Here is a 72089-nt window from a genome sequence, read left to right as displayed (position 1 = left end):
TGCTCTGTCGGAACCAGAAGCACAAGCATGTTGCAACACCAGCAGTGACATCTGCTAAACATGTGTATGTGACCAATACATTTGTATTATTATTTCATTCGATTTGAAATGGATTATATTTAATGTTTTCCTCATCAATCTACACACAATACCCCATCATGACAAAGCGAAAACAGGTTTTTAGAAATGTGTGCATTTTCCTGAAAAACTTATACACATAAGTATTCTGACACTTTGCTAGGAGACTCAAAATTGAGTTCAGGTGCATCCTGTTTCCATTGATCTTCCTTGAGATGTTTCTACAACTTGATTTGAGTCTACCTGTGGAAAAGCCAATTGATTGGACATGATTTGGAAAGGCACACACCTTTTCGGACTATGAAACAACTACTGATTTAGAACCACAGAGAGTTACCACAAGTCCTCCACTATTCCAGCACGATTTCAACATCATCAAATCACCTATATTTAGTCTAATACAGTGACAAATAAAACAATTGTCCAATCAACAAAGCTAAAAATAATGTGTCTGTGTAACGCCCTGGCCATAGAGAGGGGTTTTTGTTCTTTATTTTGGTTAGGCCAGGGTGTTACATTGGGTGGGCGTTCTATGTGCATTTTTCTATGTTGGTTTGTTTCATTGATTTTGGCCGTGTGGCTTCCAATCAGGCACAGCTGTAGAGTGCTGTTGCTGATTGGGAGTCACACATAAGTGCCTGTTTTTCCGTTGGGGTTTTGTGGGTAATTGTTTCTGTTAGTGTTTTGCACCTGACAGGACTGTTTGGCTGTCGGTTTTCTTATTTTTGTATAGTGTTCTTTCGTCTATTAAATATTCAATGATGAACACTAACTCCGCTGCACCTTGGTCTACTCTCTCTCACGACAGCCGTTACAGTCTGTCCATGGTTCTGATGTGTGTGTGTGTGTGTGTGTGTGTGTGTGTGTGTGTGTGTGTGTGTGTGTGTGTGTGTGTGTGTGTGTGTGTGTGTGGCATAGGTTCGTGCAAATAGAAAAAACTTGTTGACTCACCCTATTTGTAGAGAAATGCCAATGCCATCCTCCTCTCTTTCATGTTGATGAAACGGTCTATGAGTCTGTCATACCGTGTATGCTATTATTTTTTGTTGTCCTAGGCTACCTGGCTAAAATGCTTGCTCTCTAGCCTAACTTCCTTCCATGGGCAACGTTAGCTAGTTAACATTAGCCTTCTACATCTAGCTACATATTGAAGTTCCATCCTCTCAGTCCAGGGTCACAATGTATGAATTTATGGTTGGATCAGAAATCGCTGTTATAATCATTGGCCAGTACTGAGAATTTAATAAAACCACAAGTCCAAATCCCTATCTCCATCCATGGCTAATTTAGGAAAAGGCCAATTTCAGCTAGCTAGCCACCGGAGGACAACACAACGAGATGCAACAATTCAAGTTGTTTCTGTCAATGATGTATTTCTCTTGATGCGATGTGACAGGAGTGAAGCCAAATCCAAACAGGATTCTCTCCCCTTGCTTTTTTCTTTGTAATTTCTTTAGGGAAACCTGGAATGTTTTTATTTATTTATTTTATTTAACCTTTATTTAACTCGGCAAGTCAGTTAAGACCAAATTATTATTTACAATGACGGCCTACCAAAAGGCAAAAGACCTCCTGTGGGGACGGGGGCTGGGATTAAAAATTAAAAATAATATAAAAATATAGGACAAAACACACATCAAAAATTCTAGCTAAATGCTTAGCGCATAGAATTAAAACGTTTTTGTCAGATATTATTCATCCTAATCAGACAGGTTTTTTACATGGCCGATACATTGGAGATAATAGAAGACAAGTACTGGAAACAATAGAACACCATGAAAAAGGTGTAAAATTGTAAATAATGGCTACTTCTCAGAAAGATTTAAACTGTTGAGGAGTAAAACAAGGTTGTCCACTATCAGCATAAATATTTATTATTGCCATCGAAATGTTAGCTGTTAAAATTAGATCAAACAATAATATTAAGGGATTAGAAATCCAGAGCTTAAAAACAAAGGTGTCATTGTACGCTGATGATTCATGTTTTCTTTTAAATCCACAATTAGAATCTCTCCACAGATTCATAGAGGATCTAGATTCTTTTTCTAACCTCTCTGGATTCAAACCAAATGATGACGTGTTTACTATATTACGTATTGGATCACAGAAAAATAAAACTTTTACATTATCATGTACTTTACCAATAAAATGGGCTTACGGGGATGTGGACATACTCGGTCTACATATCCCAAAAGAAAGAAATGATCTCACTCCAATACATTTTAATAGAAAGTTGGAAAAAATAGATAAGATCTTGCTAACATGGAAAGACGAGTACCTGTCTATTTATGAAAATATCACCCTGATTAACTCTTTAGTCATATCACAGTTACACTATTTTCTTATGGTTTTGCCTACATTTACATTTTTACATTTTAGACATTTAGCAGACGCTCTTATCCAGAGCGACTTACAGTAGTGAATGCATACATTTCATACATTTTTTTCCCCGAACTGGTCCCCCGTGGGAATCTAACCCACAACCCCGGTGCTGCAAACACCATGCTCTACCAACTGAGCCACATGGGACCACACCTAGTGACCTGTTTTTAAATTATATCAGCAAAAGAAAAACTAAACTTAACAAGTTCCACAGATATGTGACTAACAGAAATTGAATAATGTGTCCCTGAACAAAGGGCGGTCAAAATCCAAAGTAACAGTCAGTATCTGGTGTGGCCACCAGCTGCATTAAGTACTGCAGTGCATCTCCTCCTCATGGACTGCACCAGATTTGCCAGTTCTCTCTGTGAGATGTTACCCCACTCTTCCAACAATGCACCTGCAAGTTCACGGACATTTCTGGGGGAATGGCCCTAGCCCTTACCCTCTGATCCAACTGGTCCCAGATGTGCTCAATGGGATTGAGATCCTAGCTCTTCGCTGGCCATGGCAGAACACTGAGATTCCTGTCTTGCAGGAACTCAAGCACAGAATGAGCAGTATGGCTGGTGGCATTGTCATGCTGGAGGGTCATGTCAGGATGAGCCTGTAGGAAGGGTATCGCATGAGGGAGGAGGATGTCTTCCCTGTAACACACAGCGTTGAGATTGCCTGCAATGACAACAAGCTCAGTCCGATGATGCTGTGACACACCGCCCCAGACCATGATGGACCCTCCACCTCCAAATCGATCCCGCGACAGAGTAAGGCCTCGGTGTAATGCTCATTCCTTCGAAGGATAAATGCAAATCCGACCATCACCCCTGGTGAGACAAAACCGCGAATCGTCAGTGAAGAGCACTTTTTGCCAGTCCTGTCTGGTCCAGCGACAGTGGGTTTGTGCCCATAGGCTACGTTGTTGCCGGTGATGTCTGGTGAGGACCTGCCTTACAACAGGCCTACAAGCCCTAAGTCCAGCCTCTCTCAGCCTATTGCGGACAGTCTGAGCACTGATGGAGGGATTGTGCATTCTTGGTGTAACTCGGGCAGTTGTTGTTGCCATCCTGTACCTGTTCCGCAGGTGTGATGTTCGGATGTACCGATCCTGTGCAAGTGTTGTTACATGTGGTCTGCCACTGCGAGGACGATCAGCTGTCCATCCTGTCTCCCTGTAGCACTGTCTTAGGCGTCTCACAGTACGGACATAGCAATTTATTGCACTGGCCACATCTGCAGTCCTCATGCCTCCTTGCAGCATGCCTAAGGCCCATTCACGCAGATGAGCAGGGACCCTGGGCATCTTTCTTTTGGTATTTTTCAGAGTCAGTAGAAAGGCCTCTTTAGTGTCCTAAGTTTTCATAACTGTGACCTTAATTGCCTACCGTCTGTAAGCTGTTAGTGTCTTAACGACCGTTCCACAGGTGCATGTTCATTAATTGTTTATGGTTCATTAAACAAGCATGGAAAACATGCAGACAATTACACTGATGGAAGCGACAATCTAGCCGCAATATTAAAGCAATATTAAAGCCCCCCCAATTAAAAAAATAGAAAAAAAAGAGAGACACCACAACACTACATAAAGAGAGACCTAAGACAACAACATAGCATGGCAGCAACACAACATGATAACAACAGAGTAGCAAAACAACATGGCAGCTGTACAAAACATGGTACAAACATTATTGGGCACAGACAACAGCACGAAGGCCAAGAAGGTAGAGACAACAATACATCACGCGAAGCAGCCACAACTGTCAGTAAGATTGTCCATGATTTAATCTTTGACTGAAGAGATGGAGACAAAACATTCCTGTTTGAGTGTTTTTTCCAGTCGCTAGATGCAGCGAACTGAAAAGAGGAGCAATCCAGGGATGTGTGTGCTTTGGGGACCTTTAACATAATGTGACTGGCAGAATGGGTGTTGTATGTGGAGGATGAGGGCTGCTATAAGTATCTCAGATAGGGGGAGTGAGACCTAAGGATTCTCTTGTCATCCATGAATACACGCCACTGACGATGCAATAAGACATATAAAAATTCCATAGATGCTGTTGCACCTCTAAAAACAAAAAACATTTGTCACAAGAAATTTACTAACTGGTATAAAAAAAATATCCGAGCCCTGAAGCAAGTCTCCAGAAAATTGGAACAGAAATGGCTGTCCACCAAACTGTAAGTCTTCCGACTAGCTTGGAAAAACAGTACCATGCAATATTGAAGAGCCCTCACTGCTGGTCTATCAGCCTACTTTTCCACCCCTCCCCCAACTGGAGACAATTCATTTTGATGGTTGTACAGTCATCTCAAATAAAACTGCGAAGGACCACAGCGTTACTCTGGACCCTGGTCTCTCGTTTGACGAACCTATCAAGAATATTTCAAGGGCAGTTTTTTTCAATCTTCGTAACATTGCAAAAATCTTTAACCTTTTGTCCAAAAATGAAGCAGATAAGCTTATCCACCCTTTAGTCACTTCTAGATTAGACTACTGCAATGCTCTACTCTCTGGCTACGTGGATAAAGCACTAAATAAACTTCAGTTAGTGCTAAATATGGCTGATAGAATCTTGACTAGAACCAAAAAATATGATCATTACTCCAGTGCTAGCCTCTCTACACTGGTGTCCTGTTAAGGCTAGGGCTGTTTTCAAGGTTTTACTGCTAACCTACAAAGCATTACATGTACTTGCTCCTACCCATCGCTCCGATTTGGTACTCCAGTATATACAGTGCAATTAGAAAGTATTCAGACCTCTTGACTTTTTACACATTTTGTTACGTTACAGCGTTATTCTAAAAATGGATTGAATTCGTTTTTTCCTCATCAATCTGCACACAATGCCTCATAATGACAAAGCAAAAACAGTTTGGAACCACCAAGACTCTTCCTAGAGCTGGCCGCCCGGCCAAACTGAGCAATTGGGGGCCAGGAAGGTGACCAAGAACACTATGGTCACTCTAACAGAGCTCCAGAGTTCCTCTGCGAAGGACAACCATATCTGCAGCACTCCACCAATCATGCCTTTATGGTAGAGTGGCCAGACAGAAGCCAGTCCTCAGTAAAAGGCACATGACAGCCCGCTTGGAGTTTGCCAAAAGGAATCTAAAGGACTCTCAGACCATGAGAAACAAGATTCTCAGGTCTGATGAAACCAAGATTGAACTCTTTGGCCTGAAGGCCAAGTGTCACGTCTGAAGGAAACCAGTCACTGCTCATCACCTGGCCAATACTATCCCTACGGTGAAGCATGGTGGTGGCAGCATCATGCTGTGGGGATGTTTTTCAGCTACAGGGACTGGGAGACGAGTCAGAATCGAGGGAAAGATGAACGGAGCAAAGTACAGAGAGATCCCTGATGAAAACCTGTTCTGGAGTCATCAGGACCTGAGACTGAGGTGAAGTTCACATTCCAACAGGAGAACGACCCTAAGCACACAGCCAAGACAATGCAGGAGAGACCTGAAGATAGCTGTTCAGTGATGATCCCCATCAAACCTTCAAATCAAATGTTATTTGTCACATACACATGGTTAGCAGATGTTAATGCGAGTGTAGCGAAACGCTTGTGCTTCTAGTTCCAACAGTGCAGTAATATCTAAGTAATCTAACAATACCCCAACAACTACCTAATACACACAAATCTAGAGGGGCAAATGAGAATATGTACACATAAGTATATGGATGAGCGATGGCCGAGCGGCATAGGCAAGGTGCAATAGATAGTATAAAATACAGTATATACATGTGATATGAGTAATGTAAGATATGTAAACATTATTAAAATGGCATTATTTAGAGTGCATTGTATAAAGTTACTAGTGATCCATTTATTAAAGTGGCTAGTGATTGGGTCTCATTGTAGGCAGCAGCCTCTTTGAGTTAATGATTGCTGTTTAGCAGTCTGATGGCCTTGAGATAAAAGCTGTTTTTCAGTCTCTCGGTGCGGTGATACAGCCCGACAGGATGCTCTCGATTGTGCATCTGTAAAAGTTTGTCAGGGTTTTGGGTGACAAGCCAAATTTCTTCAGCCTCCTGAGGTTGAAGAGGTGCTGTTGCGCTTTCTTCAGCACACTGTCTGTGTGGGTGGACCATTTCAGTTTGTCTGTGATGTGTATGCCGAGGAACTTAAAATTTTCCACCTCCACTGATGTCCCTTCGATGTGGATAGGGGGTGCTCCCTCAGCTGTTTCCTGAAGTCCACGATCATCTCCTTTGTTTTGTTGACGTTGAGTGAGAGGTAGTTTTCCTGACACCACACTCCGAGGGCCCTCACCTCCTCCCTGTAGGCTGTTTCGTCATTGTTGGTAATCAAGCCCACTACTGTTGTGTCGTCTGCAAACTTGATGATTGAGTTGGAGGCGTGCTTGGCCATGTAGTCGTGGGTGAACAGGGAGTACAGGAGAGGGCTGGGCATGCACCCTTGTGGTGCCCCAGTGTTGAGGGTCAGCGAAGTGGAGATGTTGTTTCCTACCGTCACCACCCACATTTAGCTACCTCCTATAAGTGTTTATCATACCAAAACATAACCCAGAGACATGGACATTAATGAAAATTGTCATTAGACTTTGCCACACCAAAGTGGGAAAATGTGTGAAATTTGGGATGCATACTGTGTCTTCAATCATTATGTAATCCATATTTTGCTCTTATTGTATTTTTGTATGCTATTTTTATTATGTTAATTCAGAATGTATTATTTTATTTTTTACTGTGAGCGATAAAACCAAATTCTGTTGTCATTGTCACTCCCTGTGATGACAAACAAATGCCATTCTAGAGCTCAATGCCACGAATACAGTTGATATTTTTTTATTTCTATACATCAACAATTTTGCCTCTGAAGTAACAAGCTACAAATTCATGTGAAAACAAATCCGTTTCCATCGTTTATTCATTATTTTATACATTTACATTTACATTTACGTCATTTAGCAGACGCTCTTATCCAGAGCGACTTACAAATTGATGCATTCACCTTATGATATCCAGTGGGTGGGGGGGTGGGTAGAAGGATTACTTTATCCTATCCCAGGTATTCCTTAAAGAGGTGGGATTTCAGGTGTCTCCGGAAGGTGGTGATTGATAATATGTTCCTCCAGCCTTAATATCAAGAACACTAATGCTAAGCAAAGGGATCTAATAAAGGTAGAGGAGCTAGAATACAAAAGGAGGAAAGGAAATGGAGAGGAGCTATAATAGGAAAGAAGGAAATGAAAGGGAGAGGAGCTAGAATAGGAAAGGAGGAAAGGAAAGGTAGGTGGCAAAGAAAAGAAAGAAAGGGAGCTAGGATATGAGGAAAATAAATAATTAAATGAACCAGGAAAGTAGAAAAGGAAAGGAAACAAAAAAAGAAAGCAAGGAAAAGGAGTAGTAGAGGAAAGGGAGTTAAGAACAAAACGGAACTGAACAGCATTTGCAGTAAACGGTTTCTGTTACAAAATGTTTTGGACTGGACAACTCTATTTCCTGGGGCACTTTCACTAGGCAAACGTTGTGGAACGTTGAAGATAGAAAAGTTATGAATAGAGCATTAATAATGTCGTTGGCATTATTAAATTGAAGACTATTATTTTATCAAATAAATTCTCTGTAATTATTATTACGTGATTAAACTAATCATATAAATATAATTAACTAGGAAGTCAGGGCACCAAGGACAATCTTCAGATTACAAAGTTATAATTTTCCTAATATAACTCTTCAGATATTTCAATCTGATCAATTAGTCTTCTAATTAATGAATTATTCTTTACCTCACGTTAGTCTCATTCCGGACGTCGTAAATTGCTGGTTATCTGCACGAACCCAGCCTTCACTACGAATCATCAATTGTCTTAATCATTTATTTACTAACTAAATAATCACAGAAATGCATAAACAAACAAACAGTAGATATGGTTACAAGGAAATGATAAGGGAGGTTCCCTATTGGGCTAAGCCGATATGGTGGCTTGGTGGACAAAGGGAAGTGGGTGTGGACTGAGAAGGGCGGGAATTACAAGAGTCACTACACAGTTAATAATTATATTGATTGAAATGCTAATCCTTTGCACATGAACGCTCACTCATTCGGGAATAATTGCAATCAATATATATTTATGCTCAGTGTGTCGTCGTGATCTCTGTTGGAATCGTCTGTCTTTCTGTTGGAAAGTTCATCTGATGCTCTCTACTTCCATGAAGTCTCTCGTGGTCAGAGTAACATTCAGAAATGTTCTTGTAGAATAGATGTTTCGGCAGTTGTCGGTCTTCGCATTCCATGGTACATAATTCCTAGCGCAGACTAGTAATTAGTATAGAAGATTTGCTCTTATTCTGTTGGTATCGATAGTCTCAGAGTTTCAACAACCATTACAACCTTAGCTTATACTGAGGGTTTTTGTGGTCTCTACTCAAACCTTTGCCCTCTTGGTGACCGCATTACGCATGGTCTGAAGAGGATTTCTTCAGGTGGGGGTTTTATTCGTAACAGCAGAAAGGGGCTGTCCCATGATGCCAGATCAATGTCTGTGCACATGGGGCGGGCCAATGACTTAGTTCAACTTTGAAGGGAATACAATTTTCTCACATTAATGGTTCAACATCCCCTTACATAATTTCATTCATTTTATACAATAATTAGATGCAAACCTCATAACGGAGGCTCCTGTATAAACAGAGTTATGGTAATGTGGCCGTATTGTCTTTCCTGAGGTCACAATCATAAAACAAAACAGACCGGGTCGTAGCTGGCTTCTCCACCGACCGTTTACACATTCTCCAAAACATGGATATTGTTCAGTTCTCAAGTTCTGTGATGTAGAAGAAGTTCCTTTGTTCTACTGTGAAACTCTCTCTATATATACTGCCTGGCCATGAGGAGAGAGTCCCCTCTAGGAATTTACGATCTGAGATAACAGAGCCTGGGTGTAGGGGGAAGAGAGAGGTGGTGAGAGAGAGAGGGAGGGTACTCGCTATACCCAAAGAGGGCCACGTCATGACAGCTGACATTTGTTATTCTATAGTCAGCGAGGCATGTTTGTTCCACACAATACATGTCTATCTAAAGGTTCCACAAAAAGTGTCAGGATAAGTTAAGGAAAATGGATTTCAAGACAAAGCAATTCATAATGCTGATTCTGGTACAGAATATGGTTGTGACTGAATACCGCAGTTTCACTCTAAAAGTGTTGGCTTGTGTGAACTGCCCATTTGTGTTTCCCAGGTGAGGCTGCTTCCCAACTTCAGACAAACCCCAGGTCAGGGCATACTGCATGGTGACTATTCATGTATTTCCCTGTGAAAAGAGCAACACAAAAAACACAGGAACGTTTAGAATAATTACTGCTTTTCAGTAGTAGATGTTAATTATGTAACGTAAAATAGTAAGAGAAATCATTCTTTGTACTCTACATTCTCTCATCTTATATTACTGAATGGCATGTTAGTGGGAAGACAAATAATCCATATTGAACAACAGTGTTTGGCAGCACTGGACGAGCCTGAGGCTGCAGGGGAAACTCACTGCTGGACTATGCTGACCACTGTCTCCCATCCCATTTCCCAGAATGTTGTGTAAACTTTGAACATTGAGATATTAAAGACATGATAGATCAGACGCATAGTATATAAAGTAGTGAGAAGTTAATGGTTCTCTGAAGTAAGACCGAGTGGCTGTGGAATGTGCTGAGTGGACGGGAGGGAGTCACGGGAGTGCGATAGGTGATACAAGAGGACATCTGTGGATTAGGCGAAGGAGGGGTTGAGGTCTGGAGGTCGGGTCAGATCCCCTGAAGGGAGAAATAATGGTTTATTATCCTGTTGCCCTCTTCCTGTGGAACCATAAGATGTAAGGATTGTGTCTTAAGTGGAGTATATATACTTGTGATGGTGAGAACGTCTTTGTCTGAATTAAAGCTGTAACGACCCTTTGGGAAGAATTGAACTTGGTTCAGCTTCTCTAGTATCAGTGAGTTATTTACTCAAAATTAGAACCTGACAGATGGCGAGCTTGCCAGGAGTACACCACGATTTGTAGTCAAACCAAAGAGTCCAGATCAGTGGAGCAGAGCTGGCAAAAAACAAGGTACGCAAGTTCCTATATCTGTTTCCACTCATTTTGACATCTTGGGGAGATGAGAATCGTAGGTTGAACATTATAGGATACGGACCTGGCGAGCCTGAGATTAATTCAGTAGGCCCATTGTGTAATGACCGGTCGTAGCTTTATGGTAGATAGTAAATCCCTAGTAGGTTGGTTCCTGCTAGTACTATAAAGTAAATGGTAAATCCCTAGTAGGTTGGTTCCTGCTAGTACTATAAAGTAAATGGTAAATCCCTAGTAGGTTGGTTCCTGCTAGTACTATAAAGTAAATGGTAAATCCCTAGTAGGTTTGTTCCTGCTAGTACTATAAAGTAAATGGTAAATCCCTAGTAGGTTGGTTCCTGTTAGTACTATAAAGTTTAGAGTAAGTCCCAGAAGGTAAACTCGAGCAGGCTAGTACCTGTAGGGTGAGTCCTAGGGGGTAAATTTTGATTGGGATAGTTCATGTGACTACTATAAGAATAGGGTGAGTCCTGGATGATAATCCTGTGCAGGCTGGAACCTGCAAAGAGTAAGTCCTATTGGGTCAATTCTGGGTGGGGTTGGTTCCCTGTAAATCTGTAACGAAAGGGTAGAAGCCCAGTCGCAGTGGCCGTGTGTCACGCCCTGACCTGAGAGAGACGGTTTGTTTCTCTATGTGGTTAGGTCAGGGTGTGGGGTGGGGTGGGCATTCTATGGTGTCTATTTCTTTGTGTTGAGCTGAGTATGGTTCCTAATCAGAGGCAGCTGTCTATCGTTGTCTCTGATTAGGAATCATACTTAGGCAGCCTTTCCCCACCTGTAGTTGTGGGATGTAGTTTTTGTACGGCTTGTTAAGCCTGCAAGACGTGATGGTCGTTATCATTGTTTCATATTTTGTGTTTAGTGTTCTGATTTAAAATAAATACAAGGATGAACACTTACCACGCTGCACCTTGGTCTACTCCTTTTGACGATCGTGACACCGTGAGAGCGCAGTGTGTGCGTGAAAAGGAGGTTAGTTTTGTGCCCTGTTGGGGTGGTGAACCATGGCAGATTATGTGGAAATAGGAAGACAAGTGTGAATCATTTTGGTGATGTGTGTTATCAATAATAGGGATATTGGAGGCAATACGGGAAAACGCCATTAAGTCGTCCGTATTCTCCAGTAATACATTTGCAGACGTTACGGTATCGGTTCTAATACAAGGTATTAGATGCCGTGACCAATTAATTATTATCCGGGGAAGTGTGTAGTGCTATCTTAGAAAATAGTTAATAGAATGTGTATTATAGAAGGGAGTGAAGAAAGCTAACATACTCTGAACACCATTGGGAGAGTTTAGGGAATAATAGCTATTGATATGGTGACAAACGGCTCCGATTCTCCCTGTAGAACGGAGTTAGAGGATTTTAATGAAGCCATGGAGGCTCTGAATGTCACGATTACCAGGATCAGTAGAAAGGCAGAGTCAATTGCGGGAGACAGAGGTCCGGTAGATCGTACTATTTAATAATAATCCGGAAAACGCAAGAAGCCGAAAGGCACAGGGCGCACACAATAATCAAAAAGGGAAACACGTTCCCAAAACAAATGATGCACGGGGCGCAGCCCGGTCAATAATAGAAAATAGGGAGCAGTGCTCACTAACGTCTATCCTGAAATGACATCTAACAATCCCGCACGAAATCCTGAACTGAAAAGACACACTAAATACCACCCCCACTAATGACAGACAAGAAACAGGTGCGGAACAGACAGACAAAACCAAAAGACACAGAAACATGGATCGGTGGCAGCTAGTAGGCCGGCGACGACGACCGCCGCCCGAACAGGGAGAGGAGCCACCTTCTGTGGATACTGTGACACTGAAAGAAGCGCATCAGCATTCTACCAATTCGGCTGGAATAATCAAAAGCTCAATTTTGATGCCAGCATTCAATCAACAAAAAATGCATCACGATAAACCCAGAATGAGTACCAGTACGCTGCAACAGAAAGACTGGGAACGGGAGTGTATTGATAAAATGTGCACTTCTGCTTTGATGACAGGTTTGAACCCCGTGATCAAAACGTAATTACGGGGGTAGTGGATTTAATTCAAGAGGTTGTTTTGAGAGTGGAATATAACTCCGCTCACTTCGCAGACGTGCGAGGGGTTAATAAGGTCACAGGGAAAAGCACTAACTATAGTTTCAATGGCCAAGATAAGACAAAGAAACGTAGCGGAAAAGCATCAAGGCGTAGGGAGACAGAGTCCTGTTTTAGGTGTGGGGCTATTGGTCATTGGAAAAGGGAGTGTAAAGTGGATATGGAGCCTGCTGTATTCGGAGAAAATGCTGCCAGGCAAGCGTTTGCATCGTTTTCAAAAGGGCAACAACAAAGTAGAAGGAATGGAACTTTCACCTAGAGGTGTACAGTCTCTGTTTGATCGATAAGTGGTTCATAGAGATTACAGTTTCTATGTGAAGGAAGGCGTATGAGATCACGTTTTAGCTAACTTTTTAGTAGAGGCCGGGGATTAAATATTGCGGCTTCCTTACGATGAGAAATTGTCTAAATTTGCCACAGGAAAACGTATTTTGGGTTGAAGAATCTAGGCGAAATGCCAGGGGAATGGATTCTAAAGGTAACACATGTAAATTAGATGGCCAAACTCAGAAAGCCTTGTTTTTTTTTGTTATCATGAGACATTTTATGTGATTTTATTTTTAAATAGATTTACGTTTTATGTTGTCTAATTCTGTAATAGAATTCTAGTGTAAGGGCTGTCTTCAGGAATGGACCAAAATGCAGCGGAGTTAGTATTCATCTTTCAATTTAACCTGTTATGGCTAGGGGGCAGTATTTTCACGACTGGATAAAAAACGTACCCGATTTAATCTGGTTACTACTCCTGCCCAGTAACTAGAATATGCATATAATTATTGGCTTTGGATAGAAAACACCCTAAAGTTTCTAAAACTGTTTGAATGGTGTCTGTGAGTATAACAGAACTCATATGGCAAGCAAAAACCTGAGAAGATTTCATGCAGGAAGTGGCATGTCTGACAAGGTGTCGTTCTTCTTGTCTCTGTTTATTGAAGAGTGAGGATCTTAGCTGTCCCGTGACACTTCCTACGGCTGCCATAGGTTCTCAGAAGGCGGCAAAAAGCTGAATCGTGGCTTTGCAGGCTCTGGCTGAAACAAAGTAGCGCGTTTGGGTAGTGGCTGGTTACAGTACTGTGAGACTCAGGCTCGTGCCCGCGTCGACCGAAAGCTTTGTTTTCTTTCCTCTGTTTAGCTAAATGGACATTCCCGGTCGGAATATTATCGCTTTTTTACGAGAAAAATGGCATAAAAATGGATTTTAAACAGCGGTTGACATGCTTCGAAGTACGGTAATGGAATATTTAGATTTTTTTTGTCACGAATTGCGCCATGCGCACGACCCTTCTTTACCATTCGGATAGTGTCTGGGATGCACAAACAAAACGCCGCTATTCGGATATAACGATGGATTATTTTGGACCAAACCAACATTTGTTATTGAAGTAGCAGTCCTGGGAGTGCATTCTGACGAAGACAACAAAAGGTAATCAAACTTTTATAATAGTAAATCTGATATTGGTGAGTGCTAAACTTGCCGGGTGTCTAAATAGCTAGCCCGTGATGCCTGGGCTATGTACTTAGAATATTGCAAAATGTGCTTTCACCAAAAAGCTATTTTAAAATCGGACATATCGAGTGCATAGAGGAGTTCTGTATCTATAATTCTTAAAATAATTGTTATGCTTTTTGTGAACGTTTATCGTGAGTAATTTAGTAAATTGTTAGCAAATTCCCCGGAAGTTTGCGGGGGGTATGCTAGTTCTGAACGTCACATGCACATGTTTTTTGATATAAATATGAACTTGATTGAACAAAACATGCATGTATTGTATAACATAATGTCCTAGGTGTGTCATCTGATGAAGATCATCAAAGGTTAGTGCTGCATTTAGCTGTCTTCTGGGTTTTTGTGACATTATATGCTAGCTTGAAAAATGGGTGTCTGATTATTTCTGGCTTGGTACTTTGCTGACATAATCTAATGTTTTGCTTTCGCTGTAAAGCCTTTTTGAAATCGGACAGTGTGTTTAGATAAAGGAGAGTCTTGTCTTTAAAATGCTGTGTAATAGTCATATGTTTGAAAAATTGAAGTTTTTGTATTTTTGAGGAATTTGTAATTCGTGCCACGCCTATCATTGGATATTGGAGCAGGTGTTCCGCTAGCGGAACGTCTAGATGTAAGAGGTTAATTAGAAAGAACACTATAACAAACAAAACAAGGAAACTGACAGCCAACAGTCCTGTCAGGTGCAAACACACTAAACAAGAAACAATTACCCACAACCCCAAGGAAAAACACACACTACTATATAGGACTCACAATCAAAGGCAACTCAACACACCTGCCTTCAATTGGGAGTCCAACCCCAATTAACTAACACATAACACAAAACTTCTGCCACGTCCTGACCAAAACTAATACAATTATGCCCTCTGCTGGTCAGGACGTGACAGTACCCCCCTCCTCAAGGTGCAGACCCCGGAATGCACCTTAAAAAAAGAAAACACAAAAATCCCCAATACCCCAACAAAACCAATAAACAATACCCCTAAACAATAAGGGAGGGAAGGGAGGGTGGCTGCCGTCAACGACGGCACTGTGCTACACCCTCCCTCCCCCAACCCACCTATCCTGGAGGTGGCTCAGGTGCGGGACGTGAACCTCGCTCCACCTTCGGCGTCGTCCACTTCGGTGGCGCCGATAGCTGCGCCGGGAAAACGGGCCACTCGAGCTGACCCTGGCAGACGGGCCACTCGGGCTGGGCCGGAGGACAGGCGGGCCACTCGGGCTGGGCCGGAGGACAGGCGGGCCACTCGGGCTGGGCCGGAGGACAGGCGGGCCACTCGGGCTGGGCCGGAGGACAGGCGGGCCACTCTGGCAGACCCGGGCAGTCGGGCCACTCTGGCAGACCCGGGCAGTCGGGCCACTCTGGCAGACCCGGGCAGTCGGGCCACTCTGGCAGACCCGGGCAGTCGGGCCACTCTGGCAGCTCCGGGCAGTCGGGCCACTCTGGCAGCTCCAGGCAGTCGGGCCACTCTTGACTGGCGGACAGCTCTGGCGACTCTTGACTGGCGGACAGCTCTGGCGACTCTTAACTGGCGGGCAGCTCCGGCGACTCTTGACTGGCGGGCAGCTCCGGCGACTCTTGACTGGCGAGCAGCTCCGGCGACTTGACTGGCGAGCAGCTCTGGCGACTCTTGACTGGCGAGCAGCTCTGGCGACTCTTGACTGGCGGGCAGCTCTGGCGACTCTTGACTGGCGGACAGCCCTGGCGACTCTTGACTGGCGGACAGCTCTGGCGACTCTTGACTGGCGGACAGCTCTGGCGACTCTTGACTGGCGGACAGCTCTAGCGACTCTTGACTGGCGGGAAGCTCTGCCAGCTCCTGACTGGCGAGCCTGGGCTGGCACACTAGACGCCTGATGCGTGGGGCTGGTACTGGACGTGCCAGCCTGGAGACACGCACCTCAGTGCTAGTGCGGGGAGCTGGCCTGGGGCTCCATCCTTGCCCCGCAAAACTGACCTTGTGCCCCCCCCCAAAAAAATTGTTGGGGCTGCCTCTCGAGTTTACTTAAATCTTCCATAGCCCTGGAAACGCTCATCCTTATCTCCGCCCACATCTATCCTTCTTCCTCGTTCCTCCGCTGCTTGGTCCTGGTTTGGTGGGTAATTCTGTAAGGGCTGTCTTCAGGAATGGACCAAAATGCAGCGGAGTTGGTATTAATCTTTCAATTTAATTAGAAAGAACACTATAACAAACAAAACAAGGAAACTGACAGCCAACAGTCCTGTCAGGTGCAAACACACTAAACAAGAAACAATTACCCACAACCCCAAGGAAAAACACACACTACTATATAGGACTCCCAATCAAAGGCAACTCAACACACCTGCCTTCAATTGGGAGTCCAACCCCAATTAACTAACACATAACACAAAACTGCTGCCACGTCCTGACCAAAACTAATACAATTACGCCATCTGCTGGTCAGGACGTGACATCTAGAATGGACGAAAGGGTGGAGGGGCCACGAGGAATTAGTATAGGGATTACCAAACCTAAAATGAACTTTTAATTAGGGGTCACGAGGAATTAGTACAGGGGTTACCAAACCTAAAATTAACTTTAAAATGTTTTATGTGGTGCGGTGGTGAGATAATGTCACTATGTCTAATGGTAGTACATGCTAAATAAAGGAATGTGGATTTACAATTAACAGGTTTGGTTTATAATTAATACTTTTGGATTGCTGATTAAAATGTAGCATAGTTAATGCTAACGAAATGTACACTCTCTTTTCCAAGAGGGGGTTTCATTATTTTTTGTTGGAAGGTCCCCGGAGACTGTGGGGGGGGAGCAGTTAGTGATATTCGGCAGTTTTAAGTATAAAAGTATCTGGATTAGGCCATAAATGAGTTCCAGATAATAAGTGAGGCCTGTTCATGTGTGTTCTGGACCTACGCTTCACCAGCACGCACGCACCATTTACTGGTTACGAATGTGCGTTAGTGGTGTGTTGATACTGTGGGATTTATTGGATGAGGTCTTTTCAATTCAGTTAAATTGTGTATGCAGAAGGATGGAAATGTTTTGAAAAGGTATTTAAATGGTTTCTGAAGGACAGGGGAAGAAAAGGGAGAGGAAATATTTTAATGGCGTCGAATGCTCTGTATCTGACTTTTCCTGGTGAGGACTGACCAATCTCACTACAAATTATCGGAACAGGGGGATTTAATTATAAAATGAATGACAAACACCAGTCTCTATCCAAATTGTACCATTACTTTAGGAGATTATTATTATTTCCGTAGGGAGTTGTAAATAGTTGTAATTCTAAATTGATTAGTTATTCGAATTTGTTTCTTTTTGATTTAACATGTTGTTTGTGAATCACGTGTTTGATGGGGTAAATGACCAGTTCCCTGAGGTCCTGGTCTTTGGGTAAATATACAGAGGTATTGTGTTCAGTCTGCATTTAGAAGGGAAAATATATGTTAATAAGGGATGACTGTTACTTCAAATGGATTGTGATATATGTATTGCTGATTTCATTTTGTGTTTTTGTTTCGATACAAATTTCCCCAGATTGGGATACTGGAGTGTGGGATTCTGCAAGGGGTTAGGGTGCTAACTTCATGATCTGGTAACTCTTCCTAGAGGTCGACAGTAGAATAGGGGAGTGTGGACTAATTTTGAAAATGGTTTTAGCAGTAACAGTATGTTATGCTTTTTGACATTTGTCGTAGAGATAATGTTATTAAGAAAAGGTTAATGTAATAATTTGTCATATAGTCAATGCTTGTCTGGATTTCCTGAAACAGAAATGAAATGAACTAAACTGATGTTATGATCTGTGTTGTTTTAGGTTGTCATGGAAGGTGACGTCAGATCATGTCTTAATGCATGGTAGGAATAATTTGACCACAAACAGTGTGTGTGAGCCTCAAAACCCTCCCTAACCAGCTGAAGGAAGAAGACAAAGGTGTGCAATGCGACAGTGACTTTTAACACTTCAATCTGAGTCCGAGCCATAAACGGGGACATAGTGCTTTGAGCGTGTGTGGAATGAGCATGGCGTGAGAGAACGGCTCAGGTGAGAGACTCGTGTACATGAGAGAAACGGATGTATCTACTTGGATATTAAAATCAGGACATTATCAAGTACCATGATTTGTGACAAGCAAAAGATACATGTGCCGTTGGGAAGATGAACTGTAAACGATATCTGAAAAAGACACGCTAGAATGATAAGTGCCGGGGAGGGGGGGGGGGGGGGGGTGGTTGGTCTACACATTGTGAACAATTTAGACTAAGGATGCATTGAGATACTGATCTTTCATTACCAGGCCCCTCGTGACAGGACAACAGGGACAAAGGGGGGCTGTAATGAGAAGAGTTATTACCGGCAATAAAAGGTTGTTTATAAATGAATGTTCTAACAGGGATGATGTGTGCTAAATTGAGAAGCTGGAATTTGAGTCCTAGACTCAAAGTAAGCACTAACGGCTGTCATTCTAAATTTGGGTTGGATAATTTTATAAAATGCTTCAGTTGTGATTTGGATACAGCGAGAGAGAGTTGTTACCGAACGGTGAGGGGTGGGGACGCTGCTAAAATGTATTTGGCCGAGAGAGTCAGCAGAAACCTCCTAAAGGGAGGTGGTTTGTTAGGGAAATCAAAGCATGATAGCTTGGGATAACCACAAACGTTTTTTTTGTCTCTTTTGTTTCACCATGTAATTAGAATAATAATGTTAGTCACATTAATGAGTGGGGCTAAGTTATTAAACATGTACTTTTTTTCTCTTTCCTTTTCAAGTCAGTATGTTCAAGTCAGTATGGAACATAAGAGTGATCATTGTTCCAGAGGAGGGACAGATGTATATTGACTAATTGATTTGAGAAGGTGAAAGTATGTTTATAAATGTAGAAAATGCATTAAGAATAGTAACTAGTGTGTTATGAGTTAGATGTAATGATAGGAGTATTATTTCTATTGCAGAAATCTCACAATGAAAGCAGTGTGTGTGTGTTCCCTCTGATACAATATGTCAGAGGTCGGCAAACCTGTTCCTGAGTGCTGCAGGCACTTCATGTTTTTGATTAACTTTAAGGTATTATTATTTTCATTTTCGGATGAAAAGCGTGCCCAGAGTAAACTGCCTAATACTCAGGCCCAGAGTCAAAAATGTGCATATTATTAGTAGATTTGAATAGAAAACACTCTGCAGTTTCAAAAACTGTTTGAATGATGTCTGTGAGTATAACAAAACTCAAATGGCAGGCAAAAACCTGAGAAATCCAACCAGGAAGTGGGAAATCTGAGAATTGTAGTTCTTCTTTTGAATCCCTGTGGGGTCACGTTGCACTTCCTAAGGCTTCCATTGGCTGTCAACAGCCTTTAGAAACGTGTTTCATCCTTCTCCTGTTACTGGGCAGAAAATAGGAGCTCAGTCAATGAGTTGACTGCCTGAGGACAAAGGACTTGGTTATGCGCGAGCCCGCCAGCACGCCCCTCCTTCTTTTTCTTCTTGAATGAATACGCTATTGTCCGGGTTGGAATATTATCAACGTTTTATATTAAAAAGACCCTAAGGATTGATTGTAAACAACGTTTGACATGTTTCTACGAACGGTAATGGAACTATTTGACTTTGTCTCTGGTACTGCCTTTGGATACTGATCTGAACGCACAAACAAAACGGAGGTATTTGGACATAAATATGGAGTATTTCGAACAAAAATAACATTTCTTGTCGAAGTAGGATTCCTGGTAGTGCATTCTGATGAAGATCAGCAAAGGTAAGAGAATATTTATAATACTAATTCTGAGTTTAGTTGATCCCAGAACTTGGCGGGTATCTGTATAGCTTGCTTTGATGGTTGAGCTATTTTAAAATCTGACACAGCGGTTGCATTAAGGAGAATTATATCTATAATTCTTTCAATAACTGTTGCAAATTTTATCAACGTTTATGAGTATTTTTGTAAATTGATGTGCACATTCACCGGAGTTTTGGTGGGAATACATTTTCTGAACATCACGCGCCAATGTAAAATGGGGTTTTTGGATATAAATATGAACTTTATCGAGCAAAACATGCATGTATTGTGTAACATGAAGTCCTATGAGTGCCATCTGATGAAGATCATCAAAGGTTAGTGAATATTCTAGCTGTATTTTTGGTTTTTGTGATGCATGTCCTTGCTTGGAAAATGGCTGTGTGGTTTTTCTTGTGAAGTTTATGTCCTAACATAATCTAATTTTATGCTTTCGCCGTAAAGCCTTTTTGAAATCGGACAATGTGGTTAGATTAACGAGAAGTTTATCTTTAAAATGGTGTAAAATACTTGATTGTTTGAGAAAATGAAATTATGAGATTTTTGCTGTTTTTTATTTCGCGCCATGCTATTTCAATGGCTGTTGAATAATGTGTCCCGCAGGTGGGACGGTCACGTCCCACCTAGCCCATAGAAGTTAACCAACCTGGTAGACCAGGTGTGTTGAATTAAGGCAATAACTGAACTGATCAAATAGCTCAGTAGTTCAGGATTTGGGGGAGAAAAATGAGGATAGGGGAAAGAGAAACAAGGGTTAGGGGAAAGACTGTGGCGAGCATAGGCAACTAGGCCAAACACTTTATACAAAGAGCTGTGGCAAAGTAATGTATGGCAAGTTGTGATGCCTTGAAGAAGCTTCTGTCTTCCTTTTATACTCAACAATGTCTGTGTTTATGCATACCCGTGAAAGGCCTGTTGTGGTAATCATATAATTACCTGATACTCAACTGTACATCAAAATCCCACAATTGGAACTTCAGGTTGTTGTACGTCGCTGTCTCCACGTTGAAGACGATTGCTGTAAAACACAATGACAGAGATGAAACACCTTGAAATATGAGCACACAAGAAAGGAATGCCCTTTAATAATGATCCACTCTATTTTTGACATGTGGTTTGACTGAAACTTGACCTTTCATCACAAGTATAAGGTCATAACAAGGTGAACGAGTCCAAGCATCTTCTGAAGACGAGACCTTACAGTTTATCATAACACAATTTATTAACCCTTTAAAAGGTATGAGGCCTTAGTTTAACCCCTTCAGACTAAACACCTCCCTCTGCAACTGGATCCTGGACTTCCTGATGGGCCGCTCCCAGGTGATAAGGGTAGGGAACAACACATCCGCCACTCTGATCCTCAACACGGGGCCTCTCAGGGGTGCTTGCTCAGTCCCCTCCTGTACTCCCTGTTCACTCATGACTGCATGGCCAGGCACGACTCCAACACCATCATCAAGTTTGCCGATGACACAACAGTGGTAGGCCTGATCACTGACAACGATAAGACAGCCTATAGGGAGGAGGTCAGACACCTGGTCGTGTGGTGCCAGGACAACATCCTCTCCCTCAACATGATCAAGACAAAGGAGATGATTGTGGACCACAGGAAAAAGAGGACCAAGAACACCCCCATTCTCATCAACGGGGCTGTAGTGAAACAGGTTGAGAGCTTCAAGTTCCTTGGTGTCCACATCACCAACAAACTAACACTGTCCAAACACACTAAAACAGTCGTAAAGAGGGCACGACAAAACCTATTCCCCCTCAGGAGACTGAAAAGATTTGGCATAGGTCCTCAGATCTTCAAAAGGTTCTACAGTTGCACCATCGAGAGCATCCTGACTGGTTGCATCACTGCCTGGTATGGCAACTGCTCGGCCCCGACTGCAAGACACTATAGAGGGTAGTGCGTACGGCCCAGTACATCACTGGGGCCACGCTTCCTGCCATCCAGGACCTCTATATCAGGCGGTGTCAGAGGAAGGCCCTACAAATTGTCAAAGACTCCAGCCACCCTAGTCATGGACTGTTCTCTCTGTTACCGCACGGCAAGCGGTACCGGAGCGCCAAGTTGAGGTCCAAAAGGCTTCTTAACAGCTTCTACCCCCAAGCCATATGACTCCTGAACAGCTAATCAAATGGCTACCCAGACCACTCTTTTGTGCTGCTGCTACTCTCTGTTTATAATATACACTACCGTTCAAAAGTTTGGGGTCACTTAGAAATGTCCTTGTTTTTTAAAGACGCCTTTAACCTCTCTAGGGTAGGAGGCAGTATTTTCACGGCCGGATAAAAAACGTACCCGATTTAAACTAGTTACTACTCTTTTCCAGAAATGAGAATATGCATATAATTGGTCGATTTGGATAGAAAACACTCTAAAGTTTATAAAACTGTTTGAATGGTGTCTGTGAGTATAACAGAACTCATATGGCAGGCCAAAACCTGAGAAGATTCCATACAGGAAGTGCCCTCTCTGACCATTTCTTGTGCTTCTGTGGCATCTCTGTCGAAAATACAGGATCTCTGCTGTAACGTGACAATTTCTAAGGCTCCCATAGGCTCTCTGAAGGCGCCAGAAAGTGGAATGAGATCTCTGCTGTCTCTGGGCTAGGTACAGGAGCGCTGTTTGTGAGTGGTCAGGCTGGTGGCTCAGAGACAGGAGATGCGCGGCCCCGAGAAGTGGCCATGTTTTTCTTTCAGCCTTTGAACGAAAACATCTCCACGAGGTGAGGTCTTGCATGGAGCCCCAGGCCGAGGGAGATTGACAGTTATTTTGTGTTTCTTCCATTTGCGAATAATCGCACCAACTGTTGTCACCTTCTCACCAAGCTGCTTGGCGATGGTCTTGTAGCCCATTTCAGCCTTGTGTAGGTCTACAATCTTGTCCCTGACATCCTTGGAGAGCTCTTTGGTCTTGGCCATGGTAGAGAGTTTGGAATCTGATTGATTGCTTCTGGACAGGTGTCTTTTATACAGGTAACAAACTGAGATTAGGAGCACTCCCTTTAAGAGTGTGCTCCTAATCTCAGCTCGTTACCTGTATAAAAGACACCTGGGAGCCAGAAATCTTTCTGATTGAGAGGGGGTCAAATACTTATTTCCCTCATTAAAATGCAAATCAATTTATAACATTTTTGACATGCGTTTTTCTGGATTTTGTTGTTGTTATTCTGTCTCTCACTGTTCTAATAAACCTACCATTAAAATTATAGACTGATCATTTCTTGTCAGTGGGCAAACGTACAAAATCAGCAGGGGATCAAATACTTTTTCCCCCTCACTGTAGAACTGTTTGGCCATAATGACCATTGTTATGTTTGGAGGAAAAAGGGGGAGGCTTGCAAGCCGAAGAACACCATCCCAACCATGAAGCACGGGGGTGGCAACATCATGTTGTGGGGGTGCTTTGCTGCAGGAGGGACTGGTGCACTTCACAAAATAGATGGCATCATGAGGGACGAAAATTATGTGGATATATTGAAGCAACATCTCAAGACATCAGTTAGGAAGTTAAAGCTTGGTCGCTAATGGGTCTTCCAAATGGACAATGACCCCAAGCACATTTCCAAAGTTGTTGCAAAAGGGCTTAAGGATAACAAAGTCAAGGTATTGGAGTGGCCATCACAAGCAAGGAGGCCTACAAACCTGACTCAGTTACACCAGCTCTGACAGGAGGAATGGGCCAAAATTCACCCAACTTATTGTGGGAAGCTTGTGGAAGGCTACCTGAAAATTTTTTTCACCCAAGTTAAACAATTTAAAGGCAATGCTACCAAATACTAATTGAGTGTATGTAAACTTCTGACCCACTGGGAATGCGATGAAAGAAATAAAAGCTGAAATAAATCATTCTCTCTACTGTTATTCTAACATTTCACATTCTTAAAATAAAGTGGTGATCGTAACTGACCTAAAACAGGGAATTTTTGCTAGGATTAAATGTCAGGAATTGTGAAAAACTGAGTTTAAATGTGTTGGCTAAGGTGTATGTAAACTGTAGAACAAAACTATTTTTTTTATTTTGTATTTACCAAATAAGTCATTTTCGGCAATAATAAAAAATAATACAAAAACGCCATTTATTACCCTATAGGCTCTTTAACGAACCATGGCGGAGTTAGTGCCTGCTGACCTGGGATTGGCTCCGCCTCCCTGGGTTGGTCCCAGTCCTCTCTGGGTGAGTTTAGTAGTACCCCCTGGTGGCCACGGGCAGGGGACGGGCCCTCTCTCCGGCGGTCGGCCCCGCCTCCCTGGGTTTGTCCCATCCCTCTCTGTCTACCCCCTCTCTTCCTGGTGAAGAGAGCAGGGTGGATGTAGTGGAGCCGCCTGGGTGTTGAGGGCAGGAGGTTGGCCCCCCTCTCCGGGAGACACCCCCACCCTCCATGGGGCGGCCCCAGCCCTCTTTGGCCATCTCCCCCATCTCCCTGGTGCAGGGAGCCTGCTGGATGTAGTGGCACCCCCTTTTGGACGTGGGTGGGGGTCGGCACCCCTCTCCGGGTGTAGGCCCCCTTTCCCTGAGTTGGCCCCATCCCTCTCTGGCCCTCTGTAGGGAGCTAGCTGGATGTACTGGTGCCCCCTGGTGGCCGTGGGTGGTGAGGTAGGCACCCCTCTACGGGGGTCTGGCCCCCCTCTCTGGGCCTCAGCTGACCCCCCCCTCCCCCCTCTCTTTCACTGTAAGTTCTACACCTGTTGTATTCGGCGCATGTGATAAATACACTTTGATTTGATCTTATTTTCGTGGCCAGATTTTGGGCGGAGTAAAACCTCTCACTTTGCCTCTTGCTCTCTGCACTCACGCATGTGCATCAGAATTGTACGTCTTCTAGATTCTATCAAAAGCTTCCGAAAGCGACGTGGCTTTTCTTAGCTACGTCGGTGCCTAGCTACTTCATCTATTTATTCTCAGAGATATTCGTTTGGACACGTTCATATAGTAACATAGCTAGGTAAGAAACTACATGTTAAAGAATTATTCTAGTTTAGTAGCCAAACTGTTATAACGGTATATACCTACGTCTTCATTCATTGTGGCGCCTGACTACTGTAGCTAGCAGGATTGTTTGCTGGTAAATAAACAAACAATCTTGAGGCGTCCAGTGCAACGTTGACGTTGAAATTAGAAAGCAATGTCTGTCTTGATTGCTCAACGTAGTGTTTCGTTGTGAAATCTTCTTAGTCTATGGTTGACATCGACACCAGTTAACTAGCTAATGTAGCTAACTAGCTAGTTAACGTTAGCTACAGTATCAGGTTTATTCGTGCACCCATACAGAAAATGGACCAAAATCTCAGCGAACACATTATAGGCCAGGCCTAAATGTTTAATAATTTACGGACAGACCCGTAACTGAACCCTTTATTATACATAAGAAATTGTGAGGGATGAAGAGATGTGTAGCTAGTGACACTTTGATGGACCTAGCTAGCTAACCCTAGGCTGTCGGATACTTGTTTGCCCCCAGCCGAACCATCATGGACCAGGTTATGCAGTTCGTTGAGCCCAGCCGGCAGTTCGTCAAGGACTCCATAAGGCTCGTTAAGAGGTGCACAAAACCAGACAGGAAAGGTATGGTTATCAGTCACCCAGCTCTTTCTTTATATGTCAGTGGTTTACTTATACACTTGAATGTGTGTTTAGGTTACACGATCTGCTATCCTGATTTAGGATCTTGTCTTTTGTCAGTTCACTGTCTGCTGAGTGAGTTTACACTCTGAATCATAACATCATTGCACAGTAGATTGTCAAAAGGGTTACTTGGGTAGCAAGTTAACTGACTGCAACCTTGCATAGCTGAGCAGCTACAAAGCATTATTAGGAGATGGATAACACTGATGATTAATCACTGATTGAATCTTCAGTGTTGACTTCACAAGACCACAATCACAGCTTCAGATATAACCAATCTCTTTTAGCATGACATTAAGTGAATGGAGCAGGCCTGTTTCTATTTTAAACCCCTTGATGTAGAAAAACAACAAAAAAACACATTGATCAAGAAGACTCTTGCGAAGCTCTGTCTGTTTTTTCTGCCGTTGTCTGTGAAAGATTCTAATTGTACCATCTCTTCTGATCATTTCTAGAATTCCAGAAGATCGCCATGGCAACGGCGATTGGGTTTGCCATTATGGGCTTCATTGGGTTCTTTGTCAAGCTCATCCACATCCCCATCAACAACATCATTGTGTAAGTAGGACCACACCTTCAACATAGGACTAGACTGCATGACAACACCAGGAGTCAAACAGTAGTCAGTACATTATTGGAAGAAAACACCCTTTAAGTCCATTTGGCTTTGTAGGTTAGTGTAGAAATTGGGTGATTTAGCTAAGGTGCGCTTGTGTTACCAATCTACAAGCATCCAATATGTGTAATGTAATCAAGGTATGATGTGCATAGATGCATGTAGTAATGCCTTGGAAGATATATCTGCATTAATATCAAACATACTGCTGTTTTCCAGCACTTTGATGTGATTGAATGCAGTACACATGCTCTATTTCAAATCATAAGGAATAGTGGAGGACTGTAGACTTTTGGGTGAGAAACTTAATTAGCCTCTGTGGCCCTGTTCATGTGTTGTTCTTCTCTCTCAGGGGCGGCTGAACATCTGGAGGTGTGATACAGCTACGACTACAGAACTACAATACCCAGTGACCTGAGACAGTGGGGCAACATGGGATAGTGGTGGGGGGGTGAAGGGATGTGATTTTTGTTTTTACATTGCACTGTGTTAATAAATTAAAGAAAAATCTGCGTGTTACAATGATGATGATTATTATGTATGAGATGTATATTGTGTGTACATCACAGGAGGCTGCTGAGGGGATGGCTCATAATGTCTGGAATGGAGTGGTATTAAACACATGGAAACAATGTTTCATGTGTTTCATACCATTCAATTTATTCTGTTCCAGCCATTACTATGAGTCCATCCTCCCCAATTTAAGGTGCTGGGTTCCAAACCGTATACTTGCACCCTACAATCCACCATTGAGAGTATGCCCCCCCCCCCCCCCCCCGTGCTGGCAGAGGGTGGAGCACGCTGGTCGGTTATGTAATTTCTTGTCCCTGCAGATGCCCATGCTCCAGAGCAACGGCTGGTCCGTAGTCACGGTTACAGGCTTCCTCTGGTCTCCCTGGCTGACGGGCTCGTAGGTGTTGTATGTGCTCACCAGGCTCCCGAACTGCAGAACCTGGTTGTCTATAACACAGTCAGTAAGACATGTTCAGCCTGCAGAACCTACATGGAAAGGTAATAGAGGAAAACACCACTGTTTACAAACAAACAGTTACACTGTAACCCCAGGGTGGTCCGGTCAGACCACTCCATGCTGTGTATTAAAGCACTCAGCTGGGACCAAGGGAACGGTGGTGGGAGGGTGTTCACACACACAAGGACTAGCATTGTGCTTGACCACTGCATAAGAGAACTGAGAACTGGTATGCCTCAAATCCAACCCTCTGGCCCGGACAGAAGAGACTTCCACCATAGAGCTAGCTGCATTAAGTTGAGGATTTTCAGGTTCTCTTTTCATGTGTCCATTGGTATTAATAAAATAATATTCTTCACTACATAAGTGTAGACTTCATTACAATAGAAAGGTGACACGTCAAAATAAAGTGAGAGGACTGTAGCTAGGGTGATGATGATGTCGGTCTTGGAGGTTACTGAAGACGTTAATAGATGAGGTGGTCCTGAGACTAGGTTGACAGTGACCTCGTTTGGCAAAATCAGGCATTGCAGGATGTTGCGTTTCTCCTTCCATCAGAACTCAAAGAATGTACTACTAACTTATTGTCATGTCTATTTAATATGAAGGATATGTTTAGCATCTTTGTGCACCTCAAGGGTTGATGTAAAAATCGGTTATACATGGACTGTCTGGATTATGCCATTGTGTAACATTGTCTTGTGATTTTAATAACCACACCTCACATTCCCTTGGGGACAAAGTTATTCTACCTTATAACCCCATTCTACTGGCAGACAGGCTGAAACTGCATCCTATTCTACTACATCAACACTGACATCTCAGAATTACTTTGTTTGAAAAGTCTATTGGGACAGGAGAACAAAACATATGTAGAATATTAAATTAGGTTATTGAATGTGTATAAAAAAAATAGTCCACCATAATCACGTTTCCTGGATGGTACTAAACAAACACCGAGAACAAATCAAATGTCAGGTGGCTGAATGCACATCAGCCTGACAAAACGCCATCCTGCTTCAAAAAACAGAACATCCATGATGTTACATTGTGTTTGTGTGGGTGTTGTAAACATCCATGATGTTACACTGTGTTTGTGTGTGTGTTGTAAACATCCATGATGTTACACTGTGTTTGTGTGTGTGTTGTAAACATCCATGATGTTACATTGTGTTTGTGTGGGTGTTGTAAACATCCATGATGTTACACTGTGTTTGTGTGTGTGTTGTAAACATCCATGATGTTACACTGTGTTTGTGTGTGTGTTGTAAACATCCATGATGTTACACTGTGTTTGTGTGTGTGTTGTAAACATCCATGATGTTACACTGTGTTTGTGTGTGTGTTGTAAACATCCATGATGTTACACTGTGTTTGTGTGTGTGTTGTAAACATCCATGATGTTACACTGTGTTTGTGTGTGTGTGTTGTAAACATCCATGATGTTACACTGTGTTTGTGTGTGTGTTGTAAACATCCATGATGGTACACTGTGTTTGTGTGTGTGTTGTAAACATCCATGATGTTACACTGTGTTTGTGTGTGTGTTGTAAACATCCATGATGTTACACTGTGTTTGTGTGTGTGTTGTAAACATCCATGATGTTACACTGTGTTTGTGTGGGTGTTGTAAACATCCACAATGTTACAGTGTGTTTGTGTGGGTGTTGTAAACATCCACGATGTTACTGTGTTTTGTGTGTGTGTTGTAAACATCCATGATGTTACACTAGCAATAGGAGGAATGGGGAGTGAAAACAGTCATGAAAAGAATGAAAGGAAGTAATTGGCCATAGAGGACATTGAGGCAGAGGCATACCGTATGTTGTGTGAATGACGTGAGTCCTCCAAACCGTTCCTCTGCAGAACCTATGCTGAAGACACTAGTTGTAGTTAATTTAACCACTAGGGGCAGTACTCCACTGTGGAAAGAGGAACAGTGGATTGTTGGGGAAAGATTTTTTTTAGATACAACATTTTTTGATACATAGGCATGCACGTACGCAGCCCATCAAACATGTAATGGGCAGCCCTATCAATGCCTAGCACTACATGACCAAAAGTATGTGGACACCTGCTTGTCGAGCATCTCATTCCCAAATCATGGGTATTAATATGGAGTTGGTCCCCCCTTTGCTGCTATAACAGCCTCCACTAGACGGCAAGCTTTACATCACTCCAGCCGACGCTTGGCATTGAGCTGCTCGACCATCGAAACCCATTTCATGAAGCTCTCAACGAACAGTTATTGTGCTGACTTTGCTTCCAGAGGCAGTTTGGAATTCCCTAATGAATGTTACAGAAGATTTTTACGCGCTTCAGCACTCGGCGGTCCCATTCTGTGAGCAGCCACTTCGCGGCTGAGCCGTTGTTGCTCCTAGATGTTTCCACTTCACAATAACAGCATTTAGTTGACCGGGGCAGCTCTAGCAGGGCAGAAATTTGACAAACTGACTTGTTGGAAAGGTGGCATCCTATGAAGGTGCCACGTTGAAGGTCACTGAGCTCTTCAGTAAGGCCATTCTAATATTTGTCTATGGAGATTTCATGGCTGTGTGCTTGATTTTATACACTTGTCAGCAACGGGTTTGGCTGAAATAGCCGAATCCACTAATTTGAAGGGGTGTCCACATACTTTTGTGTATATGTAGTGTAGGTTGGGGCTAATTAAGCTAGCTCAAGTCACGGCTCCACACCTGATAAGATTTTAAACAGAAGGGGGGAGAGAGCAAGAGACACAGTTCCATTTCAGCCCAAATGCCATTCCGCTAGAGCCGCCCCCAAAGACTATTTGGAGTCATCACCCCCCCCCCCCCCCCCCCCCCTCTCTCCTCCTCACCTCTCTCTCCAGAGTAATTTGTAGTGTAAATATGGGTATTTAAAGCGGTCACCTTCTCTGGTCTCAGGGCTGAAAAGGCAATTACAGCCAGCAAACAGCTTCATTGTTATCAGTGGAGGTGCGGCGCTCATTCCGGTCCCTGGAGCAACACTGGCTGCCATCGATCGTTATCAGGGCTGAGGAGAGGATTACTAATGAAGCTATCCTGAGGCTCCGTAGTCTGTTTGTGTGTGTGTGTGTGTGTGTGTGTGTGTGTGTGTGTGTGTGTGTGTGTGTGTGTGTGTGTGTGTGTGTGTGTGTGTGTGTGTGTGTGTGGTTCTTCACATTAGGTATCTTTCTGTTCATTTCCTCTCCCAGCATGACTCTCTGTATAGCTCAGATCTAAAAGGACATAAAACTGTACAACAGCAGTTTCCCTCCCTGCCTCATCTTGACACAGCACGGCTGGAGAATACTTTGAGGATACTTCACCTCCCTTATTTGTTCTCTTTCTTCAGACCTTGAGCAGGAGATGGAATGAGAGAGAGAGCGAGACTATGCCAAGGTCAGACGGTGAGATAGTTCAGCAACATCTGATTTAGTCCAGGAGAAAACAGAAAAAAAATGCTCTCTCCCACTCCCTCGCTCTTTTCCTGCAGAGAATAAACCCAGACAGTCATTAGTACATACTGCAGCTTTAGATACAATACAAATAGGTATTCATTCACCTGTGTGTGTGTGTGTGTGTGTGTGTGTGTGTGTGTGTGTGTGTGTGTGTGTGTGTGTGTGTGTGTGTGTGTGTGTGTGTGTGTGTGTGTGTGTGTGTGTGTGTGTGTGTGCAAGAGAGAGAAAGAAAAAGTGCATAATAACATCCATTTCTCTTAAATATAAAAAGACAGCAAGGAGACAGAGAAAGCAAAGAAGAAGTCAGAGAAGGAGAATTAGAGAAATGTCCTGCTTGACTTCAGCAGTTAGGAGGACATGTTTATACCTTTCTGAACAGGTCTGACACATGTCTAGACGGATGAAGAACAACACTGTTCTATTATTACTTCTGTCTGATGTTACTTACGCTTACACCTCTCTCTCTTGCTAGGTGTGTGTACTGCGTATCTGGAGGCGAAAGAAACGCACACCTGTTTAGGCGAGGTGCTGGCTAGCGGAGTAGAGCACTTGAAAAAGAAAAGGAGAGCCGCACACTTTCGGAGCTCAGATGCAACAATTTAATAACCAACATTTCGACAGACAAGCTGTCTTCATCAGGGTGAATTTAGTCAGGTTGCCCAAAAAGGTACATATTTTAGCTTTAACCAATCCAAACACACACCGGCTCTGACCCTCGTTGGATGTGGCAGGGCTTGCAAACCATTACAGACTACAAAAGGAAGCACAGCTGAGAGCTGCCCAGTGACACGAGCCTACTAGACGAGTTAAACTACTTCTATGCTCGCTTCGAGGCAAATAACACTGAAACATGCATGAGAACACCAGCTGTTCCGGATGACTGTGTGATCACGCTCTCCGCAGCCGATGAAAGTAAAACCTTTAAACAGGTCAACATTCTCAAGGCTGCAGGGCCAGACAGATTACCAGGACATGTACTGCAAGCATGCGCTGACCAACTAGCAAGTGTCTTCACTGACATTTTTAACCTCTCCCTGTCCACGTCTGTAATACCAACATGTTTTAAGCAGACTACCATAGTGTTCTTGGGCACAGGGACAAAGAACACTAAGGTACCGCCCTATCAGATCCACAGATGATGCAATCTCTATTGCACTCCACACTGCCCTTTTCCACCTGGACAAAAGGAACACCTATGTGAGAATGCTATTCAATGACTACAGCTCAGCATTCAACACCATAGTGCCCTCAAAGCTCATCAATAAGTTAAGGTCCCTGGGACTAAACACCTCCCTCTGCAACTGGATCCTGGACTTCATGACGGGCCACCCCCAGGTGGTAACGTTAGGTAACAACACATCCGCCACACTGATCCTCAACACAGGGGCCCCTCAGGGGTGCGTGCTCAGTCCCCTCCTGTACTCCCTGTTCACTTATGACTGCACGGCCAGGCATGACTCTAAAACCATCATTAAGTTTGCCGATGACACAACAGTGACGAGACAACCAATAGGGAGGAGGTCAGAGACCTGGCCGTATGGTGCCAGGACAACAACCTCTCCCTCAATGTGATGAAGACAAAGGAGATGATTGTGGACTACAAGAAAAAGAGGACCGAGTACGCCCCCATTCTCATCGACGGGGCTGTAGTGGAGCAGGTTGAGAGCTTCAAGTTCCTTGCTGTCCACATCACATAAAAACGAATATGGTCCAAGCACACCAAGACAGTCGTGAAGAGGGCACGACAAAACCTATTCCCCCTCTGGAGACTGAAAAGATTTGGCATGGGTCCTCAGATCCTCAAAAGGTTCTACAGTTGCACCATCGAGAGCATCCTGACTGGTTGCATCACTACCTGGTATGGCAACTGCTCGGCCACCGACCGGCCCAGTACATCACTGGGGCCAAGCTTCCTGCCATCCAGGACCTCTATACCAGGCGGTGTCAGAGGAAGGCCCTAAAAATTGTCAAAGACTCCAGCCACCCTAGTCATAGACTGTTCTCTCTGCTAGTGGTACCGGAGCGCCAAGTCAGCTTCTACCCCCAAACCATGAGACTCGTGAACATCTAATCGAATGGCTATCCAGACTATTTGCATTACACCGCTGCCACTCTGTTATTACCTATGCATAGTCACTTTAATAATTCTACCTACATGTACATATTACCTCAATTACCTTGACTAACCGGTGCCCCCGCACATTGACTCTGTACCGGTACCCCCTGTATATACAGTGCCTTGCGAAAGTATTCGGCCCCCTTGAACTTTTCGACCTTTTGCCACATTTCAGGCTTCAAACATAAAGATATAAAACTGTAATTTTTTGTGAAGAATCAACAACAAGTGGGACACAATCATGAAGTGGAACGAAATTTATTAGATATTTCAAACTTTTTTAACAAATAAAAACTGAAAAATTGGGCGTGCAAAATTATTCAGCCCCCTTAAGTTAATACTTTGTAGCGCCACCTTTTGCTGCGATTACAGCTGTAAGTCGCTTGGGGTATGTCTCTATCAGTTTTGCACATCGAGAGACTGACATTTTTGCCCATTCGTCCTTGCAAAACAGCTCGAGCTCAGTGAGGTTGGATGGAGAGCGTTTGTGAACAGCAGTTTTCAGTTCTTTCCACAGATTCTCGATTGGATTCAGGTCTGGACTTTGACTTGGCCATTCTAACACCTGGATATGTTTATTTGTGAACCATTCCATTGTAGATTTTGCTTTATGTTTTGGATCATTGTCTTGTTGGAAGACAAATCTCCGTCCCAGTCTCAGGTCTTTTGCAGACTCCATCAGGTTTTCTTCCAGAATGGTCCTGTATTTGGCTCCATCCATCTTCCCATCAATTTTAACCATCTTCCCTGCCCCTGCTGAAGAAAAGCAGGCCCAAACCATGATGCTGCCACCACCATGTTTGACAGTGGGGATGGTGTGTTCAGGGTGATGAGCTGTGTTGCTTTTACGCCAAACATAACGTTTTGCATTGTTGCCAAAAAGTTCGATTTTGGTTTCATCTGACCCGAACACCTTCTTCCACATGTTTGGTGTGTCTCCCAGGTGGCTAGTGGCAAACTTTAAACGACACTTTTTATGGATATCTTTAAGAAATGGCTTTCTTCTTGCCACTCTTCCATAAAGGCCAGATTTGTGCAGTATACGACTGATTGTTGTCCTATGGACAGAGTCTCCCACCTCAGCTGTAGATATCTGCAGTTCATCCAGAGTGATCATGGGCCTCTTGGCTGCATCTCTGATCAGTCTTCTCCTTGTATGAGCTGAAAGTTTAGAGGGACGGCCGGGTCTTCGTAGATTTGCAGTGGTCTGATACTCCTTCCATTTCAATATTATCGCTTGCACAGTGCTCCTTGGGATGTTTAAAGCTTGGGAAATCTTTTTGTATCCAAATCCGGCTTTAAACTTCTCCACAACAGTATCTCGGACCTGCCTGGTGTGTTCCTTGTTCTTCATGATGCTCTCTGCGCTTTAAACGGACCTCTGAGACTATCACAGAGCAGGTGCATTTATACGGAGACTTGATTACACACAGGTGGATTCTATTTATCATCATTAGTCATTTAGGTCAACATTGGATCATTCAGAGATCCTCACTGAACTTCTGGAGAGAGTTTGCTGCACTGAAAGTAAAGGGGCTGAATCATTTTGCACCGCCAATTTTTCAGTTTTTTATTTGTTAAAAAAGTTTGAAATATCCAATAAATTTCGTTCCACTTCATAATTGTGTCCCACTTGTTGTTGATTCTTCACAAAAAATTACAGTTTTATATCTTTATGTTTGAAGCCTGAAATGTGGCAAAAGGTCGAAAAGTTCAAGGGGGCCGAATACTTTCGCAAGGCACTGTAGACTCGCTATTGTTATTTTACTGCTTCTCTTTAACTACTTGTTACTTTAATTTCTTATTCTTATTTTTTTAACTGCATTGTTGGTTAGAGGCTAGTAAGTAAGCATTTAACTGTAAGGTCTTGTATTCGGCACGTGACTAATAAACGTTTATTTCATTTGACACTTCAGTAAGAACATTTACAGCTTCAACTAATCCTCCAAACACATTAGCACCCTGCATTAGCTCCTTCTGATCTCTTACTGAGCCTCACACACAATGTTCTCTCTCCCCAAATCCTGTCTTCCTCTTTCCAAAACTCAGGAGAGAGATCCACTGTGTGATGTCATTAATTACAACACAAGTAAGATTGTTTTCTAGTATTCACATTTCACACACAAACTGAAATGGTCGATGACATCACATAGCTCTGCCACATACGCGTACATACACGTACCTTATTGAACATTCATTCTCTATAAAACTGCAGCTCCTACATTGCCCTCCATTAACTTAATGTGATCTTTTTGGAGGGTTGAAGCTTTGCTCAACAGACCCATTAAAGTTAACGGGGGTCAGAGTCTACTCTTTTTAAGCTTCTACCCAGCGGCCATTTTGGGGCCCTTGCCATGTTTTGAATGCCAAATGGCTACCCAGACTATTTGCATTGTCCCCCCCCCCCCCCCCCCTCCACTCCACACCACGGCCACTCTCTGTTGTCATCTATGCATAGTCACCCTCTCCACACCACTGCCACTCTCTGTTATCTATGCATAGTCACTTTAATAACTCTACCTACATGTACATATTACCTCAACTAACCGGTGCCCCCGCACATTGACTCTGTACTGGCACCCCCCTGTATATATTGTTATTGTTTACTGCTGCTCTTTAATTTCTTGTTACTTTTATCTCTTATTCTTATCCATATATTTTTTTTAACTGCACTGTTGGTTAGGGGCTCGTAAGTTAGCATTTCACTGTATGTGACTAATAACATTTTCTTTTATTTGGAAAACTTTATTCAATCACACTCACCACCCGACATACACAATGCAGGAGCATTAGGGATGGAGGGCTGCGGCCAATGTTAGTCAGTTCTTGCCTACTGGCTGTTTGTATAGCCAATAGAACAGCAGAGGGAGAGAGGGATGTGTTCTATAGCAGGGCTGACAAGTAAAGATAGAAGGTAACTCTTCTGCAGCCGTCATCACCATCGGAGAATGGATGGGCACAGTTAGACTTAGTGCTGAGGAGAATGGATAGGCACAGTTAGACTTAGTGCTGAGGAGAATGGATGGGCGAATGGATGGGCACAGTTAGACTTAGTGCTGAGGAGAATGGATAGGCACAGTTAGACTTAGTGCTGAGGAGAATGGATGGGCACAGTTAGACTTAGTGCTGAGGAGAATGGATGGGCACAGTTAAGACTTAGTGCTGAGGAGAATGGATGGGCACAGTTAGACTTAGTGCTGAGGAGAATGGATGGGCACAGTTAGACTTAGTGCTGAGGAGAATGGATGGGCACAGTTAGACTTAGTGCTGAGGAGAATGGATGGGCACAGTTAGACTTAGTGCTGAGGAGAATGGATAGGCACAGTTAGACTTAGTGCTGAGGAGAATGGATGGGCACAGTTAGACTTAGTGCTGAGGAGAATGGATAGGCACAGTTAGACTTAGTGCTGAGGAGAATGGATGGGCACAGTTAGACTTAGTGCTGAGGAGAATGGATGGGCACAGTTAGACTTAGTGCTGAGGAGAATGGATGGGCACAGTTAGACTTAGTGCTGAGGAGAATGGATGGGCACAGTTAGACTTAGTGCTGAGGAGAATGGATGGGCACAGTTAGACTTAGTGCTGAGGAGAATGCTGCGTGTGCGTGTGTTTGGGGGTTGATCAACCACTGATCTGAGATGTTGAAGAACATTAAGTATTTTCTCTGATGATTTATTTATCTACCCTCCTCTTCCTCCGCTGAGCTCCAACTCTTAAACTCCCTCAGTCAACACTCAGACGACATTATTATTCAAACAGTACCCTGCCAAACAGAACACTCAACTAAAACAAGCAATATACCATCAGGGCTCTCCTTTAGAAAAATAAAGTATAATATCCATATATACAGTATGCACAATAAGTATGTTTAACATTGTAGAATAGGGTTCAAATGAGCTAACTTGTACAGTAAACTTGTAATCCAGACATGGATCTACAGTGGTTGAAACGTTGCCACACTACAGATCTGTATGCCTTGTAGTGCAGTCCTCTCTGTGATTCTCTCTAATGTGCAGGACTTCAAACTGAGCCAAAGCCCTGACAGTCTCTTTAGGCCAGACAGCCGCTAACAGCACAGGTCTCTCTTTATAATACACCATATATGATTCATTAGAATAAGTCTTTAAACAGTGATAGTCATTTATAACACGCACACACACTTTAAAATCATACGAACTCCTAATCTGTCCACTAGTTTCTCTAAAATACTGTTGCCAGGTTACTCAGTCAAACACACATTTATGGAAACATGGAGACATTTGCATATGCGCACACACACAAAAGCTGAGGGTCCAATACTTTTCTTATCTTCATCCATCCGATCCCAGGAGAAATATTCCACTGCCTTCTTTTTTAATTGTGTGATGAATTATTCATTTTATTATGCCTTGTTAATCTGAAGGAGCCTCTCACGCATAATCCCACCCTTATTATCAATCAGGTGCCAAGGTAACAGGTGGGAAAGTAACACACACGCATGCACAAACGCGCTCACGGATGGACGCACGCACACACACACAGGTAACAAAATAAAGGAATCACTTGAGTAAATGAGGAATACAAAGAATATTGAAAGCATGTGCTTACACACAGGTGTGGTTCCTAATTTAATTAAGTAATTAACATCTCATCATGCTTAGGGTCATGTATAAAAATGCCCAGCTGCCCATTATTTTGGCTACCATGACTAGAAGAAAAGGTCTCAGTGACATTGAAAACGGGGTTTCAAATGAGCATAGGGGGTTTAAAGGGTGTGTGTGTGTCTCAGTCACCAGATCTCAACCCAATTGAACTCTTACGGGAGATTCTGGAGCGGTATCCGAGACATCGTTTTCCACCACCATTAACAAGACACCAAATTATGGAATTTCTTGTGGAAGAATGGTGTCACATCCCTCCAATAGAGTTCCAGAATGTTGTAAAATCAATGCCAAGGTGCAGTGAAGCTGTTCTGGCAGCTCGTGGTGGTCCAACGCCCTATTAAGACACTTTATGTTGGTGTTTCCTTTATTTTAGCAGTTACCTGTATATTCACTGGCAAGGAGCCAAGAAGCAAGCTCGCATGCACACACACACACACGCACATATACCATGAATGCTCCTGCCTGGATTCCCCTTGACACTGAGTTATACAACCAACCATAACAGATTGTTGAGGTCTCCCCCACCCCCTGTACCGGTGGTACTGTGGTCTGCACTAACTCATTAACAACACAGCTGGCCACTGGGCCTAGGACTGGGACAAACCACAGGGGGACAGAGGACGGGGGGACAGACAGACGGGGTGATTTTGTGAACAAAGAGGAGGGAAAAGGAGTTGGTGTGTGTGTGTGTATTCACCCAGTTTCCATTTGAGTCCAGTGGTGTGTGTTCTGCACGGTCCTCCTATAGCTATTAGACTGCACCATCTCCCCTCCAGTGCTGGATTCACTCCCAACCTGTGTCTCCTGCCCTAAAACACACACACACACACACACACACACACACACACACACACACACACACACACACACACACACACACACACACACACACACACACACACACACACACACACACACACACACACACACACACACACACACACACACACACACACACACACACACACACACGAGAAAGAGAGAAAAGGGAGAGCGCCATCAGAAGCAACAACATAAAAAACTACAAAACAGGCAGGTGTTTCTTTATTGTTTTCTGTAAGGTTTGACTTTGGATTGATACACACAGACACACAGAGACATTCAGACGCACACAGACACATAGGGACAGACACACACAGACACACAGGAACACTCAGACACATAGGGACACTCACAGACACACACACAGACACTCACAGACACTAACACATTTATCTTTCCCAGAACCTCTCACCCATAATGTTCAATTAAAAACATCACAGTTAAACCTGTTGATTACAATTAGCACTTCACTGAGAGATGACGCATGAATGCACACACACACACACACACACACACACACACACACACACACACACACACACACACACACACACACACACACACACACACACACACACGAGAAGTCAGAATGAGCTTGCAGAATAACTCTGGATCTAATACTGCTATAGTGCTGGCTGGTTAGAAGCCAATAGCCAATTACCACCTACTGTACATAATAACACTGTATGAAAAGAAATCAGATATTCTATATTCCCATGAAATTTGAGGTGTGTATATATATATAGTGGCTTGCGAAAGTATTCACCCCCTTGGCATTTTTCCTATTTTGTTGCCTTACAACCTGCAATTAAAATAGATTTTTGGGGTGATTGTATCATTTCATTTACAGAAATGCCTACCACTTTGAAGATACAAAATATGATTTTATTGTGAAACAAACAAATAAGAATAAAAAACAGAAAACTTGAGCGTGCAAAACTATTCACCCCCCCCCCAAAAAAAAAAAGTCAATACTTTGTAGAACCACCTTTTGCAGCAATTACAGCTGCAAGTCTCTTGGGGTATGTCTCTATAAGCTTGGCACATCTAGCCACTGGGATTTTTGCCCATTCTTCTAGGTAAACTGCTCCAGCTCCTTCAAGTTGGATGCGTTCTGCTGGTGTACAGCAATCTTTAAGTCATACCACAGATTCTCAATTGGATTGAGCTCTGGGCTTTGACTAGGCATTTCCAAGACATTTAAATCTTTCCCCTTAAACCACACGAGTGTTGCTTTAGCAGTATGCTTAGGGTCATTGTCCTGCTGGAAGGGGAACCTCCATCCCAGTCGCAAATCTCTGGAAGGCTGAAACAGGTTTCCCTCAAGGAATTCCCTGTATTTAGCACCATCCATCATTTCTTCAATTCTGACCAGTTTCCCAGTCCCTGCCAATGAAAAACATCCCCACAGCATGATGCTGCCACCACCATGCTTCACTGTGGGGATGATGTTCTCGGGGTAATGAGAGGTGTTGGGTTTGCGCCAGACATAGCGTTTTCCTTGATGGCCAAAAAGCTCAATTTTAGTCTCATCTGACCAGAGTACCATCTTCCATATGTTTGGGGAGTCTCCCACATGCCTTTTGGCGAACACCAAACGTGTTTGCTTATTTTTTTTATTTAAGCAAAGGCTTTTTTCTGGCCATTCTTCCGTAAAGCCCAGCTCTGTGGAGTGTACGGTTTAAAGTGGTCCTATGGACAGATACTCAAATCTCTACTGTAGAGCTTTGCAGCTCCTTCAGGGTTATTGTTGGTATCTTTGTTGCCTGTTTGATTAATGCCCTCATTGCCTGGTCTGTGAGTTTTGGTGGGCGGCCCTCTCTTGGCAGGTTTGTTGTGGTGCCATATTCCTTCAATTTTTAATAATGGATTTAATGGTGCTCTGTGGCATGTTCAAAGTTTCAGATATTTTTTTATAACCGAGCCCTGATCTGTACTTCTTAACAACTTTGTCCCTGACCTGTTTGGAGAGCTTCTTGGTCTTCATGGTGCCGCTTGCTTGGTGGTGGTGCATACTGTGGGGCCTTTCAGAACAGGTGTATATATACTGAGATCATGTGACAGATCATGTGACACTTAGATTGCACACAGGTGGACTTTATTTAACTAATTATATGACTTCTGAAGGTAATTGGTTGCACCGGATCTTATTTAGAGGCTTCACAGCAAAGGGGGTGAATACATATGCACGCACCACTTTTCATTTTTTAACATTTTTTAAACAAGGTATTGTTTTCATTTCACTTCACCAATTTAGACTATTTTGTGTATGTCCATTACATGAAATCCAAATAAAAATCAATTTCAATTACAGGTTGTAATGTAACAAAATAGGAAAAAATGCCAAGGGGGATGAATACTTTTGCAAGGCACTGTATATGTATGTATGTATGTATGTATGTATGTATGTATGTATGTATGTATGTATGTATGTATGTATGTATGTATGTATGAATGAATGAATGTGTGTGTATGTATGTATGTATGTATGTATGTATGTATGTATGTATGTATGTATGTATGTATGTATGTATGAATGTGTGTGTATGTACACTATACAGTGGGGGGAAAAAGTATTTGATCCCCTGCTGATTTTGTACGTTTGGGCTCGTAAGTAAGCATTTCACAGTAATGACTACACCTGTTGTATTTGCCGCATGTGACAAATAAAATTAGATTTTGATGTGATTTAATTGAAAAGCCTTTATTTTTACAAAGCCAATGATGATGAAAGTTGGAGTTTCCAAAACTCCATTTGGATTACGTTCCTTGAAACATTCCAGTTATTTTTGGGTATGGGTATGTTCTACAGAGCAGCAGAACAATGTTTCAAATGTCAAGGACATCTCTAGTGTATCTGGTTTCTACATTCCATTTTATTGTCCCATAAAACATAGAATGTCAAACTAATCTGGGTCTGTCTGTATTTCGGGCTTTGGTCTGAACAGCACATCTTTCCATGTTCTGAAGCTAAAATTCACCACAGTACAATCCTCCATCATGTAAATCACCTCTGTTCCTCACACAAGACTTCACTACTCAAAGGGCATCGCATATATTTTCCAACCAAATCTCTATTTGTAGAACATACGCCCAGCCAGGTCACCTGTGATACAAGTCAGTGTTCGACGTCCGTCCGTTTCTGAGGACGTCGGGAGATGATGCGGAAACTGGCCACTAGGGGCAACAATGAGGGCTGTTACCTTCAAGTAGCCTTTGGTTTTGCTAAGGCGTTGTGGACGGGGTTGGTGGATGGGCGTAAGCATCTGCCATAACATAAATTGTGACCTTATTTGACCTTTTCTGTTGCTTTTGAGACACGGTTCAATCCCACTTTGAGACAATACTTGTTGAGTAATTAAAACACTAAATAATCACAACTATTGGTCACTTATGTATTGTTCTAATATGTATACATTATAGAATTGTCAGTTAATGATAATATTAATGAAAAATATTTTTTTTACTGCACTCTAGAGTTGTAGACCTTGATACCTTACAGTGTATTTACATATGTACAGACTCTGTGTGTGTGTGTGTGTGTGTGTGTGTGTGTGTGTGTGTGTGTGTGTGTGTGTGTGTGTGTGTGTGTGTGTGTGTGTGTGTGTGTGTGTGTGTGTGTGTGTGTGTGTGAGAGAGAGAGAGAGGAGAGAATGTGTGTGTATGTTTATTATTTTTTCCTTGTCAGCCACCCTGCACCCTCCTTGTCTGCTATTCTGCTTCATAAAAACTGAGGTCTGGAACTCCCTTCAGGTCACCTCTCTCTCCATTCATTGGCCTTGGTTGCCTGATGACTCACCCTGAATTTTAATCACCACATACATTCAGTTTGGCCGGAGCGGTGTGGATGGGTAGCCAGGGAATGGTCTTGGTACTTAAGAAATACTTTTGCATGACAAACATATTTGCCTGCCACCCTGTACCTACGGTGCCTTCGGAAAGTATTCAGACCCCTTTGACTTTTTCCACATTGTTACATTACAGGCTGATTCTAAAATTGATTAAATCATTTTTTCCCCTCATCTACACACAATACCCTATAATGACAAAGCAAAAACTGGTAAAAAAAATATTGTGCCAATTAAAAAAATATGATAATAATAATGAAATGTCACATTTACATAAGTATTCAGACACTTTACTCAGTACTTTGTTGAAGCACCTTTGGCAGCAATTACAGCATCGAGTCTTCTTTGGTATGACGCTACAAGCTTGGCACAATTGTATGTGGGGAGTTTCTCCCATTCTTCCCTGCAGATCCTCTCAAGCTCTGTCAGGTTGGATGCGGAGTGTCGCTGCACAGCTATTTTCAGGTCTCTCCAGAGATGTTCAAATCGGGTTCAATTCCGGGCTCTGTCTAGGCCACTCAAGGACATTCAAAGATCTATCCTGAAGCCTCTCCTGCGTTGTCTTGGCTGTGTGCTTAGGGCCGTTGTCCTGTTGGAAGGTGAACCTTCGCCCCAGTCTGAGAACCTGCTCCAGAGCACTCAGGACTTCATCAAGGATCTCTGTGCTTTGCTCCATTCATCTTTTCCTCGATCCTGACTAGTCTCCCAGTCCCTGCTGCTGTAAATCATCCCCACAGCTACCTTTTACTGAGGAGCGGCTTCCGTCTGGCCCCTCTACCATAAAGGCCAGATTGATGGAGTGCTGCAGAGATGGTTGCCCTTCTGGAAGGTTCTCCCATCTCCACAGAGGAACTCTAGAGCTCTGTGACCATGGTCCTTCTCCCCCGATTGCTCAGTTTGGCTGGGCTGCCAGCTCTAGGAAGAGTATTGGTGGTTACAAACGTCTTTCATTTAAGAATGATGGAGGCCACTGTGTTCTTGGGGATCTTAAATGCTGCAGAAATTTTTTGGTACCCTTCCCCAGATCTGTGCCTCGACACAATCCTGTCTCGGAGCTCTACGGACCGTTCCTTCGACCTTATGGCTTGGTTTTGCTGACATGCACTCTCAACTGTGGGACCTTATATAAAATGTGTGTGCCTTTCCAAATCATGTCCAATGAATTGAATTTACCACAGGTGGACTCCAATCAAGTTGTAGAAACATCAAGGATAATCAATGGAAACAGGATGCACCTGAGCTCAATTTCAAGTTTCATAGCAACGGGTCTGAATACTTTTGTAAATAAGGATTTTTTTTTTTTATTTGTATTAAATTTGCAACAATTTCTGAAAACATGTTTTTGCTTTGTCATTATGGGGCATTGTGTGTAGATTGCTGACATTAATTTTAAAAAAAATCCATTTTAGAATAAGGCTGTAACATAACAAAATGTGGGAAAAGTCAAGGGATCTGAATAGTTTCCGAAGGCACAGTATGAGGGTTGTTGGGGCCCTGTTTCAGTGCCAGATGACAAAATCTGCACACTCCCAGAGGTTTACAGGTCTGCTGACTTCCTTTTGATCATTCATTTTAAAATCTGAGAAATATCCAATACACCAAACCGTTGCTTTAACTGTGAATGTAATTTTTTGCACACAATCCTCAAATAAAATGTAGCATACATAAAATAAACAATGTATCTACATTGGGTCTAATGTGTGTGTGTGTCTCAGAGTGAGCTACGTTTTTCAACTCAAAAAGAGCACACAGAATTTCCTCAGACTGTACACATTAAGCAATACTGTTTTACAATATTATCAATATCACTTTGATTTCATAGATATTTAGATGAATTATGTAGATATTGATAATGGAAATGTAGGCATACAGTAGATATCTTCAATCCTAAAATAAAATGGAATATTCATCAAATAAATAAGTTATTACAATTTATTTATATTGGGGATAATGTGTGTGTGAGATAGAGACACAGAGAGACAGCGTGTGTGTGCATGTTTTATGTTTCCTTGTCAGCCACCCATCTCTGCTTCGTCAGTCTTGATATGCCCGATGTATGCACTTCTGGGCGAGGCTGCTTGGCCAATCTGAAAGAGAGATGCACAAAGTGACAGGAAGTATACACCTCAACATGTCTGTGTGTACATCTGTTGGTGTGAGTGAGTGAGCGTATGTAATATAATTATGAATTACTTGTATCCATCTGGGAATCCTCAAAAGTTTCTCCCTTCACGGCCAGTGTAGTAGGAACTGGTGCAGCTGGTAAATGAAATACCACAGCAGAGGACTGCTGTGACTGCAGCTGAACTGCTGGGGCTGGCAGATCTAAAAGAGAAAGGCCTAGATTCAATCAGATCAAGAGTTAACGGCCGAAAGCCGACACCCGCATAGCTGAGGTGTAACTGCCTCAGAACTGTCAAATCGGTGAGCAGCTGCTCTTGATCATTGTCACAAAGGTGGCCATCCTACTCGCATTACAAGTTCAGAACGAGAAAGTGTAGGTTATATAGACATATTGACGCTCAAATTCAAAATAATTAAATAAAATAATGAGGATTTCTATCAGACTACTCAAGGTGTAGATTAAATCTCACATTCCAGTGTTCTAACTAAACAGGGCTGCATGAGTTCTGATAATGCGACTCCGTGCAGCCAATGGCAATGTCCGCTTTAGGTATAATGCCAGGAGCCGCTTGTGAATTTGCCAGCTCTAACACAGTTCCACCTCAGACACCGCCAAAACAACCGCTATGTGGACGTCGGCTAAAGCGGATGTGATTGAATAGAGCCCCAAGTGAGGGAGAGGGTGCATGTGTGTATACATGGATGTGATAATCACCTGTCACAGCCGGTGTAGCAGGTGCAGGGGCAGATGAATGCAGCTGTGAGGACTGTGGTTGAGCTAATAGGGGTGTCAGAGTTAAAAAAGAAAGGTACAATTTTCTTAAGTGAAAATAATTATACAACAAAACCGAGTGAGTGAGTGAGTGAGTGAGTGAGTGAGTGAGTGAGTGAGTGAGTGAGTGAGTGAGTGAGTGAGTGAGTGAGTATATGTGTGTGATAATTACCTGGACCACATCACATGGCTTCAGGTCTCCAAGCCTCTGGAAGTTCCAGCATGCCACTCCAGGCCACGAACAGCTTGGTGGAAACATGGTTACCTGTCACCCACCCAGCAGGTTGGCAGATCTTAAAGCTGGGCACAATGTTATTTTAATGACAAAACCTTGACTACACACTAACCTAAACGAAGTGTGTGTGTAGGAACCACGAAGCTGACTTCATTTTCTCTACTGCTCATTGTACTTCCCCTCGCAATCTGTGGTGTGTGTGATCTGTTTTATTGTGACTCAAGCCTGAGTCAACCTTACCACATCCTTGTCGTAGGACATTCAGTGATTAGCTTTGGGGGGAAAAAAACTATGTACAGTAAAAATTATATCAAAAATTCTGATCTGGATTGACAAGTACACTAAATCATGTGAAGTTACAAAACCTCTAGGGCTTAGTCTACACAAATTAAATAAAGGATGCAGGACTTGAGCCCTAGGCCCATGCCTCAGGACTACCTGGCCTGATGACTCCTGGCTGTCCCTGTCTCCAGTCCACCTGGTCGTGCTGCTGATCCAGTCTCTGCTGATATGGAACCCTGACCTGTTTAGGACTCATCGGAAGTGCTACCTTGTCCCAGACCTGCTGTTTGATCCTGTCGCTCTCTACCGGACCTACTGTTTGATCCTGTCTCTCTCTACCGGACTTACTGTCTCAACCTCTAAATGTTCAGCTATGAAAAACCAACTGGCATTTACTCCTGAAGTACTGAACCATTTCACCCTCTATAACCACTGTGATTATTATTTGACCCTGCTGGTCATCTATGAACGTTTAAATTCCTTGAAGAACGATCTAGCCAAAATGGCTGTACTCTTTTATAATTTCCACCAGCACAGCCAGAAGAAGACTGGCCACCCCTCAGAGCCTGGCTCCTCTCTAGGTTTCTGCCTTTCTAGAGAGTTTTTCCTTCCTGCTTCTACACCTGCATTGCTTGCTCTTTGGGGTTATAGGCTGGGTATCTGTATAAGCACTTTGTGACAACTGCTGATGTAAAAGGGCTTTATAAAATACATTTAATTGATTGCTTGTATATGCTTCTATTCATTAACTCTACATCTCTACCTTATTAAGCCAACACTTTTTCCTGGTCTTTCCTGGTATGGACTGGGGGCTTCAGGTTTGGGATTGGACGGCCTAGAGAATAGGAATATTAACTATTAGTGTCCACATTTATGAAATTCAATTTTGGGTTAGCTGTTTATCTCATCTGATTGAAAATTGCTGATGATATACTGTATATGTCCATTTTCTTTCTACAAATCTGCCACTGAACCATAGAATTCTATCTAGTGAGTGTACACAACCGTTAGCTTATTTTACCAGGTCAAAAATAACAGATTTTCTTCAAGGGAGACCTGGCAAAGAGGGCAGAGTTCTCAAGTAAAATGCATATTTCATAGCAGCAGCTATGGTATGGATAAAGACAATGTGACAACACCACAGCTGCATGAATGTGTGATCTCTATAATATTAGCTAATTTAACCATTTCCAGACCCAACGAATACCAGAACAGTAGGAAGACTACTGTTGCTGTTTTGTACCCTACTGTACCCCACCCCGTCAACCAACTAGTATCTAGTGACAAGGCTACGTTGTTATCGTTTAGTAATGTTGTACTGTAGCCTACTGTACCCCATAATCGACCTTCTGCCAACTAGTAATGACAAAGCTATAGTGTTGTCATTCAGTAATACTATAACAGTATTGTAGCCTGCTGTGCACCACATTAACCAGCTACTTTACTTATCTAGCTAATGTTAGCTACAAAGATGGAGGCATCCACATAGGAGATTAGCTGGCGTTGTTAGCATTAGCTAGCTAGCATGTTAGCTATCAAACTATGTTAAGCTATGCTTATTTAGTAAGATAAGGCCAATCAAACTGAAATAATTAACAGGCTGAATGTACATATATGTGACTCACTAGATACAACTTTAACTTGCTAGCTCAGTGACTGCTGCTGGGCGAATAAATATGCACCTCTTCCTGTTTACAGTTCAATGTGCAAAATCAGACGAGCGCCACAAAACCAACCAGTGGCCAGACGTATATTACACCCGGGTTGGTTTAGAATCCCTGCCGCATCGCGCCAACCACGCCAAAGGTTACAAGTTTGAATCTAGCGACAGAAAGTTGTTTTTGAGGTTTTTGTTTTCAGCCTACCCCAAACCTTAACCATTCGGAGTTAATGCCTAAACATAACCTTAAACACATAGAAATTTGACATTTGGAACAATTTAGAAAATTGATGTTTGACAAACATGGATGAGCGTCTAATTCTCACGTGAGACAATGACAGCTGGAAGCACACGCATGCGTGTGCACACACACACACGCAGAGAGACACGCACACACACCTCCCTCTCCTATTATCGTAATAATTTGCTGTGAGGGTGTTTAATTTGCATCTCCAAAATTATTTTACCTGGTCCCCAAATCAATCCCTTTACTCCCTCCCTCTTCTCAGATGAATGAGTTTACAAGGAGCCTGAGTTTTTGCTCAAGCAATATTACCACCCACATACCCCATTCTCTCCCTCCCTCTCTCTCTCTCTCTTTCCCTCCTCTCTTCCCTCCCCCTCTCTCACCCCCCCCCCCCCCCCTCTTTGTTGTTTGTCATTATGCCAAAGACATCTTGTCATTTGCTGCTTCATACCTCAACACCTCCAATTAATCTAACTCCTATGAGTCACACACAAACACAGACACACTTAATCAAGCTCGTTTGTCACCGCAGTACTGATGTAATGAACTGACTGACAGACTGAACGTATGGGGTTTAACACAAAGGTGAACACAACCTTGTCAAGGACCCGTATATTAACATTTGTAACTAAAGTGTTTTGAAGACTTGACTGGGTGCATGTGTGTTGCATCATGACATGCCAGTACCACGGTAATATCACGGTACCAAAACGTCATTCATACCAACATTAGAAAACTGTACAGTCGTGGCCAAAAGTTTTTAGAATGACACAAATATTAATTTTCACAAAGTCTGCTGCCTCAGTTTGTATGATGGCAATTTGCATATACTCCAGAATGTTATGAAGAGTGATCAGATGAACTGCAATTAATTGCAAAGTCCCTCTTTGCCATGCAAATTAACTGAATCCCCCAAAAACATTTCCACTGCATTTCAGCCCTGCCACAAAAGGACCAGCTGACATGTCAGTGATTCTCTCGTTATCACAGGTGTGAGTGTTGACGAGGACAAGGCTGGAGATCACTGTCATGCTGATTGAGTTCGAATAACAGACTGGAAGCTTCAAAAGGAGGGTGGTGCTTGGAATCATTGTTCTTCCTCTGTCAACCATGGTTACCTGCAAGGAAACACGTTCCGTCATCATTGCTTTGCACAAAAAGGGCAAGGATATTGCTGCCAGTAAGATCGCACCTAAATCAACCATTTATCGGATCATCAAGAACTTCAAGGAGAGTGGTTCAATTGTTGTGAAGAAGGCTTCATGGCGCCCAAGAAAGTCCCAGCAAGCACCAGGACGTCTCCTAAAGTGAGGCGAAGACTTTTGAAGGGTGGCCTGGTGTTAAGAAGGGCAGCAAAGAAGCCACTTCTCTCCAGGAAAACATCAGGGACAGACTGATATTCTGCAAAAGGTACAGGGATTGGACTGCTGAGGACTGGGGTAAAGTCATTTTCTCTGATGAATCTCCTTTCTGATTGTTTGGGAAAAAAGCTTGTCCGGAGAAGACAAGGTGAGCGCTACCATCAGTCCTGTGTTATGCCAACAGTAAAGCATCCTGAGACCATTCATGTGTGGGGTTGCTTCTCAGCCAAGGGAGTGGGCTCACTCACAATTTTGCCTAAGAACACAGCCATGAATAAAGAATGGTACCAACACATCCTCCAAAAGCAACTTCTCCCAACCATCCAGGAACAGTTTGGTGACGAACAATGCCTTTTCCAGCATGATGGAGCACCTTGCCATAAGGCAAAAGTGATAACTAAGTGGCTCGGGGAACAAAACATCGATATTTTGGGTCCATGGCCAGGAAAATCCCCAGACCTTAATCCCAATGACAACTTGTGGTCAATCCTCAAGAGGCGGGTGGACAAACAAAAACCTACAAATTCTGACAAACTCCAAGCCTTGATTATGCAAGAATGGGCTGCCATCAGTCAGGATGTGGCCCAGAAATTAATTGACAGCATGCCAGGGCGGATTGCAGAGGTCTTGAAAAAGAAGGGTCAACACTGCAAATATTGACTCTTTGCATCAACATCATGTAATTGTCAATAAAAGCCTTTGACACTTATGAAATGCTTGTAACTATACTTCAGTATTCCATTGTAACATCTGACAAAAATATCTAAAGACACTGAAGCAGCAGACTTTGTGAAAATTAATAATTCTGTCATTCTCAAAACTTTTGTCCACGACTATAGTACCGTTTCATATGATACTACAGAGTTTTTCAGCCCTACCGATCTAAAGAACCTGCTGGATCCTGTTATAAAATATTATAAAGTCCGTTTTGTTTACAAATTCACTTGAATTTAAGCAACAGCCACTAGTCTCTTGTATGCCCTGGTCCAATAATATTCACTTCACTTTCATGCGCATTTCATGTGTGTCAGCTGTAATCAGCCAGCCGCTTCCCCGACCAGCCCGCCCCTGACTCACATGCTTTTCTCTGTCCACTCTTCATGCGCTTCTATTCCTCCATCAGTTTAAAAAATATATATTTTAGCCGTGATGGCGAGCGGAGATGCAGACCCAGCCCCTGATAAGTTTTCTGTTGTCAGAGTTGTACATTTGTTACATTGGATTAGCGAGCAATATTGATAGCCTACATTGTATAATTTCATTGCCTGTTATAACCAAGAGCACAGACCAGTCTGAACAGACTTTGAAAGTTCACTGTCATGCAGCCTCTGGGTGTCAGAGGTAAAATGCCAGCACCACTTTGCAACAGGCATGCTTGCAGATTTACAGCAAAGAAAACGTCTTGTCTCTAGCCTAAACGGGTAAAAACATATGACCCATATTACCGGAGATGACTTGTTTTCTTTCTAACGGGATTTGCACACATTTTATATAATTTCACATATGTCACAGACGTTTTAATCTAATCCGGGTCGCAAATTATTGGTTTGATAACAATAACAAACAACATTGTTCAGTCATGTTACCTAGCTAGCAAACAACCTGGTAACTTGACAATAGGTTTAGGCACATCTGATTGGCCCAGGAATAAAGGAAAAAGGTCTGCTACTCATGAGATGTGGTTCAAAAGGTAGGATTCATATAGGCCTAATGTCAGCCTGAACTATTTCAAAAATCTATGTATTTCTGGTGCGTCTTAAATTCTGTTTGTTGCCTAACGTTTTAAAAGTTGGGAGAAGTGTGTTTGTTTGTGGGAGAGAGAGTAGTGTGTGTTTATGAGAGTGAGGGAGACAGAGTGTGTGTCTCTGTTAACTGAAGAGTAAACAAGGTTTAATGCAGTGTTTTCCCCTTACTGACACATTGACATTCAGATCATTATGCATGTATATTCCTTACATCCATTCCTTCAGCCAAATTACAGGTAGGCATTTGCAAATGTGAACAAATCAGCCATTCTATGCAGTATTCTATTAATAAACACTGAACAGTGTGTTGTTATTCAATGTGTTGTATTGAGTAGAAGTGTGAATTTCAGTGGCAGGTTTTTGGAGAACGTTTTAGAAAACAGGAACAAGCTCCCTGGGGACGGCACGTAACTACTTGGTATCGTGATACTTGGCCTGGTATTGTATGTAAAATGTTAGTTTGTGAAAACACTAGTGTGTACGTATAGTTACCGGCCGTAGCAGGTAGGCCAGACTGCATCCCTGTAGAAACACCAGAGGTAGTTGTGTCATGTTGAGGGCGTGGTACAGTCTCTACTGAAGCCATGGCCTGGTCAAACCTTTCTGCCAGCCAGACCACCAAGGGTCACTATAGTATCCGCTTGGAGGGAGAGAGAGAAAGAATAATTATCATCTGAAGGTCTTACCCTGGGGCATCGGGGTCTTCTTCGGACCATGGGAAAGAGTCCCCCATACTGACCCCCCAACACTACCTCCAGCAGCATTTGGTCTCCAACTCAACTTAAGACCACTTTTGAAGTCTGAAAATATCCTACAAACTGTGATTGCCATTTTAAGTCAGGAAAGAGAAAAGTGTAGTCTTTAGACGGAAAGGTTGACATATTTTCAGCTTTTCAAACACCTGGAGAGACATCGAAATAACTATAATTTAACCAAATCCCTCCCTCTCTCTCTCCCCCTCTCTGACCTCACACTTCTATCTGTCCACCTGCTCTCCCTTACTCTCTACCTCTATTTTTCCAGTCTCTCGGGTAAATACATTTGATTTCAATCACTTTTTCACAGCATCCCATCTGATTTAAACAAAACATTCCATACATGTTTGCCTCACAAGTCCTCAACTGGCAGCTTCATTAAATAGTACCGGCAAAACACCAGTCTCAACGTCAACAGTGAAGAGGCAACTCCGAGATGCTGGCCTTCTAGGCAGAGTGGCAAAGAGAAAGCCATCTCAGACTGGCCAATAAAAAGAAAAGTTTAAGATGGGCAAAAGAACAGACACTGGACAGAGGAACTGTGCCTAGAAGGCCAGCATCCCGGAGTCGCCTCTTCACTGTTGACGTTGAGACTGGTGTTTTGCCGGTACTATTTAATGAAGCTGCCAGTTGAGGACTTATGAGGCATCTGTTTCTCAAACTAGACACTCTAATGTACTTGTCCTCTTGCTCAGTTATGCAGTTAGGACCTCCCACTCCTCTTTCTATTCTGGTTAGAGCCAGTTAGCGCTGTTCTGTGAAGGGAGTAGTACACAGCGTTGTACGAGATCTTCAGTTTCTTGGCAATTTCACGCATGGAATAGCCTTCATTTCTCAGAACAAAAATAGACTGACGAGTTTCAGAAGAAAGTTCTTTGTTTCTGGGCATTTTGAGCCTGTAATCAAACCCACAAATGCTGATGCTCCAGAAACTCAACTAGTCTAAAGAAGGTCAGTTTAATTGCTTCTTTAAATCAGCACAACAGTTTTCAGCTGTGCTAACATAATTGCAAACCTTCTAATGATCAATTAGCCTTTTAAAATGATAAACCTGGATTAGCTAACACAACGTGCCATTGGAACACAGGAGTGATGGTTACTGATAATGGGCCTCTGTACGCCTATGTAGATATTACATTAAAAATCAGCCATTGCCAGCTACAATAGTCATTTACAACATTGTCTACACTTTATTTCTGATCAATTTTATTTGAATGGACAAAAAAATAGCTTTTCTTTCAAAAACCAGGACATTTCTAACTGACCCCAAACTTTTGAACAGTACTGTATATTTTTTCCATATTCACATACATTGTAGCTTAGACCCTATTACACATCTGAAGTTTTTGTGTTGTGCCCACAGTTGGTTGATACACAACATGCTCTTGGTGTGTGTCATTTTAATCATATAAATAATAGAAGGTACATATCCCTTCAGACCACTGTAATTAGCGGGTACACCATTGAAATGTTAATTTAATTGAAATTTTATGTTCTAATTACTACCATAAAGATGGCCACCCACCATCGAATATCAACTTAAATGGTCATGTCTTTTCTATTATCTATATTTCAATAGGTTTCCTATGGAGGTTTGACATTATAATAAATAAAAAAAATACCATTCAAGTCAACATTCTCTGATGTCAGGACAGGCAACCATCTTTCTGATACCATTTGAAAGTTGCAATTTAAATGCTATTCCCATTTTAGTACATTTATCAGCCAAAACATGACACCCATCCTGTAGGCCTGATCACCAACAACGACGAGACAGCATATAGGGAGGAGGTCAGAGACCTGGCCGTGTGGTGCCAGGACAAATCAAATCAAAGTTTATTTGTCACGTGCGCCGAATACAACAGGTTTAGACCTTACCGTGAAATGCTTACTTACAGGCTCTAACCAATAGTGCAAAAAAGGTGTTAGGTGAACAACAGGTAAGTCAAGAAATAATACAACAGTAAAAAGACAGGCTATATACAGTAGTGAGGCTATAATAGTAGTGAGGCTACATACAGACACCGGTTAGTCAGGCTGATTGAGGTAGTATGTACATGTAGATATGGTTAAAGTGACTATGCATATATGATGAACAGAGACAACAACCTCTCCCTCAATGTGATCAAGACAAAGGAGTTGATCATGGACTACAGGAAAAGGAGGACCGAGTACGCCCCCATTCTCATCGACGGGGCTGTAGTGGAGCAGGTTGGGAGCTTCAAGTTCCTTGGTGTTCACATCACCAACAAACTAACATGGTCCAAGCACACCAAGACAGTTGAAGAGGGCATGACAAAACCTATTCCACCCCTGGAGACTGAAAAGATTTGGCAATGGTCCTCAGATACTCAAAAGGTTCTACAGCTGCACCATCAAGAGTATACTGACTGGTTGCATCACTGCCTGGTATGGCAACTGCTCGGCCTCCGACCGCAAGGCACTACAGAGGGTAGTGTGTACGGCCCAGTACATCACTGGGGCCAAGCTTCCTGCTACCCAGGTCCTCTATACCAGGCTGTGTCAGAGGAAGGCACTAAAAATTGTCAAAGACTCCAGCCACCCCAGTCATAGACTGTTCTCTCTGTTACCGCACGGCAAGCGGTACCTGAGCCCCAAGTCTAGGTCCAAGAGGCTTCTAAACAGCTTCTACCCCCAAGCCATAAGACTCCTGAACATCTAATCGAATGGCTACCCAGACTATTTGCATTGTCCCCCCTCCCCTCTTTTACGCTGCTGCTATTCTCTGTTATCTTCTATGCATAAGTCACTTTAATAACTACCTACATGTATATACATGTTACCTCAACTAACCGGTGCCCCCGCTCATTGACTCTGTATCGGTACCCCCTGTATATAGCCTCGCTATTGTTATTTTGCTCTTAATTATTTGTTCCTTTATTTCTTTCTTATATTTCTTTCTATTTCTTTTTTAGGTATTTTTCTTAAAGCTGCATTGTTGGTTAAGGGCTTGTAAGTATTCATGTCGCTGTAAGCTCTACACCTGTTATATTCAGCATGTTACCAATAACATTTGATTGATTTTGTTGTTTCTCAACCAATGGAAGTCACAACACAGAAACTTCAGATGATGTAAAATAGTCTACGCTACAACATATGTGAATAGGGAAAAATATGTGTTCACACGTTTTTTGAAAATTGACATTAAATGTACCAAAAATGACTACGTTTTTTTAGAAATTATAAAATAGTTTGCCAACCCTGTTTGTAAGATTTTAAATGATATCAACCTTTTATCTTTTAAAGTGATGAAGACATGGATGTCTCATGGTATGGTGGGGTAAAATGGGTCAACTTTCAGCACCTTTATCTCTTTAATGTTCTGGCATTCAGTTCCCTAAAAGTCACATTCTGAGAATTTCTACAATGGGCAAATATGTATGGAAGGTAAGTGATTCAATTCAAATGGATTTACCCTCTCTTCAATATAGCACTCCCGCTCTGCCTCTCGCCATCCCTCTCGTTCACTAGCTCTTCTCCCTGAGAGTGATCTGAAGGACACAATGCAGCAGAGAGAATCCACGGTGTGCAACCGTTTTACATATATTATATACACACATATATGCTGTTCTAGTTCATGTTCTCCATGGAACTGTAAACCATAGGGGGGCAGGTAGCCTAGCGGTTAAGAGCTTTTGGGCCCGAGCCGACTAGGTGAAAAATATGTCGATGTGCCCTTGAGCAAGGCACTTAACCATTATTGCTCCTGTAAGTGGCTCTGGATAAGAGCGTCTGTTAAATGATTCAAATGTAAAAATGTAAATGAGCACAAACACTACCATACTGGCTGACACTCCACGGCACCTTGACCCTGGTTACGGCACCTTGACCCTGGTTACGGTATGATAATGACTTAGAGACAGGGATCGTCTTTATTTACATCTTTCGCCTATGCCTTTGGCCACAAATAAACACATTTAGAACTGTGACTATTGAGGTAAAAATCCACATCTGTCAAACAACCACACACAGAGGACAGCTTTAGAAAAATAATTTTCTCTTATAAAGCTGCTCGCACACCAAACTGCTTCAGAAAATAATTTATCTGAATGACAGTGTTCTGTAAACAAGCGTTGCTGAGCTACGGTCCTTGGAGACAGAGAAAGATTATAAAACAGAAAGAAAGTATTATGTTAAATCTTTGTTGCAACTTCAGCGCCTTTAACCACAGCCTAGAATAAGACAAACAAACAGGTACCAGCACAGACAGACTCAAATGGAAACAGGACAAACCAATGGCCTATATTATACAACTTATGTAACCTCCGAAGAAGTACTAGCCTGATCCCAGATCTTCATGTGCTTTAGCCAACCGCTCTGACTGCTGTTGTCATGGTTGATGTACAGGTCTGGGACCAGGCTACTGAAGTACATTATGTAGCACTACCTACTTTAAATCAAATCAAATCAAATGTATTTATATAGCCCTTCGTACATCACCTGATATCTCAAAGTGCTGTACAGAAACCCAGCCTAAAACCCCAAACAGCAAGCAATGCATGTGAAAGAAGCACGGTGGCTAGGAAAAACTCCCTAGGAAAAACTCCCTAGAAAGGCCAAAAACCTAGGAAGAAACCTAGAGAGGAACCAGCCAGTCCTCTTCTGGCTGTGCCGGGTGGATATTATAACAGAACATGGTCAAGATGTTAAAATGTTCATAAATGACCAGCATGGTCAAATAATAATAATCATAGTAGTTGTCGAGGGTGCAACAAGCACGTCCGGTGAACAGGTCAGGGTTCCATAGCCGCAGGCAGAACAGTTGAAACTGAAGCAGCAGCACGGCCAGGTGGACTGGGAACAGCAAGGAGTCATCATGCCAGGTAGTCCTGAGGCATGGTCCTAGGGCTCAGGTCCTCCGAGAGAAAGAAAGAAAGAGAGAAAGAGAGAATTAGAGAGAGCATATTTAAATTCACACAGGACACCGGATAAGACTAAGAAATACTCCAGATGTAAAAGACTGAACCTAGCCCCCCGACACATAAACTACTGCAGCATAAATACTGGAGGCTGAGACAGGAGGGATCAGAAGACACTGTGGCCCCATCCGATGATACCCCCGGACAGGGCCAAACAAGCAGGATATAACCCCACCCACTTTGCCAAAGCACAGCCCCCACACCACTAGAGGGATGTCTCCAACCACCAACTTACCGTCCTAAGACAAGGCCGAGTATAGCCCACAAAGATCTCCGCCACGGCACAACCCAAGGGGGGGGGGGGGGGGGGGGGGGGCGCCAACCCAGACAGGAAGACCACGTCAGTGACTCAACCCACTCAAGTGACGCACCCCTCCTAGGGACGGCATGGAAGAACACCAGTAAGCCAGTGACTCAGCCCCTGTAATAGGGTTAGAGGCAGAGAATCCCAGTGGAGAGAGGGGAACCGGCAAGGCAGAGACAGCAAGGGCGGTTCGTTGCTCCAGCCTTTCCGTTCACCTTCATACCCCTGGGCCAGACTATACTTAATCATAGGACCTACTGAAGAGATAAGTCTTCAGTAAAGACTTAAAGGTTGAGACTGAGTCTGCGTCTCTCACATGGGTAGGCAGACCATTCCATAAAAATGGAGCTCTATAAGAGAAAGCCCTACCTCCAGCCGTTTGCTTAGACATTCTAGGGACAATTAGGAGGCCTGCGTCTTGTGACCGTAGCGTACGTGTAGGTATGTACGGCAGGACCAAATCGGAAAGATAGGTAGGAGCAAGCCCATGTAATGCTTTGTAGGTTAGCAGTAAAACCTTGAAATCAGCCCTTGCCTTAACAGGAAGCCAGTGTAGGGAGGCTAGCACTACAAATCTACAGACAGCGCTCTGTCTCTCACTATTGAGCGATTATACAAATAATCAGGGGTGCAATTTTCACTGGGGACGGGGGGGACATGACCTCCTCACATTCTGAATTTGCATATCTGCCCCCCCCCCCCCCCCCCCAAAGTTTTATCATTGCACTGTGATACACAATGCGGCTTTAGGACCATGCTGACTCCTCAGAGCGGTCAGGTAGGCTGTTCTCCGGTTTCAGCTGGCAGAATTTAGGACCACTCAGACACCACAGAGCGTGCAGACAGGCTGTGTGAAGGCAAAGTATCTGAAAGGCTGGCATATAGGACCAGGACTGAGGCATCTAGTGTCTGTATTGAGATTTTTCTCAGATTTGTTAAAGCGAGCAATGCAGAAACTGGCTACTACTTTTCACATTGACACGGTATAAACATGTGTCCCAGCAGGGTCAGACAGCCAGGGAAGACCAGTCTACGGAGCTCAGCTTTATTTAGCAGTATATTATAAGAATCAGTGAATTGATACAAAGTTCCATCTTGAGTTGATGGGTAGGATACAGTCTGGGATCTGGGAATAATGGTCATTTCAATTATTGAACAATTGATTCTATCCATGGATAATATAATGTATAAATGTACACCAAGGTAATTCTTTGTCATGAGCAGGATCAGATGGGAAGCAAGTCTGTGACAGAGCAGAAGTGATATTTTGCTGATGCAACACTATTCTCTCTGTGCAGCAAACACTGGACAAGCCAGAAGCTTCAAAGACTGGAACTATTTTAAGACAGACTGACAAACCTCTACAGTTGATTTCCAAACTGTATCAAGGGTTGATGGAGGCTTTTCCTGATAAACCAAAATGTGAGGAAGAACTGGGAGACACTATTGATGATGATGAATGGATACAGATATGTTAGAATGCCCAGTCATGTTCATATCATCTCAGACATAAACTAATGCAGTTTAAGACCATTCATAGAACGTACTATAAGCCAGTGAAACTGAATATCATGCACTCAGAAATGTCATTCTTATGCTGGAGGTGTAAAACACAAAAGGGGACATATTTGCATATGTTATGCTGTTGTGAAGGCTAATACATTCTGACAAAGAGTATGTTATTTTATCTCAGCATATCTACAGATTCTCCCTGTCTTTGGTTGCTTGGAAATGTTGATACTGGAGACTGTTATCAGAAGAAACGGTGTAACCTAGCATTTATAGCAGCTAAGAAATGTTGATACTGAAGACTATTATCAGAAGAAACTGTGTAACCTAGCATTTATAGCAGCTAAGAAATGGAGTGCCATTAATTGGAAGGTTGGCCATCCTCCCACAATGTCAAGTTATGTATCACTAGATTTGATTTATTACCAGATTTAAGGGTAACCTGGGTAACTTTCATAAGGTCTGGATGCCTTATACGGAATACTGTATGACAAAAGGAGTCTATATTGAAAACATGCCCACGTCAAGGGAGATACCTATTTAGGCAATCCCACGCTGCTGGGCTGCTCAGTCCTGGCCCTGGTGGTCTGCTGTACTGTTGTCATTCTGGCCTTGACCTAACACACCTGAAACCAATAATGAATGTTTCACTAAGATCCTAAAGCTGAGTGGGGTGTGTTGGGTTGGGGCGCTGCAGGGCCGTGGACCCCTAGGGGCAGGACAGGGTGACCCAGCTATATTGTGCAAGTAAAAAGAGCTCTACAATACTATTAGTCCTATGATGTGAATTACACTGAACAAAAATATAGTTCAGTCTTATCAATCACTTAAACATATTTAATAATGATCTCTTACCTAGCTTGATGACTGTGGGCTAAGTAGAGACGGCTAGAAGGGCCATATTAGATTGTGTAGAAATGCAGGAAATTAAGATTGCCCAAAAAACGGGAGGACCTCCAGATCACCCGTCAAGTTATGTCCCCTCCCACCGCTAAAACCAAAGTTGAGCCCCCTGCAAATAATAATGCTCTGTCTGATATTCTGGAATTGAGAATGTTATGCGATAATGTAATAATGTAATAGTGTGACAATGTAATGACGTGACATTGTGATAATGTGCTAATGTGATAATGTGATAATGTGCTCATTTGATAATGTGCTAATGTGCTAATGTGCTAATGTTATAATGTGATAATATGATGTAATAATTTCGTGATGACTGTCAGAGGGATGAATCTTATGATGATCATTAGTCTAATTCCCATAAATCTGTCTGTCTGGAAACCTGCCAGATATGGACTGTTACAGTACATTGTGGTTGCTCACTATACTGTCTACTTCATCGTAGTCAAGCTCAATCTTTCAACACTGCTACAGATGATTTGTATACCTTCGGAACAGGGAGGTTAGATAATACTCAAGAGAAGAACAAACAGAAGGTTAAAAGGGATGTTTTGGCACAAAGCTCAGAGTTCGAGGATAGATGGACTGATTCTGTCTCAGTGATTAACTAGACAGACTGTTTGAGGACACTGGTTCGCTGGCTGAGTGACAGTTCATCAGGGACCCCTGTCTGTGTGTGTGTGTGTGTGTGTGGTGTGTGTGTGTGCGTGTGTGTGTGTGTGCACGTCTCTCAACTGTCAGAGAGAATGTGTGTTTGTCCGAGTGTTATTCTCCCCAAATCCCTCACTGCACATACGGACCTTTCACTCTTAACCACCATCACACACACAGAGAAACAGAAAGGTGTAAATAACCTGACAGAGAGGAAGGAGAGGGGGAGGACATGGGAGGGAGAAGAGGATTACCTGAAGCGGTTGTCTTCTGATCTCCTCCACCATGATGACCAGACATTTAGTGAAGTCAGTCAGCGGCTGATCTGCTGTCTCAATCAACTGACACTTCTAGAGAGGGGGGGGGGGGGGGGGGGACAGACAAACAGAGAGATACAGAGGCAGGCAAAAATAGCAAAACTCCCTCCTCTTTATTCTGTGAATAATGTACGTCTCTGAGCGCTCTCAAACACACACTATGTTCCAGTGAATGCCCTTAAAAGGTAGTTCATTCCAGGTGAGGTAGGCTCCATCTTATGCCCCCTTCATCCCCTGAAGAACCCCTTTCCCTCCCTGCTCGCTCTTTCATTTATGTAGAGTTATGCACATCTCCTGAAACACCTCAAAGCCCCTAGATGTCTTACACAATTCTCAAAGATGAACATTACCATAGCTTGTGATTCTCTCTGATTAGAATAAATATGACCCTATTCTCTCTAGCATCACCATAACATTATGCAGAGAGATACCTGGAATGTGTTTTCGTTGGTTTTTCTGATAGTTTCTCTACTTAGTGATTGTCCAGATGTCCAGGTCTAAATCCGTCTCTGATTAGAAGGAAAAGATGACTGTGGGTCTTATCACCCAGAGCGATGTACCTCTAATATCATTACCATAATGCAGAGAATAACGGCTGATCAGTGTTAAACTGGTTCATTCTACTGGAGGACAGAGAACACTGCTATTAACTGGTACATTCTCCTGGAGGACAGAACACTCCTATTAACTGGTTCATTCTACTGGAGGACAGAACACTGATATTAACTGGTTCATTCTACTGGAGGACAGAACACTGATATTAACTGGTTTATTCTACTGGAGGACAGAGAACACTGATATTAACTGGTTCATTCTCCTGGAGGACAGAACACTGCTATTAACTGGTTCATTCTACTGGAGGACAGAACACTGATATTAACTGGTTCATTCTCCTGGAGGACAGAGAACACTGATATTAACTGGTTCATTCTCCTGGAGGACAGAACACTGCTATTAACTGGTTCATTCTACTGGAGGACAGAACACTGATATTAACTGGTTCATTCTACTGGAGGACAGAACACTGATATTAACTGGTTCATTCTACTGGAGGACAGAACACTGATATTAACTGGTTCATTCTACTGGAGGACAGAGAACACTGATATTAACTGGTTCATTCTCCTGGAGGACAGAACACTCCTATTAACTGGATCATTCTACTGAAGGACAGAACACTGATATTAACTGGTTCATTCTACTGGAGGACAGAGAACACTGATATTAACTGGTTCATTCTCCTGGAGGACAGAACACTGATATTAACTGGTTCATTCTACTGGAGGACAGAACACTGATATTAACTGGTTCATTCTACTGGAGGACAGAGAACACTGATATTAACTGGTTCATTCTCCTGGAGGACAGAACACTGATATTAACTGGTTCATTCTACTGGAGGACAGAACACTGATATTAACTGGTTCATTCTACTGGAGGACAGAGAACACTGATATTAACTGGTTCATTCTAATGGAGGACAGAACACTCCTATTAACTGGATCATTCTACTGAAGGACAGAACACTGATATTAACTGGTTCATTCTACTGGAGGACAGAACACTGATATTAACTGGTTCATTCTCCTGGAGGACAGAGAACACTGATATTAACTGGTTCATTCTACTGGAGGACAGAACACTGATATTAACTGGTTCATTCTACTGGAGGACAGAACACTGATATTAACTGGTTCATTCTACTGGAGGACAGAACACTGATATTAACTGGTTCATTCTACTGGAGGACAGAACACTGATATTAACTGGTTCATTCTACTGGAGGACAGAACACTGATATTAACTGGTTCATTCTACTGGAGGACAGAACACTGATATTAACTGGTTCATTGTACTGGAGAACAAAACACTGCTATTAACTGGTTCATTCTACTGGAGGACAGAGAACACTGCTATTAACTGGTACATTCTCCTGGAGGACAGAACATTCCTATTAACTGGTTCATTCTACTGGAGGACAGAACACTGATATTAACTGGTTCATTCTCCTGGAGGACAGAACACTGATATTAACTGGTTCATTCTACTGGAGGACAGAACACTGATATTAACTGGTTCATTCTACTGGAGGACAGAACACTGATATTAACTGGTTCATTCTACTGGAGGACAGAACACTGATATTAACTGGTTCATTCTACTGGAGGACAGAGAACACTGATATTAACTGGTTCATTCTCCTGGAGGACAGAACACTGCTATTAACTGGTTCATTCTACTGGAGGACAGAACACTGATATTAACTGGTTCATTCTACTGGAGGACAGAACACTGATATTAACTGGTTCATTCTACTGGAGGACAGAACACTGATATTAACTGGTTCATTCTACTGGAGGACAGAACACTGATATTAACTGGTTCATTCTACTGGAGGACAGAGAACACTGATATTAACTGGTTCATTCTCCTGGAGGACAGAACACTGCTATTAACTGGTTCATTCTACTGGAGGACAGAGAACACTGATATTAACTTGTTCATTCTCCTGGAGGACAGAACACTGATATTAACTGGTTCATTCTACTGGAGGACAGAACACTGATATTAACTGGTTCATTCTACTGGAGGACAGAACACTGATATTAACTGGTTCATTCTACTGGAGGACAGAACACTGATATTAACTGGTTCATTGTACTGGAGAACAAAACACTGCTATTAACTGGTTCATTCTACTGGAGGACAGAGAACACTGCTATTAACTGGTACATTCTCCTGGAGGACAGAACACTCCTATTAACTGGTTCATTCTACTGGAGGACAGAACACTGATATTAACTGGTTCATTCTCCTGGAGGACAGAACACTGATATTAACTGGTTCATTCTACTGGAGGACAGAACACTGATATTAACTGGTTCATTCTACTGGAGGACAGAACACTGATATTAACTGGTTCATTCTACTGGAGGACAGAACACTGATATTAACTGGTTCATTCTACTGGAGGACAGAGAACACTGATATTAACTGGTTCATTCTCCTGGAGGACAGAACACTGCTATTAACTGGTTCATTCTACTGGAGGACAGAACACTGATATTAACTGGTTCATTCTACTGGAGGACAGAACACTGATATTAACTGGTTCATTCTACTGGAGGACAGAACACTGATATTAACTGGTTCATTCTACTGGAGGACAGAACACTGATATTAACTGGTTCATTCTACTGGAGGACAGAGAACACTGATATTAACTGGTTCATTCTCCTGGAGGACAGAACACTGCTATTAACTGGTTCATTCTACTGGAGGACAGAGAACACTGATATTAACTTGTTCATTCTCCTGGAGGACAGAACACTGATATTAACTGGTTCATTCTACTGGAGGACAGAACACTCCTATTAACTGGTTCATTCTACTGGAGGACTGAGAACACTGATATTAACCGGTTCATTCTACTGGAGGACAGAGAACACTGATATTAACTGGTTCATTCTACTGGAGGACAGAACACTCCTATTAACTGGTTCATTCTACTGGAGGACAGAACACTGATATTAACTGGTTCATTCTACTGGAGGACAGAACACTGATATTAACTGGTTCATTGTACTGGAGAACAAAACACTGCTATTAACTGGTTCATTCTACTGGAGGACAGAGAACACTGCTATTAACTGGTACATTCTCCTGGAGGACAGAACACTCCTATTAACTGGTTCATTCTACTGGAGGACAGAACACTGATATTAACTGGTTCATTCTCCTGGAGGACAGAACACTGATATTAACTGGTTCATTCTACTGGAGGACAGAACACTGATATTAACTGGTTCATTCTACTGGAGGACAGAACACTGATATTAACTGGTTCATTCTACTGGAGGACAGAACACTGATATTAACTGGTTCATTCTACTGGAGGACAGAGAACACTGATATTAACTGGTTCATTCTCCTGGAGGACAGAACACTGCTATTAACTGGTTCATTCTACTGGAGGACAGAACACTGATATTAACTGGTTCATTCTACTGGAGGACAGAACACTGATATTAACTGGTTCATTCTACTGGAGGACAGAACACTGATATTAACTGGTTCATTCTACTGGAGGACAGAGAACACTGATATTAACTGGTTCATTCTACTGGAGGACAGAACACTGATATTAACTGGTTCATTCTCCTGGAGGACAGAACACTGATATTAACTGGTTCATTCTACTGGAGGACAGAACACTGATATTAACTGGTTCATTCTCCTGGAGGACAGAACACTCCTATTAACTGGATCATTCTACTGAAGGACAGAACACTGATATTAACTGGTTCATTCTACTGGAGGACAGAGAACACTGATATTAACTGGTTCATTCTCCTGGAGGACAGAACACTGATATTAACTGGTTCATTCTACTGGAGGACAGAACACTGATATTAACTGGTTCATTCTACTGGAGGACAGAGAACACTGATATTAACTGGTTCATTCTCCTGGAGGACAGAACACTGATATTAACTGGTTCATTCTACTGGAGGACAGAACACTGATATTAACTGGTTCATTCTACTGGAGGACAGAGAACACTGATATTAACTGGTTCATTCTACTGGAGGACAGAACACTGATATTAACTGGTTCATTCTCCTGGAGGACAGAGAACACTGATATTAACTGGTTCATTCTACTGGAGGACAGAGAACACTGATATTAACTGGTTCATTCTCCTGGAGGACAGAACACTGATATTAACTGGTTCATTCTACTGGAGGACAGAACACTGATATTAACTGGTTCATTCTACTGGAGGACAGAGAACACTGATATTAACTGGTTCATTCTCCTGGAGGACAGAACACTGATATTAACTGGTTCATTCTACTGGAGGACAGAACACTGATATTAACTGGTTCATTCTACTGGAGGACAGAGAACACTGATATTAACTGGTTCATTCTCCTGGAGGACAGAACACTGATATTAACTGGTTCATTCTACTGGAGGACAGAACACTGATATTAACTGGTTCATTCTACTGGAGGACAGAACACTGATATTAACTGGTTCATTCTACTGGAGGACAGAACACTGATATTAACTGGTTCATTGTACTGGAGAACAAAACACTGCTATTAACTGGTTCATTCTACTGGAGGACAGAGAACACTGCTATTAACTGGTACATTCTCCTGGAGGACAGAACACTCCTATTAACTGGTTCATTCTACTGGAGGACAGAACACTGATATTAACTGGTTCATTCTCCTGGAGGACAGAACACTGATATTAACTGGTTCATTCTACTGGAGGACAGAACACTGATATTAACTGGTTCATTCTACTGGAGGACAGAACACTGATATTAACTGGTTCATTCTACTGGAGGACAGAACACTGATATTAACTGGTTCATTCTACTGGAGGACAGAGAACACTGATATTAACTGGTTCATTCTCCTGGAGGACAGAACACTGCTATTAACTGGTTCATTCTACTGGAGGACAGAACACTGATATTAACTGGTTCATTCTACTGGAGGACAGAACACTGATATTAACTGGTTCATTCTACTGGAGGACAGAACACTGATATTAACTGGTTCATTCTACTGGAGGACAGAACACTGATATTAACTGGTTCATTCTACTGGAGGACAGAGAACACTGATATTAACTGGTTCATTCTCCTGGAGGACAGAACACTGCTATTAACTGGTTCATTCTACTGGAGGACAGAGAACACTGATATTAACTTGTTCATTCTCCTGGAGGACAGAACACTGATATTAACTGGTTCATTCTACTGGAGGACAGAACACTCCTATTAACTGGTTCATTCTACTGGAGGACTGAGAACACTGATATTAACCGGTTCATTCTACTGGAGGACAGAGAACACTGATATTAACTGGTTCATTCTACTGGAGGACAGAACACTCCTATTAACTGGTTCATTCTACTGGAGGACAGAACACTGATATTAACTGGTTCATTCTACTGGAGGACAGAACACTGATATTAACTGGTTCATTGTACTGGAGAACAAAACACTGCTATTAACTGGTTCATTCTACTGGAGGACAGAGAACACTGCTATTAACTGGTACATTCTCCTGGAGGACAGAACACTCCTATTAACTGGTTCATTCTACTGGAGGACAGAACACTGATATTAACTGGTTCATTCTCCTGGAGGACAGAACACTGATATTAACTGGTTCATTCTACTGGAGGACAGAACACTGATATTAACTGGTTCATTCTACTGGAGGACAGAACACTGATATTAACTGGTTCATTCTACTGGAGGACAGAACACTGATATTAACTGGTTCATTGTACTGGAGAACAAAACACTGCTATTAACTGGTTCATTCTACTGGAGGACAGAGAACACTGCTATTAACTGGTACATTCTCCTGGAGGACAGAACACTGATATTAACTGGTTCATTCTCCTGGAGGACAGAACACTGATATTAACTGGTTCATTCTACTGGAGGACAGAACACTGATATTAACTGGTTCATTCTACTGGAGGACAGAACACTGATATTAACTGGTTCATTCTACTGGAGGACAGAACACTGATATTAACTGGTTCATTCTACTGGAGGACAGAACACTGATATTAACTGGTTCATTCTACTGGAGGACAGAGAACACTGATATTAACTGGTTCATTCTCCTGGAGGACAGAACACTGCTATTAACTGGTTCATTCTACTGGAGGACAGAACACTGATATTAACTGGTTCATTCTACTGGAGGACAGAACACTGATATTAACTGGTTCATTCTACTGGAGGACAGAACACTGATATTAACTGGTTCATTCTACTGGAGGACAGAACACTGATATTAACTGGTTCATTCTACTGGAGGACAGAGAACACTGATATTAACTGGTTCATTCTCCTGGAGGACAGAACACTGCTATTAACTGGTTCATTCTACTGGAGGACAGAGAACACTGATATTAACTTGTTCATTCTCCTGGAGGACAGAACACTGATATTAACTGGTTCATTCTACTGGAGGACAGAACACTCCTATTAACTGGTTCATTCTACTGGAGGACTGAGAACACTGATATTAACCGGTTCATTCTACTGGAGGACAGAGAACACTGATATTAACTGGTTCATTCTACTGGAGGACAGAACACTCCTATTAACTGGTTCATTCTACTGGAGGACAGAACACTGATATTAACTGGTTCATTCTACTGGAGGACAGAACACTGATATTAACTGGTTCATTGTACTGGAGAACAAAACACTGCTATTAACTGGTTCATTCTACTGGAGGACAGAGAACACTGCTATTAACTGGTACATTCTCCTGGAGGACAGAACACTCCTATTAACTGGTTCATTCTACTGGAGGACAGAACACTGATATTAACTGGTTCATTCTCCTGGAGGACAGAACACTGATATTAACTGGTTCATTCTACTGGAGGACAGAACACTGATATTAACTGGTTCATTCTACTGGAGGACAGAACACTGATATTAACTGGTTCATTCTACTGGAGGACAGAACACTCATATTAACTGGTTCATTGTACTGAAGAACAAAACACTGCTATTAACTGGTTCATTGTACTGGAGGACAGAGAACACTGCTATTAACTGGTACATTCTCCTGGAGGACAGAACACTCCTATTAACTGGTTCATTCTACTGGAGGACAGAACACTGATATTAACTGGTTCATTCTCCTGGAGGACAGAACACTGATATTAACTGGTTCATTCTACTGGAGGACAGAACACTGATATTAACTGGTTCATTCTACTGGAGGACAGAACACTGATATTAACTGGTTCATTCTACTGGAGGACAGAACACTGATATTAACTGGTTCATTCTACTGGAGGACAGAGAACACTGATATTAACTGGTTCATTCTCCTGGAGGACAGAACACTGCTATTAACTGGTTCATTCTACTGGAGGACAGAACACTGATATTAACTGGTTCATTCTACTGGAGGACAGAACACTGATATTAACTGGTTCATTCTACTGGAGGACAGAACACTGATATTAACTGGTTCATTCTACTGGAGGACAGAACACTGATATTAACTGGTTCATTCTACTGGAGGACAGAGAACACTGATATTAACTGGTTCATTCTCCTGGAGGACAGAACACTGCTATTAACTGGTTCATTCTACTGGAGGACAGAACACTGATATTAACTGGTTCATTCTACTGGAGGACAGAGAACACTGATATTAACTGGTTCATTCTACTGGAGGACAGAGAACACTGATATTAACTGGTTCATTCTACTGGAGGACAGAACACTGATATTAACTGGTTCATTCTACTAGAGGACAGAGAACACTGATATTAACTGGTTCATTCTCCTGGAGGACAGAGAACACTGATATTAACTGGTTCATTCTACTGGAGGACAGAACACTGATATTAACTGGTTCATTCTACTGGAGGACAGAGAACACTGATATTAACTGGTTCATTCTAATGGAGGACAGAGAACACTGATATTAACTGGTTCATTCTACTGGAGGACAGAACACTGATATTAACTGGTTCATTCTACTGGAGGACAGAGAACACTGATATTAACTGGTTCATTCTCCTGGAGGACAGAACACTGATATTAACTGGTTCATTCTACTGGAGGACAGAACACTGATATTAACTGGTTCATTCTCCTGGAGGACAGAGAACACTGATATTTACTGGTTCATTCTACTGGAGGACAGAACACTGATATTAACTGGTTCATTCTACTGGAGGACAGAACACTGATATTAACTGGTTCATTCTACTGGAGGACAGAACACTGCTATTAACAGGTTCATTCTACTGGAGGACAGAGAACACTGATATTAACTGGTTCATTCTACTGGAGGACAGAACACTGATATTAACTGGTTCATTCTCCTGGAGGACAGAACACTCCTATTAACTGGTTCATTCTACTGGAGGACAGAACACTGATATTAACTGGTTCATTCTACTGGAGGACAGAACACTGATATTAACTGGTTCATTCTACTGGAGGACAGAACACTGCTATTAACTGGTTCATTCTACTGGAGGACAGAACACTGATATTAACTGGTTCATTCTACTGGAGGACAGAACACTGATATTAACTGGTTCATTCTACTGGAGGACAGAACACTCCTATTAACTGGTTCATTCTACTGGAGGACAGAACACTGATATTAACTGGTTCATTCTACTGGAGGACAGAGAACACTGATATTAACTGGTTCATTCTACTGGAGGACAGAACACTGCTATTAACTGGTTCATTCTACTGGAGGACAGAACACTGATATTAACTGGTTCATTCTACTGGAGGACAGAACACTGATATTAACTGGTTCATTCTCCTGGAGGACAGAGAACACTGATATTAACTGGGTCATTCTACTGGAGGACAGAACACTGATATTAACTGGTTCATTCTACTGGAGGACAGAGAACACTGATATTAACTGGTTCATTCTACTGGAGGACAGAACACTGATATTAACTGGTTCATTCTACTGGAGGACAGAACACTGATATTAACTGGTTCATTCTACTGGAGGATAGAGAACACTGATATTAACTGGTTCATTCTACTGGAGGACAGAACACTGATATTAACTGGTTCATTCTACTGGAGGACAGAGAACACTGATATTAACTGGTTCATTCTACTGGAGGACAGTGAACACTGATATTAACTGGTTCATTATTCTGGAGGACAGAACACTGATATTAACTGGTTCATTCTACTGGAGGACAGAACACTGATATTAACTGGTTCATTCTCCTGGAGGACAGAAAACTGATATTAACTGGTTCTGTCATAAGCTTCGTCTTCAGATGAGGAGTACGAAATATCAGACCAATACGCAGCGTGGTAAGTGTCCATACTTATATTTTTATTTAACCATGAACACTTGACAAGACTTGACAAGACTTGACAAGACTTGACAAGACTTGACAAGACTTGACAAGACTTGACAAGACTTGACAAGACTTGACAAGACTTGACAAGACTTGACAAGACTTGACAAGACCACGAACGACAGTCCTGTAAGGTACTACGACTATACAAAGAAAGAACCACCCACAAACACAAGAGAAAATAACCCCACTTAAATATGGCCTCCAATTAGAAGCAACAACAACCAGCTGCTTCTAACTGGAGGTCGTTCCCAAAACTAACATAGAAATAGACAAACTAGAAAACCCACATAGAAATAGAAAACATAGAACATAAACCAAAAACCCCGAAACACACAAAACAAACACACCCCTGCCACGTCCTGACCAACTACAATAACAAAATGACCCCTTTACTGGTCAGGACGTGACAGGTTCATTCTACTGGAGGACAGAACACTGCTATTAACTGGTTCATTCTCCTGGAGGACAGAGAACACTGCTATTAACTGGTTCATTCTACTGGAGGACAGAACACTGATATTAACTGGTTCATTCTACTGGAGGACAGAGAACACTGATATTAACTGGTTCATTCTACTGGAGGACAGAACACTGCTATTAACTGGTTCATTCTACTGGAGGACAGAGAACACTTATTTACACTCGTCATCATGGCGGAGTCCTCATGGTGGGGTCACCATGGCTGGGTCACCATGTACCGGTCTCGTTGTCTAGTGGTGATGTTATACAGGTGGTTGGCCGCCCCATCTGCACACGCCTGCAGTCGACCTACAGAGAGACCTTCATTAGCTGAAACAGGTGGTTGAATCTAGATGAGATTAATCTTTGAGTATTTGCCTGTTGGGTGCAAAATCTTTTATATTTTATTTACCATTGCTCCAAAACATAATGCAAGTGTTATAATATATATTTTTTAAATTCACCCAACAAAATATGCGGTTCCCCAGTTGCCAATTTTAAATGCTATTCATGTTTTATGGAATTTGAAGCATACTGTTTGCAAACATCACAACTTACTAATGCTATACATATTGAACAGGATGCTTTCAGAAGTCTGTTTTTGTGTCGTAAGGAAAGACTTCAAAGGAGCGACAGAAGCATTCTCTAAGCACCTTGTTTAATAGAACTAATGCATTCAGCAGAGAGGGAGAGAGATTCTGTTTTGAACAAGCGCACGTGTCACAAGAGGGGTGTGTACTAGCAAACACATTGCAATAAAGAATGTACAGCTTCTTTCTCTCAATGACCCTTCCCACTCAAGAACAGCTTCAAAAGATGCCCCCCCAACAAACAGCTGTGTTTGTGTAGAACTGGAACAGCCGCCTGCACCCCCAGTAACACTCCAAGAGGACGGTTGGTTTAGAGAGAGCCAATACCATATCAGTACACACTTAATGCAGTCTTATCTTTAGGATAGATTTCATTTCCTTTGATTAATAATAGCGATGGTCACCGATATGGACATTCTATAGCAATATTGGTTGCATTTTTTGATACGATATCGATAAATATTGAAATAAAACTCCCCCACTACCATTTCAATGTTCACTTTGCTCTTTACCCCCACAGCTCTGTGGAGTCCACAACTGTTTGGCTGATTAGCTAAAGGGCCAGTTGTGAATGTTCTGGAAGCCAACCAGTCTGAATTCAACAGGAAGCCCATACACCTCTGATGGGCCATCAGAGGGCCAATTATGTATGCTGACTTGATAACCTGTACGAAGGGTTTTGGGGAACGCTCATGTATGCTTAGGGCTAGGGTTAGTTTCACAAGCCAAGAGGAAAGATACATCGATATCATCATGATATACCATGCTCAATGATATCGATATGATAAAGAATGATAGATATTGGTACAAACCACTAATAAAGGAAAAAGATGAATACCTTTACTATAGTGTGTGCAGGTAGTCTTTTTCCAAAGGCTGGTTGAGAATGATCACACATATTTTCTGTGTGCCTGGGGAAAGCCAGAGAGAGAGTGGAGAGGGAGATAGAGAACATTACTTTAATTTGTTACACAATACCAGATCTATTCTGAAACAGAAATGATGGTTTACTCCCAGGTGATGTTATTGTTATGTTTCCACCCTTATGTTTTCCTCAGGCATCCATATCCCAGGAGATGTTATTGTTAAGTTTCCACCCTTATGTCTTCCTCAGGCATCCATATCCCAGGAGATGTTATTGTTATGTTTCCACCCTTATGTCTTCCTCAGGCATCCATATCCCAGGAGATGTTATTGTTATGTTTCCACCCTTAGGTCTTCCTCAGGCATCCATATCCCAGGAGATGTTATTGTTACGTTTCCACCCTTATGTCTTCCT

At 42.5% G+C, this 72089-nt stretch overlaps 1 protein-coding gene and 1 pseudogene across 3 annotated transcripts; one reads left to right on the top strand and one right to left on the bottom strand.

Moving 5' to 3' along the window:
- Window positions 1-18069: 18069 nt before the first annotated feature.
- sec61g (SEC61 translocon subunit gamma) lies at window positions 18070-26698 on the top strand. 3 transcript variants are annotated; one of them, XM_014181666.3, is made up of 4 exons: window positions 18070-18193; window positions 25409-25512; window positions 26028-26130; window positions 26541-26698. In XM_014181666.3, the coding sequence occupies exons 2-4, from the start codon at window positions 25419-25421 to the stop codon at window positions 26548-26550; spliced, it is 207 nt and encodes a 68-aa protein (XP_014037141.1). In that variant the 5' UTR covers window positions 18070-18193; window positions 25409-25418; the 3' UTR covers window positions 26551-26698. The 3 variants fall into 3 exon arrangements, with proteins under 3 accessions (XP_014037141.1, XP_014037140.1, XP_014037138.1); XM_014181665.3 differs by lacking the exon at window positions 18070-18193 and adding an exon at window positions 24596-24619; XM_014181663.3 differs by lacking the exon at window positions 18070-18193 and adding an exon at window positions 24626-24892.
- A 226-nt stretch (window positions 26699-26924) lies between these two features.
- On the bottom strand, window positions 26925-60187 carry LOC106590551 (thiamine pyrophosphokinase 1-like; annotated as a pseudogene).
- Window positions 60188-72089: the final 11902 nt, after the last annotated feature.

Source organism: Salmo salar, chromosome 29 (assembly GCF_965601325.2).
Source record: "Salmo salar chromosome 29, fSalSal1, whole genome shotgun sequence".
Taxonomy (NCBI): domain Eukaryota; kingdom Metazoa; phylum Chordata; class Actinopteri; order Salmoniformes; family Salmonidae; genus Salmo; species Salmo salar.
This window is presented reverse-complemented; position numbering and strand designations above follow the sequence as displayed.

Excerpts from the sequence above, each read along its gene's own strand:
- sec61g (XM_014181666.3), top strand. The coding sequence starts at position 25,419 with ATGGACCAGGTTATGCAGTTCGTTGAGCCCAGCCGGCAGTTCGTCAAG. Across the intron at positions 25,513-26,027 it reads CACAAAACCAGACAGGAAAG|AATTCCAGAAGATCGCCATG; the intron begins GTATGGTTATCA and ends GATCATTTCTAG.